The sequence below is a fragment of the Phragmites australis genome, chromosome 9, assembly GCF_958298935.1.
Source record: "Phragmites australis chromosome 9, lpPhrAust1.1, whole genome shotgun sequence".
Lineage (NCBI taxonomy): Eukaryota > Viridiplantae > Streptophyta > Magnoliopsida > Poales > Poaceae > Phragmites > Phragmites australis.
In genome coordinates, this window is record NC_084929.1 from 19,403,689 (window position 1) to 19,475,777 (window position 72,089).

At 42.8% G+C, this 72,089-nt stretch overlaps 4 protein-coding genes and 1 pseudogene across 4 annotated transcripts in view; 2 read left to right on the forward strand and 3 right to left on the reverse strand.

Annotated features, from left to right (window-relative positions):
- The first annotated feature begins 17,628 nt into the window (after positions 1-17,628).
- LOC133928733 (pentatricopeptide repeat-containing protein At3g62470, mitochondrial-like) lies at positions 17,629-19,825 on the forward strand (annotated as a pseudogene).
- A 9,276-nt stretch (positions 19,826-29,101) lies between these two features.
- On the reverse strand, positions 29,102-32,176 carry LOC133928734 (uncharacterized). Its single transcript, XM_062375195.1, has 7 exons — positions 31,911-32,176; positions 31,706-31,777; positions 31,248-31,315; positions 29,906-30,026; positions 29,727-29,810; positions 29,529-29,636; positions 29,102-29,403 (listed from the first exon to the last, which is right to left on the reverse strand). The coding sequence occupies exons 1-7, from the start codon at positions 32,100-32,102 to the stop codon at positions 29,323-29,325; spliced, it is 726 nt and encodes a 241-aa protein (XP_062231179.1). The 5' UTR covers positions 32,103-32,176; the 3' UTR covers positions 29,102-29,322.
- Positions 32,177-49,341: 17,165 nt separating this feature from the next.
- LOC133928735 (putative receptor protein kinase ZmPK1) lies at positions 49,342-52,107 on the forward strand. Its single transcript, XM_062375196.1, has one exon. The coding sequence runs from the start codon at positions 49,416-49,418 to the stop codon at positions 51,837-51,839; it is 2,424 nt and encodes an 807-aa protein (XP_062231180.1). The 5' UTR covers positions 49,342-49,415; the 3' UTR covers positions 51,840-52,107.
- Positions 52,108-55,631: 3,524 nt separating this feature from the next.
- Positions 55,632-57,092, reverse strand: LOC133928736 (large ribosomal subunit protein eL29z-like). Its single transcript, XM_062375197.1, has 3 exons — positions 56,980-57,092; positions 56,704-56,842; positions 55,632-55,912 (listed from the first exon to the last, which is right to left on the reverse strand). Exons 2-3 carry the CDS (start codon positions 56,803-56,805, stop codon positions 55,826-55,828), a joined length of 189 nt encoding a protein of 62 aa, XP_062231181.1. The 5' UTR covers positions 56,806-56,842; positions 56,980-57,092; the 3' UTR covers positions 55,632-55,825.
- A 14,497-nt stretch (positions 57,093-71,589) lies between these two features.
- The window catches only part of LOC133928737 (FHA domain-containing protein DDL-like), a 6,022-nt gene continuing 5,522 nt past the window's right edge, over positions 71,590-72,089 (reverse strand). Inside the window, exon 11 of the mRNA XM_062375198.1 lies at positions 71,590-72,029. Coding sequence (XP_062231182.1) covers positions 71,990-72,029 — 40 coding nt within the window. The 3' untranslated portion in view covers positions 71,590-71,989. The remainder of the gene's footprint in view (positions 72,030-72,089) is intronic.

Below are 72,089 nucleotides of genomic sequence, written 5' to 3' on the forward strand. Positions count from 1 at the left end.
AACAAGCCTCAAGCTTCACTTGACAAAGACCAAGCCTAGACAACAGCTAGATGCACACTTGTTACTCTTCAAGCACTCAAGAAGTCCTTAATCTTCAACTAAGAACTTCGAATTTACACAAGTGCTCTCTCTCTTGCTTCTAAATGACACACCAAGTGTATGAGCTGCTACATGGTCGCAAGAGATACTAAGAGGTCCAAATGAGTGGGTATTTATAGGCTAAGGATCGAAAATTAGCCGTTGCCTAACAACCCAGAACTTTTTCTTAACGCTGGAAGGTCCGGTGTGAATAACACGCTTCACATCGGAATATCCGGTGCTAATACTTCTGACAAAATAGCCGTTAACTGTTCCATTAGCCGTTAAACCTCCGGTGATTAATGCTGACTTACGGCGGATCATCCGGCGCATTGAAATGTGCCAGATGATAGTTTGCAACCTCTCTGTGTAAATTCATCCGGTGATCATGTTTTGCTACACCGGACTATCCGGTGTGTAGAATTAGTTCTGGACTTCACTGCTTTCTATTTCTCCGGTGATTTCACCTTTCGAACGCCGGACTATCCGGCGTGGTCTTCAACAAATTTTCAAGTCAGAACTCTTAGGAATTTACTCCGGTGAACTCACTCTGATACAGAGGATCATCCGGTGAATTGAAGTTTCGCTGAATTTATCTGTTTCAAAACCATTTTGAGTTCTAACTTCTAGATTTTGAACAAAAAACTTTTTGAGATTGACCTAGCAATATAAAGTCACAAGTGTGCATCGACTATGTCTAGACTCACCTAGGTCAAGCTACAACTCTTAACCCCTCTTTATAGTACGGTCAAAAGACTAAATAGAAATAGAACCTATACTACTCTAAGTGTCCTTCATCTCCTTGTGACACTTAGATCTAGAAGATCCTTATCCTTCAAGTTCTGGTCCTTTGATCGTCCATATAAGCTTTTTAACGGGCAAGAGTATCAAGGCATCATTGTCAAATAAATTTTCTTTATCCTTTACACTGCTCAAAAGCTCAAATGTTAGTCACAATGATATGGTTGTCATTAATCACCGAAACTCTTACCTCTTTCTTAGGGGCCTAGATGCTACAACGCTTCATAGTATTTACCTTTCGCATACATATGTTGCATAAGTGCTTCGGAATACTTATTCTCCGCATGCATATGTTGCATAAGCACTTTGGTACATTTACTCTTCGCTTGCATACGTTGCATGAGTACTTTGAAATATTCACCTTTCGAATGCACATGCTGCATGAGCGCTCCCGAAGTATTTACTTCTTGCATGGCATAAGTGTGTTGAAGTATTAATGAGCCAATGTTTTTACTTTCTGCACACATGCACGACATAAGAGGCCAGGTTGAAACCTAAGGACTACCCGGAGTGAAGTCTAAGGACCCCTGGAGGCCTCTACCTAAGGACACGTCACCTCGAAGACCAGGCAATCCTAAGGGCTTCCAAAGGGCTGACGTCTAAGGAATTGCCCATGTTAACGGAGGGTCGTCGCCCGCTTGTAGGCTCGACACCTCAAAGATTTGGATGAGCCTAAGGTTCTAGAAGGGCTGATGTCTAAGGACTCGACCATGTTGATAGAGGGTCGTCGCCCACGTATAGCCATGTTGATGATTTATGAATCGTTGGTCTAACGAACTTTTTGAAGAGGTGAGGATGCTTCCAGTAGACGAATCGAAGAGGTAGAGGATGCTTCGAGTAGACAAATCATAGGAGGACGCACGGAGGTTTTGAATGATCGAGATACCGACCTAGAAGGGGGGGGGGGAGAGGGTGAATAGGTGCTTTTTTAAATATTAAAACAACACAGCGGAATAGATCGGATGTTCCGATATTAAATATCGGATGTTTCTACATCGGAACTTCCAATTTCCCTGAAATTTGAATCTAGCTGGATCTACGAGCAAGGATGAGTTAAACTAAGAAAAGCAGGATGCATTAGGATATAATGCTATTCAATTTGAAGTAGAACTAGCAAGTACAAAGTCTAACTCAAGATAATAAGCGAATTGTTCGAAATCACACAAGAGGTGAGAATTAACCGAAAACGAAGACAATATGGATTTGTTCCCAAAGTTTGGATCCTTGAGGGGATCTTACGTCTCTATTGAGGGGCTCAATCACACTTGAGCTGGGTCTCTTTCAACTATTTTCCTCCCAAGGTTGCACGAAGCACTCCTCGTCTTCCTTTGGTATTTCTATCCTTATGAAGGTGAAATTCGGTCTTCACAAACTTCTCACGACATACCACAAGTGAATTGGTGGGTCGTGAGCGACTCCTAGTGTCACACCCAGTTTTAAGACCAAACCGAATGTAAACTACATATATGCCAGGATCAAGCTGCATACACGTAGTGATGTCATAAATGAGTAGTAGACACAATATCCATTATAACAACATTACTTTATTGCATCAATGACCCAAGGGTCTAAAAGAAGATTATAAAGCAGCGGAAAAAATAAACTTAGCACGGCGCCCAACTCCATAGGAAATCGACCAAAAAGTCATCTGCCTAACTCAACTCTATCTTCCGGGAAATCCTCTTAGTATTCGTCTTCTTAGCTGCAACAAGATTATGGGAGAGAGAGAACAAGCGTGAGTATATGGAATACTCAGCAAGTGTGAAAAAAATACGACATGGGGGCCAAAAGTCAAGATAGGCTTAACTTAGGGGTTTGTTTGTATAAATGCCATTTTAGTAATAAAAAAATTATTAAAGCAACCTATTTCTATGTGAATGATTCTTTAATACATGAGCCAAGGTTCCGACCACTTTGCTCCACAATCGAGGTTCCAACCAACTCTAAACAAAGCTAACTTGAATCACAATTTCCACCACCGTGATCCACTAGATCTAACTCAAAACCAACACGGGAACCACCCGACTAATCATGTGAGTTCATGCCATTCATGACCGTGAGTATGGCTGATATATCAGTTTTCACTTTGCAGAGGTCGTACACTTTACCCACAAGACATGCCCTCCTTCTTGCTTGTGTCGATTAAACACTTACACACTTCCGTCTGCCGCGCTGGTATGGCAAGAGAACAAGACAGGGTGGGCACGCCGGGCCGCTCTGTGGCTGCCCGGTAGGCCCTCTCCACGGCCCCGTTGCCAGTGCCATTATGGCGACTGATGACCAGGCGCGGGGTGCGTTTTCAACCCCCGTCACTTCGCACAGAGGCTATGATGACGCCCTTTCCATTTATGGTGCCTTGGAACTCGTGCCCTCCCATTCGGGGCACGCTACTGCCGGCGGGTATTTAAAGCAGCCGGCAGCACGGACAAAGACAAGTTGAAAGCGAGACAGAAGTCTGAAAGGTTGAGTCTCTCTTACAAGCGCACAAGCTGAAAAAGCCCGGCAAGCTCTGCACGGTTGAAGAAGTTAAGGAAGTAGAGAAGATCGAGAAGTCCAAGAGCCCCCAAAGCCAACAGATACACACAGACTGAAGAACAAGGAGCCCCAGGCTCTAGGATAGACAAACATTCTTGTACCAGCAACATCCATGAGGGACATTCTCAGGACATTTATAGCATCCATACAGGAGTAGGGTGTTACGCCTCTGTGCGGCCTGAACCTGTCTAAACCCCCAGTGCATTTACTTCATTCCGCACCAGATCATTCCACCCTGCCAGCCATCGCATTCATATCCATTTATTTCTCCGACAAACATATTCAAAATCATCCCCCTGGCTGAATCTCTAAAAAGGGGTCCCTCAGGATCCCTGCGACAGGAGTTTACCCTCCGACACCTATCTATATCGAAACTTTTGACCAAAATGTCAGAACTTCCGATTAAATCAAAACCAGAAACCAAAGAGCCTTGAGAACCCAAAACATCAGACATTCCGACTATGACCAGAACTTTCGATTGAACCAATCAGAACTTCAGGTCTTTCCAGAACTTTTTCAATCCAAGTGCCCGTGTTGTGAAAAGTGTCTCTCGTTCTAAGGATAAACTTTAAGCACTAAATTCATGACAAAGGCTTCAACTTTGTACCCCTCTTAGTAGTACAACATTCATAAACTCAATATAAAATAAAATTCTTATAACCATAGGAATATGCAAGCGTTGTCTTCTTTCTTCATTTTTGGGGATCACTAATATCGTTTAGCTTTCATCATTTGGACTTTGACCTATTCAAATACTCATTGAATATATCAGTCCCTTAATCGGTTGTCGCCAGTCATCAAAACCCACATAGGGGCCTATATGCACTTTTAGGTCTTTATACAGGTTCTGTCGAGACCAGTTCAAGGAACAAATTAATCTCTTCTATGTGCTAAGCCTAGTAAACATTCCCAACACATATTGTCTTCATTGATGATAATCATTACTATTGGAGGAAAGGCTCAGGCTGGCAAAGAAGTCCACGTAGAAAAGTAGCTCATGTAAAGGGCCAAGGGCCTCTGTGTAATATTTATACCCCACCAAGGCTTGGAGAGGAAGTTTCACCTCTCCCCTCACCTATATCAAGGACCCAAGGGATCATGGGTAGGGGTTGATTCCTCCCACATCCACTCCTCTCCCTCTGACCGGATTGAACCCTTCGGTAGTGTAGCTTGAAATGGTTCCAACAGTTGGCACCATCCATGGGGATCGAACCCACGACCACGTGGTAAACATACATCGATTATAAGGTGTGTTTCATCTCTAGAAGGGGTGTGAAGCACCGATTGTCCTACAGGACAGGAAGTCGAAGTCCACTGGTCCTTAGGTAAAGATAGCGCACCAATCGACTTAAAAGGTGGGCGAAGGCCCAACAAAGAGGTCCGAGATACCGCTCAACTTCAGGTAAAGGCAATGCTCCACATGCACCTCAGATAGCAAGTCTTGAAGACACAACCCTTTGCATTCCAAAAAACCGAAGATCTTTTCGTACCACCTTCGTCGATAGTGGCTACTACTTTGGCCATGTTGGCACCTTCAACATTGACTCAGAGTGAGTCACCCTCACCTTTGGCTTCAACAGCGTCGATGAGACTCTAGATGGAGCCCTCGACAGCTTTGCCCCTATCTACTTTGACTAGAGGGGCCTTCGACCACATCCACTTTGGCCACATCGATAACTATGTCGACTAGGGGGGCTTCGGCCGACGACTACAGCCGCAATGACTATGCCTTCATCGACTCTGACTACGTCGACCAGAGAGGCTTCAGGCATAGTGACTTTTCCTCTGTCACTTCGACTATGTCGATCAGAGGAGCTTTGGCTACGACGCCTACGCCTTCACCGATTCTGACTACATCGACAAGAGGGGCTTTGGCTGCATCGGCTACGACTCCGCCGACTTCAACTATGTCGGCTAGAGGGGCTGCGGCCATGTCGACTTCGCCTCCGTCGACTTCGACTACGTCAGCCAAAGGAGCTTCAGCCATGATGCCTACGCCTCCGCCGACTACGACTATGTCGTCCAGAGGGGCTTCAGCCACGTCGACTTTGCCTCTGTCGACTTCGACTACGTCAACTAGAGGAGCTTCGGCTATGACACCTACGCCTCCGCCAACTCCAACTACGTTGACCATAGAGGCTTCGACCATGACAACTACACCTTCATCGACTTTGACTATGTTGAGCAGAGGGGCTTCGATCACAATGAATACGCCTACTTCGACTACGTCGACCATGTGGCATCCTTCACCACTCATGAACACCAGTCAAGAGGGGCTATGGGGGTACCTGGGTTACAGTCCTGTCCTGGGTCCCAAGAGTTTGGCCGGAGTACGTGAGCGGAGTCACATGAACATCATCGACTTTGGCAAGCCGTGGTAGTAGCCTTCGCTAAGACCTCCTTCATCGAGGACATAGATCTACCTTCGACTTCGGCCTTCATCGAAAACCCCTTCACTCAACAAAGCGAAGTGTCGTTATAAGAGTATCTAGCTATAGCAATCATGTAAAGAAAGAACATGTGACATGTACACGCTCTTTTCTCCATACGCTTCTTTCACACTAGGTATGTGGGATGGAGTTTTTAGCGAGGCGTACATGTAGGCAACAAACCTGGGCCCTTTCCTAGTTATAGTTGTTTGCTCTGTTGTTTTATCAGAAATTACAGCTGAGGGGCTACTGTTGGGGAAAGACCCAGGTTGGCAAAGAAGCCCACGTAGAAAAGCATCTCATGTAAAGGTCCAAGGGCCTCCTTATAATATTTGTACCCCACCAAGGCTTGGAGAGGAAGTTTCACCTCTCCCCCTCACCTATATAAAGGACCCAAGGGCTCAAGGGTAGGGGCTGATTCCTCCCATATCCACTCCTCTCTCTCTGCCCGGAGATAACCATTTAGTATTGTAGCTAGAAATAGTTCCAACAATTACAATATCCATACCTTATTCAATAAAACGTCTTACACAAGACCTTCGAAGGTCGATGAACCAAATAAAATTGCAGAGGATCCTAAGCGTAGTCTTCATCTTCGCTGATAACTCCACAGGAAAATTCGACAGAGAACACCTCCCTAGATTGCACTTTCCACGAAGTCTTCCAAATCTTTCCCAACTAAGTGTTTGGTTATAACAAGTGTGAGCACATGTTATACTCAGCAAGTTGTAAAGGAATAGTATGCATATGAAGGCTCTAACAAGGATAAGGCTAAATGGCTCTTTTGTAGAAAACAACATTTAAATAAAAACATTTAAAAAGCAATAATAATTAAGTGAATAACAACCCACCTCAAGATTCCAACCATCCTGACTTAACCAATTGACCACCTCAACCAAGTTTCTAACCACCAAGGTTGAACACCCAACACTCCTATGTCACACCCGGTTTTAACGGACAAACCCAAGTGCGGCTTATGTGTGTCCAGGAAGTTTAACACACATAAGTACGTTATAGGTGAAGTAACAAAAGCAATACTTTAACTTACAATCATTTACTTCTTACAAAAAGACTTCATATAAACAACTTTAATAACTAAATGACATCATCTAATCGACGGCAGCGGGACGAAAGCATCGGCGACCAAGCACTTCACAGGCACCGACTAGGGAACACACTCCTAGAACACCAGGTCATCGTCTTGGAAATATTGAAAGTCCTCCACTGAGCAGCATATGTATTGTGAGAGATAGCAAGGGTGAGTACATGGAGTACTCAGCAAGTGTGGAAAAATAATGATATGTAAGCTTTCAACAAAAACAGGCTAACACATGGTATACTTGCATAAATGCGAGTAAAGAAAAGATATTTGGACTCAAAAGCATTAAACAGTTATTAAGTGAATGTAACCCAAACCACCCAACAACCATCCATCCAAAGGTAACCATCCATAAACCATCACCATCCAGTACCTCCTGTACCAACAAGACCATGACCATAACCATAACCATAACCCATAACCACAACTCACAACCAAAACCCATAACCAACTAATCATGTGAGGATCCAAGTCTCCCATAACCGAGGGCACAGCTATTATAACAGTTTTACACTTTGCAGAGGTTGTACAACTTTCCCACGAGTCTTGATTTCATCACCTGCAAGCAGATGACTAAAGTCTCTATGTTATAATGTTGGCCAAGCACTATACACACGCCAGTGGTGTATTACCAGGAGATCACTACGAAGCCTTTACAAAGAATCCTCTCAGTATGTGTCACCAACACTCCAAGTTTCACCGCTAGGTGCTACCACCTAGAAGCCCCCTCTTGTGCCCTATGGTTTCTGAGAATTAACTTCCCTCATCAGAGCCTCCCATCTGGCCCACACAACACTGGAAGAACCCTAATTAATTGGCTAAGCCTACCCATATCAGTCTCGTGTTTGTACAGAACTTCTCGGGTTGTTCCTCCATGAACAGGTCCTTACTTAGGTTACTTGATCAAACACTAAACCAACAACACATCTATGACCATCATCACCAACACTTATTTGCTCAAGGCCTAAAGTTCTATGTTGCTAAATCATTAACAAATTAACCATCATCATTGCATATGTTCATTAGTCAAGTTTATGATACTTCCCAATAACCCAAAAGCATGGCTAAGCAATCTACCCATAAAAGACACATAACCATAAACCATCTAGGTTACAAGGGATGATAAGGGAAAAACTAGGGCAAACCCTAACACAGGTGACTACCCATCACATTGACAGATATTGCATGTAATTTTGTAAAATAAAATATTTAAAAACATAGGTTCAAGATGATCAAGGATACTTGCCTTCTCCTTGCTCATGCTCAGTGTACTCTTGCTCCTGGTCTTGATGTTTTTCAAGTTGATCCGAGGCGTTGTCGACTAATTGCACAATTACCAACAAAGCACACAAACAAACACACTAAGAACAGAACACACAACAAAAGAACAACAAGACAAAACCTATCTAGAAAGATAGAGCTCAGAGAAACAAATCTAACGGCGCAAAATCGCTTAAAACGGAGCTACGGCGAAAAAATACACTAAAAACAAGATTAGGGTTTGTTTTATGAAAGAAAATGACTAATTTGTAATTAACAAAAAGTTTTAGGGACCTTTTTGTAAAAATAGAGAGACCTATATGTAATTTTGGAAAAGTCTAAGGGCCTAAGTGTAAAAGGATAGGGCTCTTTTTGTAATTACAAAAATGTTTAGGGACTAAACTGCAAAATTACCAATTCTCAGGAATATTTGGAATTATTTTTGTATTGAAAAACCTTCTTTACTACGTGGCTGCTGACTGGGCTGACACGTCAGTAGACACGTCGGCTAGATGATGATGAGGTGGCTTGATGGCGTAGCAAGCTGAGGTCTCAAAGGCTGATGGGAATTACAGAGGGACACATGTCAAATAACTACTGGCTTTTGAAGGGGTATTCTCCGATCTAATTGTGGCAACACGCTCTAAAACGGACGGTTGAGAACGAATCGGGCGACAGAAGGGGAGCTGGATGGCGGTGCCGGGACAAGCTTGGCGGTGCACGGCCGAAGAACGCGTCAGGATGGCGTTTCGGCTCGCCAGTGGCGATGGTGAGCAGCGGATCTTGGCGAGTAGAACATGATGAATCCGTTTTAGGGCTTACCTTGGGTAGCTTGGCTCGGGAGGACACACAGCGATGATGGAGACGACGAAAGGCTCGAAAACTTGTCGGCGAGGCGGCTCCGGCGACTCTGAGACAAAGGTGGTGGTGGCTTGAGCTTCGGCGAGAGCAGGTGCTTCTATTGGTGGGCTCGGACGGCACAAAGAGGCTCCGGAGCGGCACGACAGTGAGCTCGGCCAAGGCAGCGACAATGGTGGTTCGGCGAGAGATATTTCGGTGAGTTACTCAGTTTTGACAGTTTCGATCGATGGGAAAACCCAGAGGAGGTGTTGGCGCATATGTAGGCGGCCAGGAGATGAATCGGGGCAGACAGAGACTTCTTTGCGGCGACAGACTCCTGTTCGAACATAGCAGCGGCGGCGGCGGCAGATTGGAGTCCGGGAGGGAGACGATGGCTCGACGAAGGCGGACTCAGCGCAGGAGCCTTCAGGTTGTTGGGCTAGCGCGGAGGCAAGCTGAGAGCACGACGTAGGCTAGGCCGGCTCGGCGCGAGGGCGCGACCCAATAGAGCGGCGGGAGCGGGGACGCGGGCTGGCGCAGGTGGGCTGGCGCGGGGAGATGAGCCGAAATGAGTAGAGGGCGGCCCGAGGAGGTTTTAACCTTTTTATTTTTCAATTCATTTTCAAAAGCTTTTGAATTCAACTTAAGCACTCAAATTCAAACAAAAAACCACCAAATAAAACCAAAACCAAGGGAGACCTAAATGCCTAAAAACAACATGAATGCACTTAAATAAAATATTTCCTATGTCAAATTGGATTTTCTTTTATAAAATAGGTTTTATGTTATGCTATTTTATGCAAACCCTAATTAAATTCTAGAATTTTTTTAGAAATTTGAAATTTTGAAAAATTAGGGTGTGACATCCCACTGTCAAGGTTGAACTACTGACAAACCACCTCAACCACGATTCCAACCATCGTGATTGACCCATACCTCAACTATGGTTTCCACCACTACAGTTGACCCTACTGACCAAACATTCAAACTATAATCATGGTACGTTTTCTATACCGCTCGTGACCATGACCACAACTAAATATTCAGTTTTAACTCTACAGAGGTTGTACTTTACCCATAAATCATGATTTCACCACCCGCAAGCAGGTGACTAAGTCTCCATGTTGCAGTGTCGGCCAAGCACATTACACACTACCTAAGGTGTGCTGCTAGGATATCACTACAAAGCCTTTACAGTACCCCTCTCAGCACGTGCATACCCACTAAAGTTTCACTACCGCGTGAATCCGCCTCAACAACGGTAGCCCCCTCTTGCGCCGGTCAGATCCCAAGACATTACGTTCTTTCACCGCTCTTCTTCCTGATCTACACTACGCTAAGAGTAGCAAATTAATTGGCTAGGCACGTCCCATTCAAGGTTTGTGGTTATACTGTAAATACAGAAAAATCACCCTACGAATTGGTACTTAGATTTGATCAAGACGACCACTTCTCAAACCATACCACCCTCATCATACCACTTGCTCAAATCCCTATTCCATGTTGCTATAAAAATTATTCCATCATATTTTATTATTGTTGCATAGGACCATTATCAATTTCATAGAATAGTTATCATGATTACCATCCCAAAGCAAGGCTAAGCATCATCTACCCTCCCATAACCCAAAACCATACTATGGCGACAAGGATAATAAGGGAAAACTAGGGTAAAGCCTAACTCTTGGTATTCCAAATAAATTATTAGCATGCATATTTATAAAACAAAATATTTGTAAAACTAGAATAAAAATGATCAAGAACACAACTTGCCTTCACTGAACTCAGTTGGGTTTTCAAAATCTTGATCCTGCAAACCTTTTAGCTCCTCCTGAACATTGGCGTCTACTCGCAACAAACACGGAAAAACAACAACACATAAACACCAAGATTCAAAAAGAACTAAACATCACACAACAAACATCATCATCACAAGATTATACTATTCCAGACAATTCAGCGAAAGAATGGGTCAGAACGGAGCTACGATTGGCAAGTTATGATTTCTAAAGATTAAAATAGGACTAAAAAGATTATCTACAGATGAAATTATGTTGTTAGGAATTTCTAGAATTTTTCCAAAGCCATTTATGATTTTCTAGGATTTTTCTACAATGTTCTAGCATTTATTTAAATTATTTTAAACTATTAAATATACATGTAAAACATTATTAAACATTTTTAGAAATCAATTTCCTAATTATTATTGTTTTCCAAAATTATTTCTATACTGAAAACCTATTTATTGTGCAATATTTACTATTTATGACATCAGTAAAACAGATAAAACAATTAAAAAGAAAAACAAAATCTGTCTGGGCTACTAACGCTGATGTGGCTTGATACATAAGCAAAAATACTGACGTGGCCGGTGACTGGGCAAGTGAGGTGGCGGACCGGCTGACTGGGTTTATGTAAGCCACGTGTCGCGCTCGGGTTGGCCGGTGAAAGGGTATGGGGGGGGGGTTTCTAATCTGCACCATTGGCTTCGGTTCGGATGGCTATCATGCCTTTGGCGCTCAGCTCTGGCGAAACAGAGAGCGGAGGTGTCTCTCCCGCGGTGGCGTATAGCCGGAAACTCACCGAAACAACGCTTCGGTGCTCCAACTACTCCGACGACTGATGGAGAAGGATTGGGGAAGTATGAGGATCATACCTAGGGGACACGTCGATGATTGCATCTCAGCGAGTTAGGCAAAAGCTCTGGGATGATCTGGGGAGGCTCTAGGGTCACATATATATAGGCGAGAGGATACATAATCTGTAAATTGAATCAGATTTGAAAAGGGGTGGTGGCAACGGCTCAAACTCGAATCCGATGATTCAACCGTGCTCGAGACTCTATATCTTGTGCAAAAACTCACACATAGCACCTTGATTCTTTCCCCTTTTGATCCATTGCTCGCCACTAACTCTATCTCGCGAATTTGGTTTGGATTTTGGGCGACCAACGGACTCCCATGCGTGTTCATCTCGAATTTGGCTCGGGCTTGGGCAAAACTAGCGTGGGCTTGAGCTTCTAGATGCTTGGATGAATTCATGCGGCAGTTGGGTGCTTGCTCTCTGGCTCGGACACGACAATGGCGGCGCGCGCATGCGGTGGTGCCGGTTGCTGCTGCTGCGCTGCGTTGAGCTGAAGCAGAGAGGGAGAGAAGAGAAGAGAGAGCGGGTTGGGCCGTCTTGGTTGAGTAGGCTGAGAGAGAAGAGAGGAAGAGAGGAGGTGAAGCTGGGCTTTGGGTCCAAAACATTCAAAAGCTTTTTTCCCCTTTTTTCTATTATGTATATACACATGTATTGTTATACTTATACAACGTATATACCACATATATATAGGCTCACCTACACAAGCAATCGAGCAAGCAATCAAATATATACACTTAAGAATTATTTAGCTTAGCAAATTCTTTTATTTCCTTAGAAAAGTTTTTTTTTTTCTGTTTTAGGATTTTGGGCTGTTAAAGGTTCGAACCTCCTTGAGGATAATAAACTTGCGTCTTGTTTTTCTTGTATGATCTGAGCCTGTTATAAGGAGGTATGTGGCTAGCTTAGAAGGATCTAAACCTATTCGACGATTTCTTTGCTCGGCTTCGGGTGTCTTCTGGCTTGTTGAAAGGTTTAAACGACTTCTTCGACTTCTAATGGCTCTCTTGTCCTCCACGGGGGGCCCATTGTCTGTATATATATGGGGGTATCGTACGTCCTCTAGAGTCTTCCTTTCCATTCTTAGAGATAAATTTCCCTATTTATAAAATACTCTAGGTACCTACAGGTAGTTTCCTTTCATCTAGGGATCCCCTTCCTGAAGATAGAGATATATCCGGAGAATTGCGAAAAACCTTGGGGTTCCTAGATATAGTAATTATCCAGTATTCATCGTCAGGTCTTGACACCTCAAGATTTGAGCGAAGCCTAAGAGCCCCGAAGGGCTGACATCTAAGGACTCGCACATGTTAATGTAGGGTCGTCGCCCAAAGTATGGGCTCGACACCTCAAAAGCTAGGCAAACCTGAGGGTCCCAAAGGGCTGGCGCCTAAGAACCCGCCCATAATAATGAAGGGTCTTAGTACAAACATGGACTTTGATGCTAGCGTTATTTAAAACATTATTAAAACAGATAACATTACAATATTGCAAATGAGCCAGAGGATTAGCTGAAGATCCCGAATGATCACCCCAAGAGTATCTCCCTATATCTACAACGACTTTGCACTAATTCAAATGGAAATCCGTATCAAGCATCAAAAGATGCTTCAGGATCTACTTCCTCATCAGGCCAATCCTCATAGTGCAGCGATCATGAGGATGAGGCATCCACAAATACATTGGGCATAGTATCTTTGAGTTCTTCAGTAGGCTCCTCCTTTAGGAACAGGAATTCCACGTCAGTTAAAGGTCGCACCCTCCTTTGCTCCCTCCGTGACTCCAGCACAAAGTTCTCAAAGTTCTCCAAGAATTCGTGGGTCTCAATATTATAAGCATCTTGAGTACCCTATGCTTATAGGCATAGTCTTTAAAATCCCCATTGGGATGTCGAAGTAGAAACTTTCGTTAGGTCATGTCAAGCACATAAAGACAGTTTTGTCAAATTCTTCGGCTCGACTTCGACTTCATCAAGTGCTCTTGGAGGCACAAGTACACCTGGGTAGGGGGTACAATGACTTCAGCTCTAGCAAGCGACTCCACTTGGCTCTTTTGCCTACTTCGACATTGACTACACCGGGCCTCGTTAACACTGGAGTAGGCTTGCGGGGCTGCAACTCTGGGTTTCATTGTTGCGGCCTTGCTTTGACTACACCGAGCTTCATCGATGAAGGACTTCACTAGGTGTCGCTGCCACCCTCCACTCATGACTTCATCAAGTCTCGCCACCATGGCTCTCCTTCGTCTTCATCAGACCAAGGGCTATGGTTCTATGCCATTGGTCTTGCAGTGGCCACATGACTTTGGACGATGTGGCTCCCTCGACTTTGTTAGGCCTTAGTCTCCCACATGCTCTTTTCTCCAAGCCTCCTTTTCCCATTGGGTTTTTAGGCTGGAGTTTTTAATGGGACATACCGGTGCGTTGGGTTCCTAGAGTAGATGCTCCTATTCTTGGGAGGCTAAGGGTCTTCCTTAGTTGTAGCCGTAGGCCCCTCACGTTTAAGAGCCTACGCTTGGGGGGGTACTATTGGGGGATAGCCCAAATAGCCTAGGAATAAGCCCACGTACATAATGTTAGGGGATAGCCTAAATAGCTCGGGAATAGGCCCATGTAAAGAATCAGCCCAATCTATATAATGTCATGTGTTGTAAATCATGTATCCACCAAGGGCAGAAAGGGGATTTACCCCCTTCCCATTCATATATATAAGACCCTACGAGGGTCATGAGCTTCCAAGCTCGTTCTAGCACAACCATTCTATTTTCTCTCTTGTTGGGAAGTTTTCCCCCAACAAATATTTAGTTAGGAAAACCACATAAACCAAGAAAATATTAGGGCACCAACCAAAAGAAAAAGGAAAACAACAAGCGCATTGAGGGAAAACTATAGGAAATTAAATCTAAGCTGATTTTTATTTGTAATTATTTAGTTGTTCTCTGTGAAATAAACTTATAGAAATTTTGATTTTGGTTGTTACAAAATCTACCACCCTTAAATGAATCTCATCCTTGAGATTCGAGCTGATCGATGAACATATGAGGAAATTCCGTCTTCATATCTTCATCACATTCTCTGTAGCTTTTGGTGCTGAGTAGTTGTTCCACTGCACTCATATCTTTAGACTCTAGGACTATCAGGTTTGTTGGAAAGTCTACCCCTAAATTTAAGGTTTACCTTAGGACATACAAGGATAGCTCTTATTTCTCTTCCTAGTGAGCATACTATTATGGGGTGTTTTAGGATTACTACAAGCATATTATGTTCCTTAACATACAAGATAGAGGTGGGGGTGGCATTGACAAGAAACATACTAAGAATGCCATTTGGTGCATTCTGAGCTTTTTCTGTGGTGACACGGTTCATGTGTCCCCTCATGGTGTTCTGTTGGGCTCGGGTAGCTGGTGCTAGCATTTGTTATTGATTCTAGCCTAGAGCTAGCGTAGGAGTCTTGACTGGCGTATCCAAGTTGAAGCTAGCTGGAGTAAGGGCTTTACACTTCTTGAGACACTGGTTGGCAAAGTGTACTTCCCCGTGGCAATTGAAGCACAATTTTCTAGCATTAGCTTAGGGATTATTGTTTCTGGCTGGGGTGAAGGTGTTGTTGCTTAGGCGCAGTGGAAGGTAAGTAGGGCGAGGAGCGGGCACCTAGGGTCTATATGTACTAGGGGCACGATATTGTTGACCTTGCTAGGGTGAAGTGTGAGGGCAAGAGCTGCTTCCAAAGTATTGTCCTTGTGCGTCCATCCTTCTCTTGCGGGTATCTTCTTGAAGGCGGCACCTATCTTCTAAGACTAAGGCCTTGTTCACGAGGTGCTGGAAGTCAGGTAAATTGTGAGTAACCAGCTGCACCTACATCCCATGGACAAGTTCATCCAAGAAGCACTCTTGCTTCTTTACGTCAGTGTCCGCATATTTTGGAGCATATCTAGATAGCTGGGTGAACTTAGTAACATAATCGTTCATCGACATGGCTCCCTACCTTAAGCTGTAGAACTCCTTCTTCATCATGGCTATGGCTCTAGCTGGCACATTGATGATGATGGAAGGCTTCTCAGAGCTCCTCGCAAGTGATGGACTCTAGGTCTTCGTGAGCGTTGTAGTAGGCATCTCACTAGTCTGATGTAGAGCTAGTCAATTAGTGTGCAACGTATAGGAATTTATCTCAGTCATTGCACAAGCGATCATCAACTTCTTCTCTATGGTCTTGAGTTAGTCATTTGCTGCAAGTAGCTCTGTGGGGTGTGAGAAGGTCAGGGGCTTCATCCTCATTAACTAGCCTAACTTGGATTGTCCTTGCGAAGGAGGGTGATGAAGCTAAGGTTGAAACTGTGAAGCTCGTTTCATATTGGCCACTGTTTGAGCCAGGTCTTGAAGGATTTGTGTCTGCATCACCATAAAATCTCCATATTCACCAGGGGTGAAGGAAGAGGTGGACCACCATTGTTGTTGTTGCCCCCTAGAGTTATTTCTAGTGTTCACCATTTGTTTTGGGGTCGCATGTTAGGCACGAGTCAAGCATTAAATTTATTAAAATTCTTTTTTATTAAATTTGATCTTTAAATGTGTGGATGCAGACAAATGCCAAAAACGGTTCTGCAACTCACACAGACACTCACAAACTAGGAAAAACCATGAAAAACCAAAACACCAAACGACCTAAGGCGACACTAGACAATTATTAGCTCAAGGACAACATAGACTCCTAAGAGGATGGGGTATGTGGGGTGTACTTGGTGTCACTCTTGAACCCTGAGGTGCTGGAGCTAGAAGCAGAGAGGGGCTTGAAACATGATCTCTTGCTGCTTTGGGTGGAGGACAGTGGCATCTGCTCCCTTTGAAGTTGGTGTTGGTGCTTCGTGATCATCCTTTTAGCGAGGTGCATACAGTGGTTAACGTCTTTAAGTTTACCTATGATAGAGTCCAGGGCAAAGTCAGGCACATCTGATTTTGAAGTATCAGATCCTACTCGTGCCCATTGTGATAAATCTTCTTCTCTGGGTCATTGGTGTGTCCGGAAGGAATGTAGCGGAAGCACATGTTCTGGAGTTCCTTGGCATAGGTGTCACACACTCGGTACAAGGCTTGGTGTGCGGCATCTTGAATTCTAGCCTCAAAGTTTGTTCTCCTTCCATCAGCATCATAGATTCAGACAACTTTGAACTTTATGTTTTTGGCACGCTTGGCGTAAATGTATTCTTCTACATTCCATTCCTCTCGATAGTGTAGTTCGATCCGAAAACCTTGGTCGAGTGGCTTCTTCTTGTGTCCCCATGACTTGAGTACTTTCCAAAGCATCAAACTAGGGTCAAACGGATTCTTTCTAAGATCCGACCCATATTAAAATAGGCCAAACTGTAAAACCCAACTAAGACTAGGCCCGATGGAAAACAAAAGCGACAGTATATGGGTTGTTTGGTTAGGTGCATATATCTCAACTAGACTCATGGGATGTAGCATCCTGATGTTCTTGATGTTTAGTTGCATGTTCCTGATGGATCATGGGATGAAAATCAATGTGCAAGTCTAGCTCCTAGAAAACGGATTTCAATTACGTTTCTCTAGATTCAGGCTAACAGGATGCAGGTCTAGCTCAACTAATAATAGTATTAGTGTATAATTAGTGAGTATTAACTTATATTAATACATTTTAAATTAGATCAAGGCTCAATATAATAAATAACATACTATATAGTGTATTTATATAAAAAAAATATCATATTAATACTTACTTTTTTATTTTAATCTCATACAACATATATTTATATGAACCATCAAACCCAATCTATTTTCAATCTGATTAAACACATATTAACAACCAAATAAATTACTATTGTACACCCTCGGTCTAACTCACATAATGCAAAATCACATATACCAGCCAGAATCAGGCAATCAGCCCCATAATCGATCGTCGCAGTCAACACTCGACCACTCGACCTTCCTCCATGGCCGTTTAGTCCATACCAACCACCACCTCCGCCGCCGCCCTCCATGGAGACCATCAAATCGCCGCCGCTATACTCGCCGCCGCGGGAGCCCTCCGCAGCGACGGTGATGCTGTGCCCGTGCCTGGTGCTCCTCCTCCTCACCCTCATCGTCGCCTTCATCGTCCTCACCGTCCACTTCCGCCTCTACTGCCACACCCCTCTCGCCCACATCATCTCTCCCCACCGCTGCCCCCACCGCATCTGAACGCCCCCGCCTCCGGTGCCCGAAACCACCTCGGCGCTGGCGTGGGCCCGCTTCCCAGAGGCGCGCTCCCTCTACTGTCGACTAGATCCCGCCCCCTCTCGGGCTCGCCTCTCCCCACGCCGCCGGCATGCCGGGCCGCGGATGCGCTCTTGCGGTTCCCGTTCGGGAGGTGCCTTTCCACCTCCGCTGTCTCCGACGACGACGATGAGGAGGGGGGCTCGCCGGAGCAGGAGTCGGCGGCGTCGAGCCACCCGGAGCACGTGGGCCGCGTGTGCGCGGCCATCGCCGACGTCGTCGCCGCCGGCGCCGACGCGAACCTGGAGGTGGCGCTGTCCGCGCTCTCCCCGCCGCTCTCTGAGGCGCTCGTGCTCGCGGTGCTCGACCGCTTCAAGCACGCGCACAGGCCATCCCACCCCTTCTTCCGATGGGCCGCCGCGTCCGGCGGGTTTGCACACACTACCATCACCTACTGCGAGATGGTCCACATCCTTGGCAAGGCGAGGCAGTTCGAGTCGATGGTTGCGGTAGTACAAGAAATGGGCAAGGCGGGGTCCCTATCCATGGACGCCTTCAAGATCGCTATTAAGTCCTTCGCCGCAGCTGGCGAGATCAAGAATGCAGTCGGCGTGTTTGAGATGATGAGGAAGCATGGTTTTGATGATGGGGTGGAGTCTTTCAATTGCTTGCTAGTTGCTTTGGCCCAGGAGGGATTGGGGAGGGAGGCCAGACAGGTGTTTGACAAAATGCATGACCGGTACACCCCAGACCTGCGCTCTTATACTGCGCTGATGCTGGCGTGGAGCAACGCGAGGAATCTGGTTGAGGCGGGCGGGTTTGGAATGAGATGCTGGAGAAGGGGATGAACCCTGATGTCATCATGCACAACACGATGATTGAGGGTTTGCTGCATGGGCAGAGGCGACTTGAGGCTGTGAAGATGTTTGAGCTCATGAAGGCAATGGGGTCTCCACCAAATGCGTGGACTTATAGGGTGTTGATTCGGGACCATTGTAAGCGGGGCAAGATGGACATGGCAATGCAGTGCTTTGAGGAAATGCAGGAGGCTGGGTGCCAACCAGATGTTGCTACCGATACATGCTTGCTTGTGGGATATGGGAATGCAAAGTGGATGGATAGAGTGACTACGATGTTGGAGGAGATGACACAGAAGGGGTGCCTTCCTTGATGGCCGCACTTACAATGCACTGATTAAGCTGCTAACAGATAGGAATATGCCAGACGATGCTGCAAGGATATACAAGAAGATGATCAAGAAGGGGTTTGAACCCACGATCCATACTTACAACATGATGATGAAGTCGTATTTTCTTGGTGGGAGGAACTATGCAATGGGTTGTGCAGTTTGGGAGGAGATGCACCGGATGGGGATTTGTCCCGATGTCAACTCTTACACAGTGTTCATTAATGGACAAATACGACATGGCAGGCCAGAGGAGGCATGCAAATATATCGATGAGATGATCAACAAAGGGATGAAGGCTCCGTGGATAGACTGTAATAAGTTCGCTGCCGATTTCTCCAAGGCTGGGAAGCCTGACATATTGTATGAGTTGGCTCAGAAGGTGAAATTTGCAGGGAAATTCGATGTGTATAATGTGTTCCATCAGTGAGCTGAGAGAATGAAAAGTCGGGTCAAGAGAACTGTCCCTAATCAGACTGGTAACAGAATGTTCTAAGATTACTATGTTGCCAGTAGGAGTGGGGCATACTTGTTATGGTGCTTGAAAGTTTATTATTTAGGAGAGAGTTGCTCTTTTTTTTTTCTGCTGTTGCATAGTAACGTGTCATTGAAGAGTACGTGCCTTTGTATTCATTGGACTGAAGATATCGTGTCGATTAAACTGTAGGTGTTCTAATTTTCGTCAAGCTCAGCTGTAATTTACAGAAAAGCTTCATCGAGGAGTACCTCTTCAATCAGTTTTAGATACTTATGCTTATATAATGCTGATTTGTAGGCTCAGAGATTGGAGCTAGCTAGAAATTAAGGGTTACCACTCCTTGATTCCAGCAAGCATTTCTATACCTATATCCTCTTTGATGTTAAAATAAAGCATTGAACAGCCACTAGGCTTATGCTGAATATTTGTATTTTCACATACACCCTATAGCAAATTTTCCATTGCTGAACGATAATCAAATTCCCTTGCTATTTGAGATGCACAATCACTAGATATTCTGCAGAAAAGTGCATAACTAAGTTCTTGTGAGGTAGACTCTAGTATGTTTGTAACAGTAGTGTTGGAACTGAAAACAGAAACAGGATTTTGGTGCTGCGGGAGCTGCAACTTTTCAGGTATGTATTAGCTAGTATTTATAGCCTAGTACAAACTAAATCAGGCCTTACTTGCCCGGCACACAAAGAAAACTAAAGATAGAAAATCTAAACTTGCTAAATCTTCTAACCGAACTAATCAAAGCTATCTGGTCCATCTAAACTAACCAAAAAATAGGACACATGCGCAGGGATTTAGTAATAAATCTCCCCCTAATCCTTGCGCAATTGATCAAGTTGGACCATTCCAATCCTAGCCCTTAGCTCCTGGAATCTAACTCGCCCAAGTGCCTTTGTGAAAATGTCAGCGAGCTGGTCCGATGTCCCGACGAAACTGGCACTGATGCTGCCGTCTTCAAACGCCTCGCGCACAAAATGATACTTGATCCTGATGTGCTTGCTTTTGTCGTGGAAGACAGGGTTCTTGATTAGCACGAGCGCGGACATGTTGTCGATGTTTAGCCCGACTGTCTCAGCTTGATCTCCAGTGAAATCGCTAAGCAGCCGGGCCAACCAAATAGCCTGAGTTGCCGCCGACGCCGCGGCGACATACTCTGCCTCGCACGAAGACAGAGCAACCACGCGCTGCTTCAGGGAGTGCCAGCTCACCGGCCCGCTCCCGAGAAAGAAGATGCCGCCAGACGTACTCCTGCTCGTGTCGATGTCGCCGGCGAGGTCGGAGTCGGTGTAGCCGTGCAGCTTCACTTTTGCCGCGCCACCACGCACGTAGAAGCAGCCGTAGTCTAGGGTTCCGGCGATGTAGCGGAGGATGCACTTGATGGCGACCATGTGCTCCTCCGTAGGACACTGCAAGAACCTGCTCACGTACCCAACCGCGAACGAAATGTCCGGCCGGGTGTGAACCAAATAGCGCAGGCAGCCGACGATCCGCCGGTACAGAGTCGCATCAACCTCTGCTGCCTCGCTACTGCGGCTCAATTTGAGCCTCTCCTCCATTGGGGTGTGCGCTGGATTGCAATTGGCCATCCCCGCCACCTCCAAGACCTTCCGTGCGTAGCTCCCTTGGCTCGCCGTGATGCCGCGGGCGGTCTGCTGCACCTCAATTCCAAGGTAGAAGGAAAGGAGGCCAAGATCACTCATCTTGAATTGCGCCTTCATCTCCTTCTTGAAGCGGCGGACCTCCTTCTCCGAAGCGCCCGTGATGACCAAGTCATCGACATAGACGCCGACGAGCGTCCGTGCGCCACCCTCGCCGCGGCCGTAGATGCCGGCCTCATGCGGGCTCTGCTTGAAGCCGAGCTCCTTGAGCGTGCTGTCGAGCTGTGCGTTCCACGCGCGCGGGGCCTGACGAAGTCCGTAGAGCGCCTTGCGTAGCCGTAGCACCTTGTTCTCCTCCCCGGCGACGGCGAATCCAGGCGGCTGCGATACGTACACCTCCTCGCGGAGCACTCCGTTCAGGAATGCGGACTTTACATCCATGTGGTGCACGGCCCAGTCCTTGTGCCCGGCCAGCGCGAGCAACAGCCGCACTGATTCCAGCTGCGCAACAGGTGCGAAGGCGTCCTCATAGTCGATCCCCGGCTGCTGGACGTATCCCTTCGCGACGAGGCGAGCTTTGTGCTTGATGACGTCGCCGGCCTCGTTCCGCTTCAACTTGTACACCCACTTCAATCCGATTGGGTGGTGTCCGCGCGGTAAGTCGACGAGCTCCCAAGTACCGTTCTCCTCCACGGCGTTCATCTCCTCGCGCATGGCCGCCCGCCAAGCATCGTCCTTCTCCGCCTCCTTGAACGTGGACGGCTCACCGGTGCAGGCGAGGTGGAGCTCGGCGTCGCAGACGCGAGCTGCCATCCCTGGAGCTGGTCCCGTTTCCCCGAGCATGTCGTCGACCGTGCGGTAGCGCACGGGAGTGTTGTCGTGCCACGCGTCCAGCCGCTCCTCATCATTCTGCAGCGGCGTGACGAAAACAGGGGACGCCGGCGCTGCAGCAGGCTCTGGCGGTGATGTCGCCGGAGCTGGGGAAGGAGCGCGCGCAGCAGGTGCTGGTGAAGACGATCGTGCTCCCCCGTTCATGTTTACTAGAGCGGGCTCGAATACTTGCTGCACGACGCGCTCGACGCGGAAATCATGCGGAGCCGTCATGGCCGCCTCGCCCTTGCCTTCCCAATCCCAGCCGATGGACTCGTCGAAGATCACGTCGCGGGACACCGTCACCTTGCCCGTAGCAGGTTCCAGCAACCTGTACACCTTGGTGCCGGTAGCATAGCCGATGAAGACCATTACTTGGCTGCGGTCGTCGAGCTTGGAGACGCCGGGCTTCACAACCTTGGCATAAGCCAAGCAGCCGAACGTGTGCAGGAAGGAGACAGCGGGCTTGTGACCGGTCCAGGCCTCGTACGGCGTCATCCCGGCGAGGCTCTTCGTCGGAGCACGGTTGAGGAGGAAGACGGCCGTGGAAACGGCCTCGCCCCAGTAGCGCGCCGGCATCTTCCTCTGCTTCAGCAGTGCTCTAGCCGTGGCGAGCACTGTCTGATTCCTCCTCTCCACAACGCCGTTCTGTTGCGGCGTGTACGGCGCGGTGAAGTGCCGTTCAACTCCCTGTTCCGCGCAATAGCGCGCGAACTCGCTCGATGTGAACTCGCCGCCATTGTCCGTCCGTAGAACGCGAAGGCGGCGGCCGCTCTGGTTCTCGGCGCCGGCCTGCACCTTCTTGATTGCAGCCTCAGCATCACTCTTGGAAGAGAGGAGCTCGAGCCACATGAATCGTGAGAAGTCATCGACGAGGAGCAGAAAGTACTGCCGGTCGCCTGGAGTTGCTGGGGACACAGGGCCGCAGAGGTCACCATGGATGAGCTCGAGAGGAACGTCAGCGCGGTACTTAGCTTTGGAGGGGAAGGAGGCGTGGCGATGCTTGGTGGTGACGCAGGTTTCGCACAGCTGCTCGACGTGGTCCAGCTTGGGGAGGCCTCTCACCATGTCGTCACGCGTCAGCCGCCGCAAAGCATCGAAGTTGAGGTGCCCGTAGCGATCGTGCTAGAGCCAGGCTCCTTCCGATCCAGCCCGGGCAGCCAGGCACACCAGCTTGACAATGGCGAGCCGCAGGATGTAGAGCCGGGTGCGCCTGCGCTCAACCTTGACCAGGAGGCGGCGCTGCCAATCCCAGATTCGCATGATGCCATCTTCAATTTCCACCTTGGAGCCTCCCTCGTCAAGCTGCCCGACGGAGGTGATGGAGTTATTCAGGCGCGGGATGTAGTAGACGCCTGTGAACGCCTTGTGCTCCCCATTTCGCCCAGCGAAGATCACGGTGCCACGGCCGCGGATCGCAACAACGGAGCCGTCGCCGAAGCGCACATCGCCGACCACCGTGTGATCGAGGTCGGAGAAGGCGTCCAGGCGGCCCGTCATGTGATTCGACGCGCCCGTGTCAAGGTACCACCCCTCCAGCTTCTCAGCATCGTCCGTCTCACCGAGGAACGCCTGTGCACGCGGTTCATCGAGGTGCAAAGGCGCGGTGCCGTCGACAAGATTCAGATCGAGAATCTCCGCAAGGTGCAGTGCCGGCTCGTCGTCGTCGTCATTCTCCCTCGCCAGGTTGGCCTGCTCACGCTTGGGCGAGCGGCAATCCTTGGCCCAGTGGTCCTGGCGGCTGTAGTTGCGGCACTTGTCACGCGCCGGATCCGAACGCGGCGCGTCCCTGGCATCGCCGTTCACGTCGCCACCCTTCTTCCCTTTCGGGCCTCGACGCCTGTTCTTGGGCTTGGACTTGGAGCTGCCCTCACCGGCCTGCCTCTCCTTGGAGCGTGCGAGCCACTGCTACTCCGTGAGGAGCAGCTTGCCGGCGGTGTCGACCTCCGGCGTGTCGGGGCCACGAACTTCCGCCGCCTTTAGCCTACTGGTGATGTCGTCCACCATGAGCTCAGAGATATCAAGCAGGGTCTCAATGGAGACGGCCACCTGGCGGAATCTCTTCGGCACGACGCGGAGGTACCTCTCCACCACCTTGTTCGGTGGCTCGGGGTCGCCGAGGACGGCGAGCTTCGTCACGAGCCCCTCCATCCTGACAGCGAAGTCGTCCACCTCCTCGCCGTCGCGGAAGCAGAGCTGCTCGAACTCCCTCCGCACGTTCTGCGCATTCGATTTGCGCGTGCGTTCGTCTCCGATCCGTACCTTCCGGATCACCTCCCACGCAAGCGGATCGGCGCCTGCATCTCCAGCGGGAGCCCGAGCATAATTGCTTCCAGGGCCATCCGATCCACCTGGTCGTCGCAGTCACCGAATTCCACGGCCTCCCATAGGCCGCGGGCTTGGAGCTTCAACTTCATCACCAAAGACCAGTCGCTGTAATTCGCCTTGGTCAAGATTGGGAACATTCCGGCGCCGCCAACCTCCTTGATCACCCTCTGTACGATGGAGCGGCGGCCGCCGCGTCTGCGCCTGCTTGGAGAAGGAGATTGCGACCCTTTCCTCATCCTGGTGGGGGAGCGAGAGGGACGAGGGGTCGTCACCGGCGTCTCATCGCCGTTCACGCCCTTGTTCCCGTCGTCGCCGCCCTTGGCCGGAGGAGGAGGAGGCGTTCCTACCATCTTGATTCGATCTACGAACCTAGCTCTGACTACCAATTGTTGGAACTGAAAACAGAAACAGGATTTTGGTGCTGCGGGAGCTGCAACTTTTCAGGTATGTATTAGCTAGTATTTATAGCCTAGTACAAACTAAATCAGGCCTTACTTGCCCGGCACACAAAGAAAACTAAAGATAGAAAATCTAAACTTGCTAAATCTTCTAACCGAACTAATCAAAGCTATCTGGTCCATCTAAACTAACCAAAAAATAGGACACATGCGCAGGGATTTAGTAACAAGTAGCACCATATACAGTTGCATTGTGGCTTTCGAAGTAGTCTCTTTCTAGAATTGTTAACTGTGGTAGAGTAGTACTTGAACTTACATGGCACATTTAGCTGACAATTCTTACATCTATGCTATGTTGTAGCATATGTGAACCTGTGTGAAATTTTATTGCCATGAAGCCCATACACAAGCTCATACTTATGGAGGTCTATCCTAACACAGTAATTTCAGCTCCATTGATACTTACCAATTGAATCAATTTTCGTCAGTACATCCCATGAGTCATGACTAGCTCCTGTTTGTTTCTCTAAAAAACCTCTAGATGACTGTTCTTAGTTTATGAAACAGACATCAGGAATTTGCCCCACAATGAACATATGATATTCTATGGTCGGAACTGTCAGAGATTAAATATTACTAGCAATCACACACGTGAAATCAATAATATTGTGACGAGAGATAAAAAATTTCTTGGAAAAAATAATTAAAAAACAAAAAACTGAGGATGCATCTCTAAAGCTTCTCAACTTAAGATAACGAAAACATACTTTGCATATGGAAAGGAAATGGCACAGAAAGAAAATGAAAGGAAAGGGCAAGAGGTCAAGCTAACCTTCAACGCACGGCATGGCGAAGCGGACTCAGAGTTAGATGCGATCATGCGAGGCATGAGAGGTGATTAGTTGTTGCCTGGGGGAATAAGGAATTTGATTATGTTCCATAATTAGTGGAGTCCAAATATGAATTTGAGCTGTGTGGTTAAGACTCGTGGACGGTAGATATCAAAAGCTCATGTATAACTCTTACATTCTATATCTAATTATTATAGAAGATACATATTGATTCTAATTATTTGATATAGATGGAAGGAAATAATAGTGTACTAATACTTTTTAATAATGATAATATCTATTAAATGCAGGTTTTCAAATTGATTGGAGGTTTCCAAACAATTGGAGGGGAGGAGACGCTGAGACGGAGAACTAACTTTGATTGTGTACCGTTTGATCATGTAAGATGCATGATGAAGATCGTTCTGATTTGCCATAACACATTCATTTTATAAGAGTATAGATCAGGAATTTGAGATAGGTGTAATAGTACTTGCACCGACCTTAAATGCTGGAAATTTTAATGATGTGGACATGCTTGGTCTGGTTGGAGTATTATGTAATATTTGCGTGACCAAATCGAACATCCTACATGACTCACAGCCATGAAGAAGTATTCTTAAGTATCAAGCAATATGAATTACAAATCTTGTTTCATCCTTTCAGTTCAACCTTTGACATGATTTTGACCTGATAGTCAAAACATTGTGCATGGTACATGGCATATTGTCTTCTTAATTATAGTTGATGCCTTTTAGCATTTGACGATGATTACTGGATAACTATCATATTCGGGCATCCTAGGATTTTCCACAATTCTTAAGTTATATCTCTATACCAGAAAGGGGATCCTTGGATGAAAAGTAGACTACCCGTAAATACTGGAACATCCTGTAAAGGTAAGTTTATCTTCAAGAACGAGAAGGAAGCCTTCAGAGGACGTGCGACACCCCCCTATAAATATGGAGCCTAGGGCCCCTATGGAGGACAAGACAAAAGGAGCGATACAAGCAATTATAAGTCTCAAGCCATTAGAAGCCAAGAAAGGAAGTCACCGATTAGTTTTAGGTTCATTTAGGCTAGCTACACACCGCCTTATAACAGGCTCAAATCAATACAAGACAAACATGACGCATGGTTATTATCAGGTACCCTCGTGTGTTCTCCTATGATTCGTCTACTCGAAACATCCTCTCTTCAATCCTACAAATCCGTAAGATTGGTGGTTTAGCAATCGTCGACAACATTCTTTAGAACACTTAAAGCTTACTGCTCTTTCAACTTCTAGTTCTAACTTCTGAATGCTTCTGTATCACTCATTATGTTGAGATGTAGACATTTCATTGTGCAGATCTTGAGCATTAGATCATGTTAAGAAAGCCAGTTATTTACATGGTGTTATGAATTATGATATACCTTTTTATATATAGTTTAGGTCTGTTTTTTTTCTTGATTATTAGTTATCTGAATCATTTTTTTGTTTTGTTCATGCAATTAAAAGAGAATGCCTTCGTCATTATCAAATGCTAAGAATGGGGAAAATTTTGACTATGATCTTGATTGATCTTCTTACTTGGCCTAAATGGTGGAGTTTTGCAGCTATCTACATGTTGGAAACTTCATGGCGTGCTGTCTTTTACGGAGACACTTTTCTGTTAACAAAATGTTACATAGTTGCATTCTACTCACCTTGTGATATTGCTGTGGTTCTTTGACATCTTGTGTGTGTTGGGCCTTTGAGCATTAGATCTGCAGTATGATGCTCTCTATTGACCTCTAAAGTGAATATTGTGGAGATGACTTACATGTTGGTAATTCCTTTACCACTCCAATTTTTAAGTTCATCATGTTGTACTTATTTGTCACGTTCTTGTTATGATCCACAGTCTTCTTGTACTCTTGTGTTCCTGTAACTTGATTTTACACAAGAGTACAAGACAGTAGGCCTTAATAAATGTACCACAATGCATGTGAATCTTTTGGTCTACCATATGGGTTGGGGTAAAAACGGGCCGGATTTTTCTCGTCTGCCTGATCATCGAAACCGTTTTAGATGCTAATCAGATCTCGGATATCCGAAAGGAATCTCGAATATCGAATCGGATCTCGGATAGTTGTATTAGATATCAGATTCTGATGTAGGGAGCTAGGATCCGTCAGGTACTGAATATCCGAGAATAAAATTGGATATATCCGAAGACTATCTGATAATTATTCGAGTCTATCTTCCGAAACTTGTAACTTCGTCATACATAGTCAGATAGAGATGATCTTTATATTAAAATTGTAACTCTTGACGAGATTTACAAGTTTGTAGTTGATACTTTTTTCATTTCAAGTTATTAGGCCGTCATAACTTCTCTGATTTCACTCTAACATAACTTCTTCTATAAGAGTATATTGTTGATTTGCTTGTTAGATCTCTAATGTAGTTGAGTTTTGGATACATAGAATGGTCGAACAATCAAAACATATGCGATATATATGTTTGTTACTTTTACTCAATATCCAAATAAATATTCGTGATCGATATTGTCTGTATCTGACTCGTTACATATTTGATCCGTATTCGTGACTGAGACTACCTGCATCCGTATCTATATCCGACACCATCCGTGTCCGGTTCTGATTCCAATGAAAAATGTGAGATAGAATATAGATCAACGATATCTATCCGTATCTAATCTGATTACATAGGGGTGTTAGCTTGGCACTCGGTTGGTAGGATGCTAACAAATCTGTACTATTGAATTTGTTAGCTCCCTTGACTACTGCTACAACAAACAAGCAATGCATTTTGTGACTTTTGTACACTTGTGTTTGTTGAACCCAATTTATTCTTATCCCTGTTCTTAGTTAATTCTGACACCCGTGACATAGTTAGATTTGAACTGTTATGGTGCAGATCTTGTTTTCGATTCACTTCACTCCTAAATTTATCTGTCCGTGATCACATGGTTAGTAGGAGGGAACAGAAAATATTGAGAATGACATGCCTCTGGGCCTTAAATGTGCACAAGATACAACTGGACGCTTTGGTTCTAATCACTAGCATAATCTTTGCCTCTGAATTGCATCTGCTAGACATTGACTTCTTAAGTATCTTGAGTGCTTCTGTGGTCCTTGTACAAGCTGTGCTGATGTTATTTTTCATATCAATAAATATATTTGATGTGTGAAACCTAACCTGGATTTGTGTCCAAAGTATTAGCTAGATAGCAGTAAACTTTTCTCTTTCTTCTGTCATTAAGTGACACGCCATATTTTTTCTTTGAAGTGTTCTGTACAAATACCATTTTATCATTATCTTGCTTAGTTTCTGTCGTCGCCAGTGGAAAATGGGTTCGGGGATGATAAATGATAAAGTGAAGTGTTCTGTTAGTTTTTAGTTTTTCCGTTCTGGTGGCTAGCTTAGAATTTGAGTACTCGAATCTTCCCACCAAATTATGCACTTGCTAGATTAACATCATCTTCTTGATACCAACACCATTATCCACGAAAAAAGTACTAAGCATGAATATTATCCTTTTGACTTGAATTCATTTGATCTCCCCCTTATTTGATCTTACATTCATACTTACGGTGCCAATAAAACGGGGCTGCTTCCACTGCACTATCTATATATCTACTGAAGGTTTACAAATGATATTCTGTTTGAACGTTTTCCCCTGCGATACATAATGTATGTTTGTGCAACCTTCTATCGGAGGATCATTTAAATCCGCTTGCTCAATGAATATTAATTACTAGCTGCTGCTGCTGCTCCTGGCCATGCAAGTAATTCATGGTTGATGCATTTCTTCTTTGGTCCTGCAGAAACAGAAAAAAAAAGAGAAAGCTCAGCATGTTTTGAGACAACTAATTTGAGTCAACAAATAGAGAAAGCTCAGCATGTTCTGTGGCCCAAGAAATCAGTGAACAGAATCATGACTGACCTCCAGCAGCTGCAACCGATATTGCCGCTGCCGTCTCTGGATCATGCGAATCAGCCGCATGACAACGTAGAATGGCAGCAAGATACCAGCAACCCGAAGTAAGTATATCTGCAAAGAAACATATCCCTCAGCTGTTAGATCCATCTAATCAGCTAACTGAACCTCTTTCTTCAGCTGGGGTCATGCCAATGAACTTACTGTGAGGAGACTGAACGCGCAGTGGTCTGCTGCTTCGACCGTCACCACTGCAACCAGATGCCACACAAACAGCATAATGGTGAACTGCACAGGATGTCATAAGTCAGAATCCAGGGGACCGACACCATGCATCAGGACCTGTCCTGATGAAGGACGGTTTCTCTGTAAACACTCCATACCGTAATCGTGAGTGACCGACGCCACGTGGCACCTCGATCTGCAGGGCAGGAGCACTCGGTGTAATCTGCGCCGTCAATCAAGCTCTCAGGAGATTCCACAGATTGCAGGTCCTCATGTTCACTGCAAGAGAAGCATTGCATGATCAGTTGGCAGAAGGGTTGGTTCCATTTACTGATAAAATTTAGATGGCTACCAGTTTGACCGGACTCCCAGTAGAAAATTCATACAGACCCAATCAAATAACTTTTAATTTTAGCAAAACTTCTGAATTTTTCGCTGGTTACCTTTTTTTTATAAATTCTGGCTGGTTAACATTTTCAAATCCAAAATTGATCTGAAATTTATGGGCGAAAAATCCAGTCAGTCCTGGTTACCGCTAGTAACTCGGTTTACGGTAAATGAAACCTGTGTTGACAAATGTTGCATCTGGTGGCTGCAGTGCATACATCCTTGTCCTGGTCTGCCTTGTGGCAAGATGCAACGGATTAATGCTGTGAATCAGACCAAGTGACCGGAGCATTAGCTGGACATGCGATGTGGATGTGCATTGCCATTGTGTAATTTGGTTTGGACACACGCTTTTGACAGGACCACTCTTCTCACCAATGCAGCAGCACATCTCACAGGTCATATCGTTGAGTGCAGCTGTTTTTTTTTTGTTGTTCTTTATGGTGACGAACATAGTGTGTTTAGTTGCTATCATATTACTAAGGGGATACCTGCTGGACATATGAATGTTGCAGAAGGTTTATGAAAATGTTGCGACATGTCTTCGGAGCTGTGCCTTCTATGTCATTTTGTGCTCCCAGATTTAACTTCTATGAATTCGTTGGGCTCGACGAAAGTGCTATTTTCCAAACTGCAAATTCTTCCTAGCGCTGCCGACGAAATTGCTTAGATCTGTGTTATTGTTGGATCTCACATTTTGGGTGCTCCAGATCCCGTGGTCCATTGGAAGGTATGCTTGCCTGTGGGGGCCTGGGTTGAAGCAGTTGGTAGGACTTTGGGGCTGGTTGGCTGGCTGACCATTTAAAATGTTGAATGGTGATATAAATCAGATCTCATCAATCCCCGGTTGTTAGCATCCTAATCGCTTCGTCGCGGTTTGAATGATTGTTGTTTGGAAACAATATGGCACCTAATGATTTATATGGTTCCGTTGAAGGGCGGGTATCTCTGTTACTGTCCAGCTAAGCTTAATTGTGATACTAATCTTATTCTATCTCTATTGCATTTTTGTTATCCATCAGCCTGTGTCCAGATTGGACAATGCAACAGAATGTGTGTAGATAGAGAGAGGAATGTGTATAGTGAGTGAGTGAGTGAGAGAGAGAGAGCTACCTGATAGCGACTGCAATTTCAACCACCGGAGTTTCCTTTGGAGGCATTGTGTAACCTGGCTCGAAATTCTGGCAACAAAAAACCATTTTTATTTTTAAAAATATATTAATAAAAAGAATGATTGGGAATGTTTTTTGTAAAGTTTTCTATAATTCGCATGTAATTGCTGAAAAGTTGAGCATTTCGCAGTTCACACTACATTATTGCACTTGCTTACAGCTGAAAGGTAGACCTACTTTGTTTGCTCTCAAAGACATATCTTTCGCTTAAGTTTCACGAACCATGTACATGTCAACCCTTAAATACAATTCATAAAGAAGGACAGGGAGCTAGGTGACACTTCCCCTACTAGTTACAACTTTTTAGCCACCCCAATGAAAAGCAATACATGCAATATTTCGCCGAAAGTACAGTAACAAGACATATTTGAACAAGAGAAGAACAATGTGCCAACCAACCTGAAGGCAAATCTCACAGAGGGTGCTCCCCTTCTCATCACACCATCTCTGGACACATCCCCTGTGAGCATACTACATGCGCAGATTACATACCAAAACACCATTAGTAGTAGTTTCAAGCAAGAAACTACATCAACATAGACCAAGAAACATAAAACGCAACTTAAATAGCCATATACATATTTACAATTATGTATGTTCCTACCTTTAGAGAGCCAGAGCATACACAAGGAGACTCCATGGTTGCACCCTCCTTGCCCTCCTCTTCTTCATGGCAAATCCTGCACTGCCTCAGGGAGGACAACGAAGAAGGAGGCAGCTCCTCTTCTTGTTCCATTCTTCCCTTCCTTCCAATGGCCCCAGCTTTCTTGTTGATTTCTATGATCTCCCTTCTCATGCTTGCAATGCACCAATGCAGGGTGGCTTTAAATAGCCATGGAGAGGCAGTCGCCCCATGAGGAGGAAAATCCAAATGCTGTGACCTGGAGCCCACACCACCCACTGCTTACCAACCACTGTTAAAAAGAACTTGTTGGTTTGTTCCTTTAGTAAACCAGCTGCATGCTATCAATATCGTCTCCCATCATTATGAGCCTAACTAACGGACGCTTGTTACGCACGTAATCTTTGGCTTTTGAAACCTAGTGGATGATAGTTGGATACTGCTATCATTGTAGGACAAGAGACACCACTCAATAGAAGAATGACACATCACACTAAGATATGGTCTTTTTGAACTATACATCTATATGATTTCTGCTCAGGCATTCTTCTCTCTTTTTTTATCAAACATTCTCCTACTTGTTTTGTTAATGTGTTTTTTGAAATTGATGCTTAAAAGTGATTGGAATAAAGGGCAGCAAGCATGCACAATTAATCCCTCGTCTTGTAATGAATTTTGAGAAAAGTTTCAACCAACAGCTTGCAGCGGAATAATCAACACAACATGCACAATCGATGTTGGAGAACGGGTAGGTTACGTTAGTACAAAATAATTTTTTTTGCCACGTTCAACCAGGAAACCATCGAGTATGGGATCATGGATTGTTATCGCTAAATGCACAACGGAAGAAGGGTTGGCGTAGACTAGTCCAACATCTCGCGCATCGATGAAGAGGAAGTAGCCAAACTCAGTAGGGTGATCATCCATTCCACGTGATCTCCTCCTCGAGTAGATGTAGGCGATCGACTTCCTAGTCAGGTGTGTTCCAACTTCCAATTCGAAATAGAAGCCAAATCGGCAACTGCTCTGAGTTCAAGTCACTAAGCCAATCAACGTCGCAATAGCAGCAACACTTTTATGGTATCCACATGTCCTGGAGTGGAACGCCGTGCGCTGATGTGTTAGCACTGCACGCTCGACTAGAGTTTTGGGAGGTTGGGTGGAGGGGCACGGCTAGGGTTTGGAGTGATTGAACTGTATGTGCTATCACCCCATACCTCCCCTTATATAGAGCCCACTAACGAGCTTCCACGTTGGTGGCCTATTAGGACTCTAATCTCTTATGGATCACAATCCAATCAAAACCACTAACGGATCCAATTGTATATGTTATTCCATCTCATTAAGTGTGTGACCCGTTAGGTTCATATAAATGACACATTTTGGAAACCCTTTTTCTTAATCGAAATCAACAGCGGTTTCTAGTAGGACATATTGACTCCTGAGTATACATAAAGATCACATCGGCTGAACATTGATATATGCATATTCTGATCCATTTGCCTCATGATACCAGTCAAGCTCAAGGCGAGTAACGTGTCGTCCTTATGATAGTTTGACCATTCATTCAATCCTATAGTGGATTACTAAACTCGTGATTAACTCTTTAATCATATTGGCATAACCATGCACTTTCTAATCCAACAACATTGAGGGTCCAGAGATATCTCTCCCATTATAAAGGAGGGAGAAATTCCATCTCGATCACTCACACTCCATGTCAAGTTTCATTGCAAACCTGAAAACTATATTTATGACTATCCAGTTATGTAGTAGCGTTTGACAGCCCCAAAGTGTGTCATTACATATTCTAGAAATCAATGATGATCTCAGGTCTAAGAATCCTACAGGTACACCATTTGATATTACAACTGATGGCACATCATATAACAATCCCAACAATATCTCCAAATGGGTCTATCCAACATCATGTTCTCTAATATATGTCCATATTATTGATTTTAAATGATCTATGAAACATAATCATCAATCAATACATGTGCTAATCTATGAATCATTATTGTTCGACATAATGATATAAGACTAGAGATCATTTAAAATAACATCACAATAAAACAAAGAGTTTCAAAAATAAGTCACATACATGCTAATCAATGTAAATGATAATTATCTAACGAATCGAATAACACATTATTCAAAAGTAAATAAACATAGATGTGATACATTCATATCTATGATTGTCTTTAGGGCATATCACCAACAATCGGCACAATAATTTACATGGAAAACCTCGTCCAATAAAGAGAGTAAAACAACAGGGCAACACCAACAATAGTCCTCTCTAGAACCTCTTCCACAATAATGGATACAAGAGTCTTCTGTAGAACTTCAAGAGGTACACCATAGCAGTAGCATCACCAACAAGGTAACTACAACCTTGATAAAATAGCAATAGCAACAACACTAAAGCGATATACGACAAAAGGTAGCACTTTTAGCTAAACAGAGGAAACTACATTTTGTCCCCTTCGAAGTTCAGCTCACACCGAGCAAACCACATATCCAAATGCCTTAAAACATGGAAGAAAAGTAGATTAATGATTACCCCATGATCTGACAAAAAATTAGTTAATCGGACACCATTTGACCCCACAAACTGAGCTTCTGCCAAAACTACGCACTATTGAATCTACTGCTAATAGAGTTGTTAAACTTCCCCTCAAATTCGGTGCTCCACTAACCAAATACTTAATCCAAAAGTACAAGTGTAGAATGAGCTCATCAATTTTGGTGCCGATCCAACCATGTTTCAGTCTTTGATCATGAGATTAATGAAGGTTGCATTGAACACACTAATCTAGACATCAAGCTTCTCCTTCTCTTCCTTCTCTCTTGTATCTCCTTTTGTTGTTCTATGGGCCTCTACACACTTAGCGGCTACTTTTCTCTGCTTGCTCACATCCTCTCAACCTGAACACTGGTATAAGAGATTTAGGGTTTTCTTCTCAACCCATCTCCGTCATCCATCACGATGGCGATCAACGGCTCACATGCACCGGGCAGTGTTGGGCTCTTGGGCTATTAGTTTCCTTGCATGGAGGGACATTTGGCCCAACAAACTCCTCCCCCAATCATCATGAAGAAACTCACATCGTAGCAACACCATCATCACCATGGCGGCACACATCAAGCTTCTCTTGTTTGACCTTTTTGACCCGCTTGCTTTTTCAGAGCCTTCTTCTTCTTGCCATTGGGCAACTTCACCAACTCATCTTGTGTGTGATTCTTCCTCCACTTTTTCTTCACTTCCATTGCATCTACAAAGCATGCGGGTTTCACTCCATTAGATAGCACCACAAACATATCTAACGAATACCTGGTGAAAGGACTCTGATTTGAATGAGATATTATAAGTGGAATTGTTGGTGGCTTTTTCTGTATATGTTGCTCCTTGTCTAGACCTCCAAATTCAGAATACGGTTAGATTTCACTCTCATCACCTGCACCACTTCTACAACTTGTTATGGAACTATAGTTGTAGGAATTGGGTCTTGCTCTTCACGTTGCCAATGAACCTTTGCATCTGTCTTCACAAATATCCTCAATTGTCTCATCTTCAACAAATACAACATCATTGCTTCTCACAACTTTTCTCACTATTGGATCAAACAACTTGTAGCTTCCATCATCCATGCCATAGCCAAGAAATATGCATTGTTATGTTTTCAGTTAAAGATTCTCATCTTGAGGATCACATACCAAGGCCTTGCACCCGAACACCTTCAGGTGGTCATATGAGACTTCCTTGTCATTCCATACATTCTCATAAACATCTCCCTGCAAAGCATAACATGGTGAGAGATTAATAAAATTAGACTACAATCATCAAAGCCTTGCCACAAATTGCCCCTTGGGAGTTTTTCATGTGACAACATGTATCTAATTCTCTCCACCAATGTCATGTTCATCCTCTTAGCAATGGAATATTGTGGTGTCTTCTGGGGAATTATATGATACTCAATCCCTTGATCTTTGCAATAAACATCAAATGAAGCCATATACTTTCCCCCATAATCACTGCAGATGCACTTCACCTTCTTCTCAGTCTACTTCTCAACTGAGGCTAGAAATTGCTTGAACACACTAAGTCCTTGATGTTTGGACTTCAAGTGATAAGTCCAAACCTTCCTGAAGAAAACATCAACATATGTCACAAAGTACTTAGTACCACTAACTGATCTTACCGGTGTTTTACACACATCAAAGTGAACAAACTACAAGAACTCTGTCTTGAAGGGAGGTTAACTTTTGAAAGCATCCTTACAATGTTTCCTTGCTAGGCAATTTGCACACTTTTCCAAGTGCACCCTCTTCATCCCTGACAAGAGATTTTCTTCATTAGCACAGTCATACCATTCTCACTCATGTGCCCGAGCCTCTTGTGCCATAGAACACAAAGATTATTCTTCTCTAATGCATCAATAAAAACACTAGAGAGGTTAGCATGGACATGGTACAACGTATAAATCTTATTACCTTTTGCAGCTATCATGATTCCCTTGGTGAGATTGTATTGTCCATCTCCAAACTTGCTCAATTACCCACCCGCACTCACCTCAAGCTCATCACATCCGGCGTTTTATATATTGAACTCTTTGTTCCCTTCCTGAGCACGCTCCCTAAATCCAACAACGCCTTTGATCCTTCTTTTCTCGTCTTCCATGTCCTAGTGTAGCGCTTGGTACCTTTCCTCTCACTAAACAAGAGTATATGTACACCTATCACTAGGTAGAGCAACTATCACTATTGAGCCAAATTGTCTCAACATGCCTCACAGACTTGAGGACAAATTTTGTACCATTTGGAGTTTTCAAATGCACATCTTCACAACCCCAAAAATACCTAGAGTATAGCTTGTGAAGAACACTATATGAGATATAGCTGTTGGTGATATGCCCTAGAGGTGATCGAGTTTGCAGATTGGATCTGCTAATGGGCTTTAATGTTGATTAAAGGTCCATTAGGGTTTAGAGTCACAATGGGCTTTAATGTTGATTAAAGACCCATTGGCGTGCTCTATATAAGAATAGGCAGGGGCCAAGGCGCATTGAGAGTTTTTTTCGAAAAAAACAGATCTTGCCACCAAAAACCCTGGCCGCCTCCTATTCCCGAACTCCCTTCGAAACCCTAGCCGGGCGCGCGGTGCTAGCACACCGACGCATGGCGATTCCATTCTTGTACGTGTGGATACCGTAGAGGCGCTGCTACTATTGCGGTGCTGATCTGCTCGGGAGTACTTGGGACGTGCTCGGGGGTGCTCGGGTCGTGCTCGGGGTGCTCGGGTCGTGCTCGGGGGTACTCGGGACGTGCTCGGGATGCTCGGGTCATGCTCGGGGTACTCGGGACGTGCTCGGGGGTACTCGGGACGTGCTCGGAGGTACTCGGGTTGTGCTTGGGAGTACTCAGGACGTACTCGCGAGTACTCGGAAGGTGCTCGGGACGTGCTTGGGACAAGGTTGACTATCGACTACTTGACGCGCACGACGTTGGATTGGTCTGCTCCAACTCTTCTTCCGCTACACTGCTCGTCAAGTGGTAACAATTCATGATCCACTACTCGCATGGCTTCCTGGTTGAATGCGGTAGAGAAAATTTATTTTGTGCTAGCGTAGCCTACCCGTTTCCCAACAATAGCATGCATCATGACACCACTGTATAATATTCAAATCATCTTGTCACCATTCACATGATTAATGGCTTCATCATAAAAAACAATAGTGTTCCTTTTCTCATTAGTGGAAACACTTGGGCCAGCTACACCTTTGTCTTCCTCAGTGAGAACCATCATTTCCTCAACTACAGAAGTAACATAGCCAGCATCACTATCGTTGTCACTATCAGTATCTTGTTTTCATGTGTTTTTTTTTTCTTTGAGCTTCCTCTTCCACTCAGAGCGGTCCCACTTTTTGTGTCCCATCTCATGAAATGATATCATTCAATTTTGTAAGGCCTTCCTATTTACTTGCTTCTACTTCCTTATTTGCTTTGCCTTCTATTTTTTAAGACTTTCCTCATGACTTGTTTCTACTTCTAGATTCATTGTGCCTTCAATTTTTGAAGACCTTCCTTGTGACTTGCTTCTAATAAAAAAATCACTCTGCCTTAGATCTCTACTCTTACTTCTCCCTCGTGAGTCAGTGACCAACAACTCACCTTGTGAGGAAGAACCCTCCCTTTTTGCAATCCTCCTTTTCTCCTCATTTATCACTTTGGTCTTGATGATATTTCAAGTGACAACACCATTTAGAGTTGAATTGCATAGAGTGACCTTTAGAGTTTCCCAAGTGTCTAGCAATGAACCAAGTAGCATCAAATATCTCACCTCATCTTCAAATGTAATGCCCATCGATGAAAGCTGATTTATAATGCCTCTGAAATGCATTCACATGATCAGCCATAGGAGTGCCCTCTCGATACCTCAAACACATCAATTGCTTGATCAAGAACATCTTGTTTGTATCTTCCTTTCGAGCATACAACTCCTCCAACTTCTGCCATAAGGTACGTGCATGTGTCTCCTCACTGATATGGTTCAAAACATTGTCATCGACCCACTATCGAATGAACTCACAAGCTTGGCGATGAAGAACCTTCCATTCATCATCAGACTTATTATTCAGCTTCTCAGTGACAAACATTGGCTTCCAATATTCTTTGGCAGAGAGCAAATCCTCCATCTTACCATTCAAGCTTGATAATTTGTATCATTCAATAAGATCATCATACTGGTATTTACTTCTATCTTCACCACAAGGCAAACAACAAGTAACACTAGTTGAACACAATATAAACCTCGGTTGAACCTCAGGCTCTGATACCATTCCGATGTGAATAAAGGGTAGAGATCGTGCAAAAGTAATATATCATCTTGTGATGAACTTTGATGACAATTTAAAACAACAGCCAAAAATAGAATAATCATAACAACATGCACAACCGACACAATGATTTAATGGAAAACTCCTCCAATCAAGAGGAGTAAAAATCACGAGGCAAACAACTCACTCCCAATCTCTTGCATTATATAATGTTAATGGATACAATTCATCTCTAAAACCTATAGAGGTACACTACAATAGTAACAATACCAATAAGGTAACTACAACCTTGATACAATAGCAATAGCAACAACACTAAAGTGAGATACGACAGGAGGTAGCACTTTCAGCTAAACAGAGAAAATTGTATTTTGTCCCCTTGAAAGTTCATCTCACACCGAACAAGCCATAGATCTAAATGGCTTCAAACCTTGCAGACCTGTAGATCAACAACCCCCCCCCCCCACACACACACACAAACGGATAAAATATTAGCTAAGTTGGACACCGTTTGACCCCTGAAATCGAGCTTCTACCTAAACTATGCACTACTGAATCTGCTGCTAACAATGATGTCAAACTTCCCCTCAAATCTGGTGCCCCACTAACCAATGTCTTTGATCATGAGATTAATGAAGGTTGCATAGGACAAGCCAATCTAGACATCAAGCTTCTCCTTCTCTTCCTTCTCTCTTGTGTCTCCTTTTGTTGTTCTATGGTCTGCTACACACTCAGTTGCTACTTTTCTCTGCTTGCTCACATCCTCTCAACCTGAACAAGGGTATAAAAGAGTTAGGATTTTCTATTCAACTCATCTCCACCGTCCATCAAAATGGCAATCAATGGCTCGCACACACCGGGTTGTGTTGTGTTCTTGGGCTATTAGTTTCTTCATTTAGAGGGACAGTTGGCCAAACAAAAAATGCAACTTTTAAAAAAAAACATTATGAAATAGAAGTGTGGTTGTCTGGTACATATGAGGATATGATTAAAATTGTGGCTTTCTCATAGTTTTGACAAAGGTAGTGAAGTTTTATGAAATTTACTCAAAGCGGACATGAGTATTTAATCCGAGAGAACATTTATTTTGTTTTTACCTCTGGTTTCGAACCTTAATTTATTTTTCTACTGATTTCTTCCACTAAAATGTAAAAGTAAAATAAAGTTCAAAATTGTAGACCCTTGCGATACATGAGATGATTTCATCACCAGAAGCACCTTCATCTTACTCCTCGCCACTCTTATTGTTTGCTTCCTCGACTACGTCATGTTCCTCAGGAACTAGATCATACCGGGAGTGTGGAAGCTCATGTAAGAGGAATGGCAGTATGGATGCTTGGCTTGTCGGATATCATCCTGACTTGACCGGATTTGAGCTCAAGAAAGCAAACCACATCCATGCCACAGGCAGAGGCACGATAGTTAGTCCTAGCCCGCCACCCTCCGCCAACATGAGAATGATGTCGCACTGGTACGCGAACGGTGTGTTGATCAACGACAGATGAAGTCATACGCCACGATCCTGTCCCTCGAGAGTGCACAGATTAAGTAGAGCATATTCCCCATAGTGCGCTGGGCTTTTTGCTGACCACGATGATGCTATGCACAAGTTCAATGGAGGTCATGTCGCTCCAGAATACTCCTTTTTTTCTTATTCTTGCTGACTTAGCTGTTATACAGACCATTCGAGTTTATGTAGCAGTCTTGAAAGGGGAGAAAAGTATATTCGCTGGCTTTTAGCTTCATAATATTTCATAATAGTATTATCTATAGAGGCACCCATAGAAGTGACAGCAAAAAAAAGAGTTGTACTAGTGTCGAATTTGCCAAGAACGAAGGAGGACGCCCAAAGCCCACTTGCAGAGCAAATATTGTCGAACATCATGTCCTCGTGTGATAGGCTGACAGCTGACTCTCTCTTAACCCTCTCTTGGTACTAAAAGCCAGCACATCAGAACATACTCATACTCTCGACGTCTATAGTACGATCTGCTAGAATATGTACCTAGAACATAGATGTCTAGACAATTTCAACTTAGATCAAAAAGTAACAGTTTGCAATTTTGCCAACAATATATCAAGTTCCCAATGATAAATCATTCAACACATAATTGCCAGACTTCAAGATTTGTGCTGTCAATTTTTAATGTGGAAAAGGAATTTGTTATCTATATTTTCGGAGGGGAGAGAGAATGGGAGAGGTAGTCCTAAGGGATAGTAGTAGGCATGGAACTGTGTGCGCCGGGGACAAGATTTTGAATTTGATTCTGTAAGAAGGTCTTCTTGTGTCGAGACTTGCTCGGGGCTACATATTTCGCAATGTACATGTCATGTAATGTGAAATAGATTTTGTAGAGCTATAATCTTTTATAGCACTATTTTTTATGTGTACACACTTCTATTAAGAAAAGTTAACATACTTATACAAAAAGACACAAAAAATCGAAAAAGTATGCCACATGAATCTATCTCATTTTTCATCACCGGAGCTTCAGAACATCCTCAAATGCACATATAACCTTGAGGCCAATAGAAATGTCTCGTTTAAATAAATTTTAGTGACACCAGTAAATTCATTGCCCATTTTTTATTTGTGCATATGATTGTTCCTTATCACCTTTAGTCATAAAAATTCTCATCATGTACACATGAAATTCCAGAAATAAGAACTCATTCTAATCTGCGGACATGAGATTTGGAGTTATTCACATATTTAGAAATTCAACCAAACAAATCTGGACAAGGGGAACAAAACCAACCACGTGTACCAATCAAAATACAGTTCATGCACACTAATGCAAAAGAGTTGAACACACAGCGAAAAAATGGCAAAAAATTAAGCTTACTAGATGACACAAAAAGCCATCAGATAATGAATGACCAGAGTTTGAACATATAAACTGTAAATTCAAAAAAGATGCTCAAGTGCAGGAACATATGACTTTTTTTGTACGGTAGGAAAAAATATACCCCCTCCAGTCATAATAACATGATGTTTTGGACAAGGTTCGGTCAAAAATTTTAAACATTGACTAACTGTAGCTTTCAAAATATTTAATGTGTAAACATTAAAATCATATGTACGTATTTTTCTTGAAAAATGCTTTCATAATATCATAAATTTATTGGACTTTGTAACAATCCTAATAAAAAATAGTGGTCAAATTTATGCATTGGAAATCATATAATGTCCAAAACGTCATGTATTTGTGACCGTAGTTGTCTTGGATTTCAACACAAATGGCCCATGCATAATTGTGTTGGACAGGTTCGAATAGCTCTAGCTTTCCGAACTGTTGTACAAGAGACAGAAATGGCTGAAATAAGAAGCGAATAAATATCATGTGAACACTTAGTCTAAATAGAGTCATAGGACATGAGACTAATAAGACCCATTAGCAGTAGAAAGTTTAGTCTTATATTGCTCATCCATGTAAAAAAGATCCCTTCTTTCACCCTTATATAAGGAGAAGAGGAGTTTCCAAGTTGTACACATAATCATCAATAAAGTAGTGTGGTATTGGGCTACATCTTGCGTCTTCTATGTGATGTTCCTTTCAATTCTTATTTAATTAGTGCGCGGTAATGTGATTACTATAACAAGTTATCAGCACGAGAGTGATGGCTAATCAGATATGTTTCAGCGTACTAATTTCTTTTGAATTTAATATTTTATTAAAAAATTTAGAAATAAAATTGGGCGACACATTGGCGGATTCAGGCATTGTTGACGACCACCAGCAGCCACCGATCTGCCATGGAGAATCACGACCACCATCGGGCCACCGCTTCACACCTTTCCATTGTGCCACCATCGCTCAACGCCAGGAGAGTGGTCGGTCTGCCGGCATGCATGTGTGCACATGCGCAATTGCCATGCCATTCTCCAGCTTGGTGGAATGGACGATAGCGAGCGACGTGCTGCTGCCACCACCGCGCTGGGCCTTAGGCCAGCAGGTGTGCGCAAGCGCCACTCCGCCACGCGTTGAGCCTTCAGACAGGCCGATGTGTGCACAGGCTCACTGCGCACCACCACGTTGTAGCCGTCATAGTACCACGCCTTAGGGCAGGTCGGACCTAATCCAGGCTGATAATTATGTAAAATTATAAAAAGGTCCATAAACATCTAAAATGTACAACTCAATGTTTTAAGACTTCAAACATATAGTAATTCACATGTTTAAGAGATTATATTCTAGAAGTTTGTATTTAATTCTATGTTTTAAGTGTAGAATTTATTTTCTATACGTATTCAAATAGTATAAATTAAGGTTAAACATGTTTATGGTCTAAAATTTTCACTTTGGGGGTACCCTAGTGCCATATGTAACTTATGTTGATGCATTTAAATGTAGGGAACATTCACAAAGGGCATTTCATGCATAAGGGACACTTCATGAAGTTGAAGTTTGGATGATCAAATTATCCAACGTGAGCAAATGATGTGTTGGGATATTTCAATTTTCATGACATCATGAGTACAACCTCAAATGGTGGGAATCCCTGTATCATCAAGAAGCGCATGGAATGTAGCTAACTTAATGATGGAATGGCAATTAGTTGATTGGTTCAGACATATGGAGGATCCATTGTTTATGTGGATAGAGATTTGGTTAGCATATGACTTTGCAAGAGAGTATGGAGTACGTCATCCTCCTATTCGACCTAAAAGGAAGCCCATCCAAAAAAATCATGTCAAGCCTTCTCAGAAACAAGGAACTGCAAAAGGGAAGGAACAATGTCATCAAACTAAGCCTAAGAAGAAGAGAAAGGCAAGGGATACATCCAAGAGTAAGGAGACCAATGCAACTACTTCTTCCAAAAGAGTTGAACCTCCAACTAAGAAACCTTCTCTAGCTAAGAAAGGTTCCATGCTCTAGGTGTGGTGGTCTTGACCATACCAAGGCCACATGTAAAACATTAATACACCTAGTGGCACTTCATAAGATGAAGATAATGGATGCAGGGTTGAAAACCATTGCAGGAAACATGTCTATTTATGACAGAGAACCTCTCATGTCAGTGGAAGATGTTATGATGGGCATCTATGAGTATGGCTCAAATGAGTTAATGTTCACTACAAATCTTCCTACAATCATAGATATATAGATCTGGATCTTGGAGACTTATCCACATGTAAGGGCATAGTAACATTTCCAGAGGAGGAATACTTTGATAATTCCCTTGTTTTATATGAATCATATTAGATAGATACCATTTATCAGTTTGTGGTTTAAATTGTATCATAAATAGATTGTGTTTACAATTGGTGTAATTCCTGCATGTTTTATATTTATGTTTATCAAATATTTATTTATACAAGATCATTTACTTCCTGCATGTAGTGTGCGACCAATGGATGAAAAGCAAGAGATTTGTTTGATCCACAATAGTACCACAAATTTTTATATTGAGAGATAGAAAATACTTCCAGTACTATGTCCAATGACTGATAACGTGCTTATTGTAGCTAGTAACTTTGGTAACATTGATGGGACTCGAAGAGACGTAATTGTACTACCAATTTATTCCAAAATAATCATCGGTGATACATTATTTAGTTTAAAAGTATCTGAAAGAACGATTTCCATGTGAAAACTGATGAACAGAATGGGAATGGGTACCTACTCATAACCAATAAACTATGGAAAGGCTTCTGTCACTACGCTCAGAGTTGTACTATACCTTCATCAGACCCGATGAAGACATTTTTGCGATGAATGTCTAGACACAAGAACCTGAAATGTGGATAAAATTAATTGGGCCTTATGCAGCTGCACTTGCTCTTCATTTGTATCCATTAAAAAATACCAAACCAAAGAAACAAGTTGTTCATCCCGCTCTTGGTTTGTATCTGCTTGAAGAGACTGAACCAAGAGGTAGGGACTTGTTGTATTGCAGTGTCTTAGGCTTGTATCCATCATAGATAATCGAGCCTACATGATGAGATTGACGTGCATGACCTTGGTTTGTATCCATCATAGAGACCAAATGGAGATTACAAGAATCAAGTCGCTTATTCATTGGCTTGTATCCGCTAACTAGACCGAACAAAGAGGCACACTACAAGGGATAAGGAAATTTGTGGTAAAAATTGTTGTCACAAAAAGATAGTTTTTCGTCACAAAGCAGTGTTTGTGGCAATTTTTTCGGTCACCACTAGTTGCCACAAATAGTAAAGTCACAAATAATATAATGATGATTTTTAATTCCCCACAAATGACTATGATCATTAGTGAAAAATGGAATTATATATCACTATTGGTCTGCCCATTTGTGACGATATTCGTGGTCACAGAATCGTATAAATTAGTGACGGAAATTGACATCACTTATATTTATTTTAATGACAAAAATTGGTGTCACTTATATTTGTTTTAGTGACGATAAAAGTTCACATAGCTACATAAGTATTTATGACAATTTAATCATCACAATTATTATTGTAATAGTGGTGACATATAGGGTCACTAGAGAGTAAATATTAATGACCAAGTTTATTCACTATATGAGTTTATTGTGTCGATGTTTCCTCTCACTACTATATTTATAATTGTGATAAGTGAATCACAACAATTATATTTGGCAAAAGTGGTATCTTTGTCATCATAAATCTATATTTATTTGCTACAACAAGTGTTGTCATTGGTACAATTATGGTGGCAAAATGTTGTCACGCATAATAAACTTTTTGTGGCAATTAAAGAGATGTGGTGTGAGAATAATTTCATCACAAAAACACTAAGCTATTTGTGACAAAATACTTTTGTTATGACAATTTTTGTCACAAGATAAAAGTTGCATTAGTGTGGAATGCTTTTTTGCGGTGAGATTTTATCAATAATATAGTAATGGATACTTGTGACAAACAATTCATTATAATTATCCATGGGGATAATAGATTTATCTTCCCTCGATCGCATCGAGGTATCGATACCCGAGTAATCGACCCGTTTCCCAAGCAGAGTCTCGCGAAACCTCCCCTCTTTACCCTCAATTACATCTGAAAGTGACTTGAACAAATCCCGAAACTCTAAACTACCTATTATAAAAAAAACCTAAAATTCCTAATAACATACCAAAATCCCCTACACGATTAGTTACAAAAGCTTTTTGACAAGCACCTACTGCAATCGGCCGTGCGGCTAACCTAGCCTCCTCCGTCCCTCCATACCAACAAGGGGTAGTACAGGAATATTGACCTGGAATAACCCCTTTTGTTATTCTATGTGCACTCTTCCGTTCGTTTGTTAGGATGACTCAGCTGTATACATCACTGCACTTCCACTTGACACCTATTTAAACAGCTCGTCTCGCCGTTCCTGCCAAGAAAAAAAGTGTAGCATCGATAAATCCATGGGATAATATTTCACAGTGACAAAAGTAGCATAACAAAAATACTCTTATGAAAATATCATTCTCACAAATGTGCATCAATGCCACAAGCATATTTATTTGAATAATTCTTTGACCATAACAAATTTTGAACACTTTTTTGTTGCTGTGGGAGATTTCATCACTAATATAGTAATTCCCTACTTGTGGCAAATAATTTAGCATAATTATCTATACCACAGTGACAAAGTAGCATAACAAAAATACTCTTATGACAATATCATTCTCACAAATGTGCATCACGTGACCCAAGCATATTTATTTGAATATCTTAGATGCTGAATTGATGCAGGGCCTTTGTGAGTGCTACCTTTGGATATCCACATTGCCCTACAAAATAATACAAGACACATTGTTTAGTACGCAATTATAGGAAGAGAAACCATATCGTAGAAATTAAAGTGAGCTACATAAATCATACTTCGCTAATTTGTGCGTTCAACGAAGGCTGCGAAAATGAATGAGGAGCATCAGAATTTCTGCATGCAAGAAAAACAATCATATGTTGATCCAGTTGTTGCCTTACTAGACGTGCAACTTCACCACTTTGAGTATCTCACAAAGAATTCAGCTCAGCATGCTAGGACTACTGCTCTTCTTGTAATTATGTATTTGATTGAACCATTGTGGAGACTTGGCCTTCCATGGCCCGTGCATGTTGCTTAGAACCCTCGATATTTGCTTGAGCACTAGCTGCATGATGGTTTGAGGCCTCAATTTGCTCACGTAACCTTATCCTTTCTTCACCCACTCGGTTGATGGCACGAATACCACCACCACATGAATGGTTTGGTTTACTACCAAGGACTAGTGCAAATTGCTCAACCATAGACACAATCACAAAGGAAATTCGTTCTTGATGTGTCTGAGCAACTTCATGTAGTTTGGTCAACAAGATAAGTATGTAGTTTATAACACCTTGTGGTCGCTACTATGTGTTGACTAGATCAGTTGTTTAGAATTCATTTGTTTTGGCTTCTGCAAAGCAGGGCATAGGTGGCTAATAAAAACAATATCAATATTGTATGACTCTTATAAATAAATGCTAATTCATTGTCTACAAATGAATCCCCATCTATTCTTACACATTAGAAAGTTACCATATCTTCAATTCCTAGAGACTATTAAAGGAAGACAAGCAAGCAATCATCCAAACAATCAATATAGTTGATGTTGGAAACCTTCTAGGATTTAATAGAAAACAGGTAATCAATATCAAGGTTTGGTATAACAGAGCTAGGTCATAACTATTCGATCATATAAATTAATTAATGTAAGCATGTAGGAATATAAATTTTCAAATTTGGCTCTACTAGGTTGTGTTTATAAAACCTAGGTAAAATATGGTTAAAGGGTGTAGGACTTTCCTTCATTGGGTCTTCTGCTCCTTCCTCGTAATATGGGTCCACAGGTTCCTCCTTGAACGCTTCTCCTTTCTAAAATATGCAAATTAACATTAAAAGTAAAATATGGCAAAAATAGCTCAAATACAAATAATTTGAATTTAAAATTTTAATGATCTTAAAAATTATAAAAAAAATGATGTGGTTAAATAGATCTTGAATTTAGATGAATTTTGGCAAAAGATGCGTCAACGGGCAAGAGCGGCGCAAGGCGGGGGGGGGGGGGGCGTTGGGCCGAAAAGGGGAAAAGAGACGGCCAAACCGATAGGAAAAAGGAGAAAAAGAGAAATAGAAAGTGGAGTTCTGGGCTGGGCGGCTGGGCTGAAAGGAGAAGGGGAAAATGAATTCAGCCTGGGGACAATTTGGAGATTTTGGATAGTTTGAACATTTTCTGGTAAATGAGATATTCAATTTTAACTGAAATCAGATTTCAACTTGGATTTTAATTTAAGCATATTCTCTCTTCTAATTGCCTTAGAAATTGATTTGGACATATTTTCAAAATTCAAAGTTTAAATTTGATATGTATTTAGAGTATGTTGCCCAGTTTAACACTTACTTGATTTGATTTATTGATTTTTTAAATCAAAATTCTAGTTAATTTTATTTGATGGCTAAAACTCTGGGTGTTACAGATAATTATGAACCGAAGTCAAGATATAACACCGCATTTCCCAAAACTTGCATCGTGAGATGGTTAGGTGACTGAAACTTGTTTGGAGTTCTGGACTGCGGCAACAGAACTGACAAGTCCATATCCCTTCTGGACAGCTACTGCCTTGACCTGATCTTATTCAGAGTTCAGAATACCAACAATTCGGTCAAAGATAAAAGCCATCCCAGCCATCATCATCTGGCTGTATATACATGGATGAGAGAGACCCATTGAATGATGAATAGTTTGAAGTTTGAAGCACATCTGAACGCTTAGGCAGATTAACTGTAGGATTAACTGCACACGGTCAAAGATAAAAGTCATCCCAACCATCATCATCTGGCTGTATATACATGGATGAGAGAGACCCATTGAATGATAAATAGTTTGAACTTTGAAGCACATCTGAACGCTTAGGCAGATTAACTGTAGGATTAACTGCAAACGGTCAAAGATAGAAGTCATCCCAACCATCATCATCTGGCTGTATATACTTTGAAGCACATCTGAACGCTTAGACAGATTAACCATCAAGTTTGAATTATTAACTGGAATTTTGACTAATACCCTGACAGAAAAAAAATACAAAATTCAATTACTGCAATATATAGGTTTCCTTGAACCGTAGTAACTCTGTCAGATAAGTTGCATCTATGAATAACAATCAGATATGAAAATCCAGGTGCAGCTCAGTATAGGTAATAACATACTTCCCAAAACTTGCATCAAGCTAATGTAATTGTCATATTGTATCTTATCTCGTTCATCCACGGAACCATTTCCCAAAGTGGCATACGATTAGAAGTGTATAATTACCTGGAAAGCAATGTGGCATCACAACTCACAAGTCCATGTCCCTGTACGACAGCGACTGCCCTGAGCTGATACTTGTGCTTCCTTGAGGGTTACAGCAAGTTGAATGAAAGGTCACCCTGCAGCGTTGTCATCTGGCTGTATATCCTTGGATGAGAGAGACCTGCCGGCGATGAGATAATTAATTCATTTCTCGTGGCGAAGTCTAACTAGAATTGCTTCTCTTCTGCAGGATAGAAATATTCCAAAACGTTGCAGTTGCACCAGTCGCCCCGCCTGTTTTTGACTAAGACCAGTGATCTGTCAGAACTTCCATGCAAAGACCATTGGAGCACCTGCAATGTAACCATCCAACTCTGAAGCTCAGACCATCCCTGCAACCATGGCTACTCTCCTTGCTGCTCTTGCCCTCCTTTCTCTGCGTGCTCTACCCTTGAGTGCCGCGCCTCACGACACTCTACAACTGAAATCATCCCTCGTCGTCGAAGAGTATGAAACCCAAATCCTGAAGTCATCGGGCGGCACATTCTCCTGTGGCTTCCGCAACATCTACACCAACGCCTTCACCTTCTCGATATGGTACTCCAATTCTGTTGACAAGGCCGTCGTCTGGAGCGCGAACCGCGGCAGCCCGGTGCACTCCTGGGGGTCCGCCATCACCCTGCGCAAGGATGGAAGCATGGTCCTCACCGACTACGATGGCACGGTTGTGTGGCAAACTGACGGCAAATTCCCAAATGTTCGATGTGCTCAGCTACTGGAGACTGGAAACCTTGTCTTGAAGAACTCCAGTGGTAACATTGTTTGGCAAAGCTTCGATTCACCGACGGACACGGTCCTTCCCACACAGCGCATTGCTGGTACAACAGAGTTAGTCTCTACCACTAAGCTGCATGTTCCTGGTCACTATATCTTCCGTTTCAGCGATCAGTCGATATTGTCACTTATATATGATGAAACTAATGTTTCCAGCATATACTGGCCAGATCCTGATTACCAGTACTACGAGAATTATAGAAACCTTTACAACAGTACTAGGATAGCAATCCTTAATGATTATGGGGTATTTTTGGCGAGCGACTTTGCTAAGAAACATGTGATTGTTGCCTCTGATAGAGCCACTGGGATTAAGAGAAGACTTACCTTGGATTATGATGGTAATCTTAGACTCTATAGCTTGAATAACTCGGACAGAACATGGAATGTTGTGTGGATTGCTGAATCTCAACCATGCATGACTCATGGTTTATGTGGTCCGTATGGAATCTGCCACTATTCGCCTAAACCAACATGTTCTTGCCCACCTGGATATAAGATGCGCAGCTCAGGTAACTGGACACAAGGTTGCATGCCGATTATAGACACCACATGCGATGGGGAACAGGATGTGACCTTTCTGAAACTTCGAAACACTGATTTTTGGGGATCTGATCAACAACGTATCGAAAAGGTGTCATTGCAAGACTGTCAGAACGTATGCAGAAGGGACTGCACCTGTAAGGGGTTTCAATACCAAGAAGGAAATGGTACATGCTACCCAAAGGCTCTTCTCTTCAATGGAAGGTCTTTCCCAACGCCCACTGTGCGCACAATGTATATCAAACTCCCTTCAAGATTGGACATATCAAATGCCTCCATTCCGCAGTCCAATGTGCTTGATTCTATACCACATCGTCTTAATTGTACAGATCATGTAAGCACAACAACCATGGAACCATTCCCCAGTTACTGGAATAGGACTAGTGGGGAGGAACCAAAATGGTTCTACTTCTATGGGTTTCTTGGTGTCTTCTTCGTTATCGAAGTTTTCTTCTTCGCATTTGCATGGTTCTTTGTTTTGAGGAGGGAGTTGAGGTCATCACAGGTATGGGCAGCTGAGGAAGGCTACAGGGTGATGACTAACCATTTCCGAATGTATAGTTACAGAGAGCTGGTTAAGGCAACTGAAAAGTTTAAACATGAGCTTGGATGGGGAAGTACAGGGGTTGCCTACAAGGGAATATTGGATGACGATCGAGCGGTGGTCGTAAAAAAGCTGGGAAATGTAAGGCACAGCAGAGTAGAGTTCCAGGATGAGTTGCATGTTATTGCAAGGATTAACCATATGAACCTAGTAAGAATATATGGGTTTTGCTCAGAAAGATCCCATAGGATGTTGGTCTTGGAGTATGCTGAGAATGGATCGTTGGCCAACGTATTGTTCAAAAGCAAAATCTCTCTAGAATGGGAGAAAAGATTCAACATTGCTTTGGGTGTTGCAAAGGGGCTGGCCTATCTTCACCATGAGTGCCTAGAGTGGATCATTCACTGCAACCTGAAGCCAGAGAATATTTTGCTGGATCAGGATTTGGAACCTAAGATCACCGATTTTGGGTTGGCAAAGCTGGTCAGTAGATCTGGGTCTAACCAAAATGTGTCACGAGCGCGAGGAACCATAGGTTACATTGCTCCAGAGTGGATATCTGGTTTACCGATAACGGCAATGGTTGACGTGTATAGTTATGGAGTTGTGCTTCTAGAACTAGTGTCGGGAACGCGAATTTTTGATTTGGTCAAAGGTGAGGATGGGAAGGTGCATGCGATGCTCAAGAAGTTTGTCAAGATGCTTTCCTATAGATTGGACAGGGAGCAACCATTGTGGTTAGCAGAGTTTGTAGATTTCAGACTGGGTGGTGAATTCAACTACTTGCAAGCTAAAACGTTGATCAAGTTGGCTGTCTCGTGCTTGGAGGAAGAAAGGAAGAAGAGGCCAACGATGGAATCAGTAGTCGAGAGCCTCTTTGCAGTTCATTTAGCTGGAAACTAATGAAACAACAATAAATATATGCTGAAGGAAGCATGGAAGTATCTTTTCTGATTCCAAGACGCCACAAAATCTCTTTCTGGTGTGTTTGATTTACACCTCATAATGTTCCAAGTCATGTAGTAATGGAATATTGGTAACTTATTTTCTAATTTCTAGTGGCTTTTGTGTATGTTCAAAATGTTCCTGATACTGACAATAGTAGAAAGCACGTTTGGGGATACCACAAATCAGGTCGGTACTAAACAGCATTGTAAACTAGATGATACACGCGCGGTGCTCGAATCGATAGCGATAATTTGTATTTGCATTGGTATTAAAATTTGTGTGGTAAAGAAAATGATAATTCGAATAAATTATGTGATAGGTGCAAGATGAAATATTAGAATTTGTGTAATAGACAATTTGTGAATGTGCTCGTCTGTAGACAAAATGTAGGTGTCAAAGAAGATTGGTTAGCAAAGCGAATAGCAGACCTGAAAAATAAAAAATTGCAATGGGATCTTGACATTAACTTTGGATGTGAAACGGCGCAGACAGAAAGGCTGCTTACAGCATCTTCAACTCACTTCCTATTTATAGCTCTCTATTCATCTATAAATAGATAGCTCTCAATCCAGATTTCACTCCATGTTACACAGCATGCTCCAATCAGCTCCTTAAATTTCGCTCCCTAAACATGAGTCTGATCTATCAGTATTATTTTATTAAGAGTGAATTACACAAAACTATAAGTATTGTAATATTTGTAACATAAAACTACAAGTATTATGCATTAATTTTACACAAAACTCGATTTTAATTAGATTCATTCAAAAAATAGTCTTATATTTCTTCAAAACTCCTAAAACTTTTTGTATGTGTTTTATAATCCATGTGCAACCCATTTTAAATGGATTCACCCAATAAATCTTATGTAAAATTTAAACTAAAATTCTCCAAAAATGTAACTTTTATAACTGATAATAATTATTAGGGCTACAAATAAAATCCTAAAAATATGGAAAAATTCACTAATATTCTTCTTATATGATAATTTCTAAAATTATTTTCAGTCCTAGATTATATGGTGAAACAGTGAGTTCCTTTGTAAGTATACAAATGGAGCAGACAAATGAACTCACTTTTTCACTATATTACCTAGGGCTGTAAATAATTTTAAAAATTATTTCATCAAATAATAATATATTAGTAAATTTTACCATATTTTTGGGATTTTATTTGAGACCCTAATAATTGTTAGGAGTTGTAAAAGTAGCTTTTTTAGATAATTTAAATTTAAATTCTGCATGGCCTTTTTGGGTGATTCTAATTAAAATTAGTTGAACATAGATTATGAAACACGTACAAAAAGTTCTAGAATTTTTGGAGAAACATAAGATCATTTTTACGTGAATCTAATTAAAATTAGGTTTTATGTAAAATTAATGTACAATACTTGTAGTTTTGTGTTAATATTTATAATACTCATAGTTTTGTATTATAAATGTCATCATAATTATAGTTTTGTGCAATTCACTCTTTTATTAATTTATCTCCCAATCTCATATTCTCTTTCTCCCAACTAAACACCGACAGCACACTCTTCTCACCTCGCGCAGAGCATCGAGAAGCCCATCCACTACCTGATGCTTGGCCTCTGTGTGCCTGATCTACAGCCTTCTTCCTACCGTGTGCCACCTTCGTCCCCTCCTTCCCAACGCCCGAGCTCGATCTCGTCGCAATCCTAGATCCAGATCGAGCTCGACCTCATCTCGAATTCGGAGGGGGAAGCCAAGAACCCGTCGGGCGGTGGTGGTGGCAGCGGAGGGGGCCAACGGAGGATCCGGAGGTGGTCACCGTCGAGGATCCAGAGCGCCTGGTCGACCTCGACCTCCCGCACATGGTCGATATTGAGCTCGACCTCGTCTCGGCGCGGATCTAGCTGGACCTCATTCTTGTGTTGCCCTTGGCCTCCTCCCGCGCCCAATAGCGAGCGGGAGCAGCTCGCTAAATGTAGCGAGTGAGGGAGGAGGAATAGCGAGCGATAAAATTTAGGGAGGGTAGCGAGCTGGTTGGAGACCGGTTTTGGGTGTTTTTCCTTATATAATAAGGTAGCGAGCCAAATAAGGGCTCGGTTGGAGTTTCTCTTATAGTGATGTATGTGGGCATATGGCCCTTAACAGTTGTGCAACCTTCAAAGGCAGAGTTGGGAGTCATCCTTTTCAGTACTAGACCTGCACTTTCTGGATCAATGTGACCAATCGTCACAAATGGAATCTGCAAATAACCGCAAGAGCAGATGATCTTCAATCCAACTCACATATCATCTCTAAAAAAACAGATGGACTAATTAGCATGCTTCCAAGGAAGGCGAGAGAGAGACATGCAAGGACAGGGTTCACGAATTCGTTCGGCCACTGCAACACGGTGGCCATTGAATTCTCCAAAATTCGTGAATATCGGTACGAATTTTGTGAAATTCGGTAAAAATCAAACTCTTTTTGTCAATTTTTTTATTTTTTAAAATTTTGAATTCGAATCGGACCAGAATATGGTCAGCGGTGCGGACCGAATACGTAGAAAACCACAAATTTCAAGCGACTTTCGATAAATTTGTGAAAGCATTGGTTGGATGGACCAGGCGTCCAACCACCGTGGTATGAGCAAGCTGGGAAGCAGGCGGAGACATTCCATTCCTGCTTCCATTTTGAAAGGAGTTGTGGAGAAGGACAGTGAGGAATAACTGCACAAAATGATTGGGCGGCTTAGATCTATTAATGACATAGCTAATCTAGAGAGCAGCTCTGGACGAAATAATTGCAGTCAGTGGAGGATCACAGTGTACTGTACATATACGGATTTAAAATTATGCTTGTTAAAATGATAATTCGGTAACTTTAATTTGGTTCCCGAGATTTTAAGCTGTGCTTGTTAAAATGCCCGTTTGGTAACTTCGATTTGGTTCCGCGAAGCAAGCGGGTCACCAAGATTTTGGTTAATTGATTGTCTTCTCAACTAGTGTGCTCTAACCAAAATTCATTTCATTTGTCCGCGGCCGTTGCATACAAGATAACTTCGTCGGCATCACCGCAGCTGGCGCCGCCATCTATGGTGGTAGACGGCGAGGCGCAGTGGCAACAACCGAGCCACCATCCACGCCCGGGGGCACCAGGATCGTGGTTCCGCGAGCACGATTGCCGCCGCCAGCTCAGAGAGTTGATGTGCTGTTCCTGGCTTCTTTTCCAATCATTAGTTAGCACTGATTTGGTCAGATTTCTATTTCAACAATTAAACTGAAGCCCATTCTATTTCCGCATGGATTTGAACTAAAGACCTATTCAACTCCACATACCAAACGGAGCGCAAGGCAACACAACGCTGGCTATTGTGGAAGTAAACTTCAACTTCGAACAATCAACAAACGTCACATGAGGAAATTCATACATATTTTCCTAGCACTCGTTACAATGCATGTCGCTGAGAACATTCAGTTACACAAAACCAACAGCTCGGTAACAGATACAACTGGCTGAATCTGGTGTGAATTGTGTTATGATTTAAAAAGTTAGCAAGGTTAAAATTATCTCAACTCAAATCACAAAGCAGCGCTGTGCTCAAATCATGGATGACAAATCACCTAGTAGCATATAACAGGGAAAGTGACAAGCCACCAAACCATGGAACCATGACATGCCTACTCGCTAAATCAAGAACAGACATCTGGATAACAAACCAAATGAAACAGCCCGCAAATATGCTTGTAGCAGGTAAACAGGCAAAAACAGTCATCACAGACAAAATGGCATAATGATATACTGGGATAAGCCAATTCTCATAAAGCTGCAAATACCGGTTCTAATTCAACAGTCTGTAACTGGGTGCACAAGACCAACTAGGCAGCATAATAAAAAAACTTTGTTACCAAAAGAGAGATCTCATCTCATACAGAACAGCGAATGAAGTTCAAAACTGTAGACACTAGCGATGACACCAGAAGCTCCATCATCTTACTCCTCGGCCTCAGCCTCAGCCTCACCACTCTTCTTGTTGTGCTTCCTTGAGTACCTCAGGTTCTTTAGGAACTTTGGGTCCATCTAAAAGCACACTCGTCAGCTTATAGTTCATAGATAGAAACAAATCAGCAGGATACAACTAATTGGCAGAGTAAACCGACAAAATAAATGAAAATTCTGAATGAGCACGATAACAACACCAAAGAATGCGACTAGAAACAATCTGTATGTCATGCTAACTAGCACTATACAAAAGTATACAACTTGAGAATTAATGTGCAAAACACTCATCGGTACAGCAGGTCAGCAGCAAAGAATTATGACAAACATCAGATAGTGTCGCAACCAAATCGCAAGTAATCAGAAAAGACCAAAAACTGGATCCATTGCAAGCATATTTTCCAAAAGTCCAAATTTTACCAATGATAAGTGGACTACAGCAATAAAACTAGAATAAACAGCATAACAAATTGAGCACATTATACAGCATAAAACAACTTCTACGACTGCACTTAAATATTTATACAAGGAAATAACAAATTTTAACAACGATTAACACTCATACTAGAAAATAAGAATGAAGAATAGCCCTGAGATAGTGCCTATTGAAAATTATTAACAATTGTGCAGTAAAGCATCACGGTTTTGGAGTAACAAAGACCGCATTCTAGTAGGAAAAAACACATTCTAGTAGGAAGCTAGGATAAATGGGTATAATCCAGTATTGATAGCATTTGAACTCGACCAAAAGTGCACATTATGAAAAACAGCAAGTTTCAACAAAAGGCTATTAAACCATAGGGTCTATAGAGCGCACGTAATTTAAAATTTAGATATCGGAATGCGGCAGAAGCAAGCAGAGGAGCACGTACACCCTTGGTGGAGGTCTGGCGGTGGCGCTTGGGCTTCTTGATGCCGTTCTTGTGAGCCTTGTACGACTGGTTGTGCGCCGTGTGGTTCTTCGACTTGGCCATCTCCGATTCCTCTTCCTCCAATCACCCTCGATTACACCTACAAACAAATCGAGGGGTCAATCAAACAAGGTGAAAGCAGAAATGCGGCCGAAAAATAAGAGGAGACGAGCGAAGCAGATTGCCCGCGCGCCCGGGTGGGGAGACGGAAGAGGAGGAAGCGCTCTTGGCTCTTACCGGCGTCGGTGCAGGTCGGCGGCGGCGAAAAAAAAAGCTAGGGTTTCAGGGGTGACGAGGCTTGGAGGTCTTGATATATATAGAGAACGGGGAAACCCATGTTTGGATATGGGCTGGTGTCCAATTTTCGGCCCATCCAAGTATCCGGACCGCTTTATACTGCGCCCTGTGGATGGGCAAATTTTTTTAAAAACAATATTATTTTTATTAGAAAATTAAAAAACAATAACAAAATCTAATATTTATAAAAAATAGTTACCTGTCGGCATGCAGAGTGTTTACTAAGATACGCGACACTGGATCTGAAGACATGTTGGCATTCTTTGTCCTGTAGATGATATTCAAATAAAATTCATAACTTGTACAGATAATTTTTCGATGGAGATGATCATTATATGAAAATTATGCTTTTGATATGATCTATAATTTTGTATTTTCACATTTTTTTCATTTGAATTTTAGATGTCCAAAATATGGTTATAAATTTTAGATTTTAAAAACTAGATGTGGAACTTATAGATATTTTTTGGCATCTAAACGGATTCAAATGGACATTTATTGAACTACAAAGTTGTAGATATTATCAATAATTACAATTTTCATATAAAGATCATTTTTATATGAGATCGTATAAAAAATTTATAAATTTTTCTTTGAATATCGTATGCAGGATATAGAACCAGTCGACACGAGAAGTGTCGATAGGCCTCCAGATCCACTGCCACGTAGAATGTTGGCGCGTGGAGTGCTTACAGGTTTCTAGTGGGCACTTTGCGTGCCGATAGGTGCCTATTTCTTTAAATATCAAATTTAGTTATTATTTTTATAATTTTCTAATAGAATAATACTATTTTAAAAAACTGATGGATGAGCTATATAATTGCTATAGTGTCTGGTATCATACGACCTGCTTGTCGTCGTTTGCTAATGCTTAACAAAGTCAATAACATGGTACCATAGGCAAGAAACACCTGTATAAATCATAGATACAGCTATACACTTACAGCACTACATACACGCACTCACACAACGATCATTGGCAGACAATACAGCAGAATATATGAACCTGCTTTCTTAATCGATCGAATTAGCTACGGTTTTTTTCGTTATTCCCCTTAAAAAATCATGTACTATTTTTATCAGTTTAAATACAATGCAGCTTGAAATTTCTTAGCCTTTATTAATCTAATATTTTGTTATTCACTCCTTAACTATATTTCACTTCTAAATTTTTAACAACTAGAACTTTTTGCCACGCCAATTACCATGTCGCGACTAAATAACATCGCCACCACGTGCCCTCTTGTATTTCCTCTCCCTTGTGATTCTGTTACGCTCTTTCTCATGATGATTTCTCTCTGCCTCCTCCTTACACAGCCTAGCATTATTCTTATGAGCCTCGTCCTGCCACTTCTTTTTCATAGGTATTGCTGGTTGAATTCACTGATCTTCATGTCTATCCACTCCTCAAATTCACATAGCAGAGGGGGCGACTGCAAGGATACACCAATTTTTAGGACAAGTAATAAAATTTAAATTACAAAGAAACAAGTGTTTCGGTTTCATACCATACAGCTAATATGGACAGTGTGCTCCGACGCATCAAATATAGTTGGGACACATACAATATTTCTGATTATGTGTCAAAGCGTCAAACCTTGCCACCTTGCACCTATCACTGCACAAGCACATTGACGGCAATAACACCATGGGGAATGCCCCCAGAATAAGCCATTGCAACTTACCAAACGCAAACATCTAATCACATAAACTGCCTTCAAAGTTATTAACCGTGTCATTTTCATTCCATTCAAGGGTCATTCAGATACACATCATTCCAGAATATTTGTATCCCACTAACTAGTTTTGCAGCATGCTCTCGATTCTTTGCATCCTTTGATCCAGCCTTGTTTCTAGTCTCTTCTCCCTCTTGTTGCATAATCTACTTAGATTGTTCCCGAAGAACCAGCAAGAACATCCATAATTAGAACAGATGGCTCTCCCCCTCCCCTCCCCTCTCCTAGCGCTCTCGTCTCCTCCACCTCCTTGCCCTCCCCCTCCCTCCTCCCCATCCGCATAGACATCACCGTCGCAACACTCACCTCCACCTCAAGCTCCCGCATTGCGTTAGATGGATATTCCTGCTAAGAAGCTACTCAATGGCAGGTGGTGTTCTTCCTCAAGCTCTCCCAGAGGTCTAGAAATTTACTTAGGGAACAAGTTCCAAGCTGAGGCCCTCGCTTGTTTCAACTTGTCGGTACATCACCCTTCCTCCTCCCGCAAGGAAGCTTCTTCATGCTGCCGATGTTCCATCATTACATTTTCTGTCTTTCAGTTTCTTCTGTGAGTTTGGCTCTTCATGCGGTTCTAGGTGGTGCCCTGGCAGGCTTCCACGTTCAATTTGAATCTGATCATCACTTTAGATTCTTGGTAGCATTGAAGAGAGTTGGTTTTCTCATCTTCTCTTTAAAAAGAATCATTTCTAAGCACTTCAATGCCTACTTCTATCTTTGGAGGGACGATGGTTCGAATTGGAAAAAAAAAAAGATTTTGGGAGGTGGAAGAGGAAAAATAGTGGACTATGGTTAGTTGTGAGAACAAAACCATCTTCCAAAAGGGTCTTTTTCGCCCACAACTTGATCCAATCTCCTCCCAAGAAACTCCTCTCTAGGCCCCTCATCTAGTCGATCTAAGTTTGGAAGCTTTGTGTGCCCTCTTAACTCTACTTCTCTTCCCTTGGGTGGTTCTTTGATTCGTTCGTGGGTGTTTTCCTCTAGGATTAAGGGTCCTCAGTGTTACTCATTTTCAAATTTGGACTTTGAGGTCTAAGAACCGAGGCCTTCTTCCCTCCTTGGAAAACATCCATCCATAGCCCAGCTAGGGTGCAAAAAGGCTATGGCATTGCCCATGTAGCAACCAAAAGATTTAGCCTACCAAATGAACAAATATCCATCTCAGCAATCACTCCTTTTCCAAGCCAAGGAGTTGGAAAACCAAAGTGGCATCATAGGAAGTGCAGAGGGGGCCAGTGAGTAGTCCTCAAACGTTCACCCTATCAGTGGGAATCCCAAGCAACTGCAAAATCTTCCTTACCTAGCCCATCTTGCTCTTGAGTGTTCTTGTTTCCGTTGCCTCAGCCAGGGTTACTTTGCCAAAGATTTTGCCATGAGATTAGATGTAAGGGATGCTTTAGATATGACCATATCAGCAACCGATGCACCCGGTGGAAGGCTTTCCAAAGGCTCAGATGGATACCCAATCACAATCACCCTAATCTAATCATTCATCCACCACTCCACGAAGATACTACAACTACCCCCGGATTGGCCTCTTTTCAACTGGTGCCTTTCCAACCATAAAAAAAAAATCCATTCTCACTCGCCTCGCTTGGACTCCCTACTCTCCTTCCCTGACGTCTGAAGATCGTCGGAGTGAAGCATGGCAAACTTTGCCATCAATTGTGAGGAACCATCCAAATTGTATTCAGAATAATCATTAGGATGATCATTTACACAATCATGACCACAATCAACCAGAATGCAATCCCGGTAGTCCTAGCATATGTTTTATGCCTAAGATCAGAACACATGCATTTACAACAAGCTTCGTCGTATCAAGGCATAATAAAGAGGGAATGATGTAAATATATTACAAGTCCTTAAGTTATTACAGTTTTCGACCATTTACAGAAAATGTACGTTAGGAGGACAAAAGAACAGTTTCATCTCCTAACCAGTTAAAGTTACTACATAGTGGAAAATAAAGTTCATTAACAACAAAAGATAGGTGTAGCCATTTGCCCTGAGGCACCACCCGAGAACAACATCACATGAGTAGCTTGCACTACTCTTGCCCATCACCAATATCGGCGGGCATGAAGTAATCGTATACTACTTCTTCCTCACCTGCAAAACTCATCAAAAGCAACATGAGTACGAAGGTACTCGCAAGATTTAATCCATAATGGGTACATATAATAACCCAACTCCATTGATTATGCATTTGAGGATGTGTAGCAAGGAATCAGCTAAAATGGGTAAATGAATTTATATGCAAAACCATTTTATCAACTCAGATTGTGAGCATCTACATCCTAACAACTTGTACCTCATAACATGAGATCATAACAGTAAACACATCCATCCTCTAATCATACTCTTTCCAACACAACCAACACTAATCACTTTCCAACAAAATCACCTACAAGCAAACATCGGAAACTCTACGATTGATATGGATGGACATAAGTATGCTCATAACTGAGAGCATGGCAATTAGAATTGATCTTACACCCTGCAGAGGAGTATATCTTTACCCACACGACTCGAGTCTATCCTCTTGACCCTCGAGACAACATTTCTCATACCTGGATCTACCCACTTGCACATGCCCCTATGTTCACCAAGGTTACCAGGAGCAGGGGGTACATCTTTACCCACATGACTCAGGACCATTATTTTGGCCCCTGAGACAATCTTTCTCATACTGTAACTACCCACTTGTGCATGCCCCTATGACATCGAGGTTACTATTAGCGTGTCCAGGACACCTCCGGCTTCCCACCATCTTGCTTCTTCTCATTCTTTTTATATTACACGTCATATGGTCGCAAGTCAAGCATTAGCATGGTGTATGATAATCGGCTCATTCATACATTTATTGAATATGTGAAAGTACGGAAGTGTTTAAGCCAACGGCAAACAACGTTCGATGCTTAATCGATGCAAGTGATCTATGGCATTCAGGTTCCTCTCTCGACCTACCCCTAGCACCGCCCACATATTGTCTCATCCTCACAACTCATACATCCCAACATCATTTTCATTGTGAAACAATAGTTAAGCTCTATAGCTCACGAATGATGGTTGAACCACCGCTCGACTTCTACTGATGATCTATTCATTGCTAAGCATCTCGGATAACTTTTAGGTTAGACAGCAACATTATTATACCCAGGTGACAAGGATAGGGATCATCAATGGTTCAAGGTAGGAACAGCATCAATATAGGTTCTACCCATAATTCCCGACATTGACTCGCTAACAAGCAGAATGTACCTAAAGCGATAATTTATCAAATTAGACATCACACGATCCAAAGTATAAAGTGAAATATGCTTAGATGTTTGCCTTGTTCCTCTAATGCTTCATTCACGCACAAATCCAGTTCGATGTCGGCCTGGACCTCTTGAACCGTCAATGCACACTCTCTAAACAATTCAAGAATGCATTGAATAAATAAGCAAATGGTAAAAATATATGTTTATGATGCATGATAATGAACGACATGAAAAACGCCATGTTTCAGAAGCATTTGCAAAAGAATGCAAATCGATAGGGTAAGAAAATATTTGAACCTCATATAAGACAACTTAATGTTATAGGGTATTGAGTAGCTGGCGGTCAAATTGTGGGTCTGGCTGTCAGACCGTGGAGGTCAGACAGAGAAGGAAATTGTACTTGGTAGGTATGATGGTCAGATAAGCTATAATAGCGGTCTGACTCCTAACTATGGAGTTTGACTGAAGGTTTAGTCGGCCAAGTCACAACTAGCAGTCAGATCGGTCTTAGCGGTGGTCAGACCGCTGGCCTGGCCAACACCATTTCCGGTGATGCCTTCGATCATGAATAAGACTAGGGAAGTATTTCTTGGGTGATATGGACAACATGCACGGGGCCAAACTCAATGACCCCATGGATGAAGTCCATGACTAGGGTTGAGCTCGTGTCTAAACAAAATGGGGACCGATTAGATCTCGGAAACAATGAGGAAAAGGTAGGAAAAGTCTCACCTCAGCGTGGGGAAACTATTGGTTTAGCTAACTCCAGGGAAGCTTCGATTCATAGATCGGGCTCCGGGGTGGTTATTGGTATCGAGGTAGAAAAACTTGTGTGAAAACATCTCTAGCGAAGAATGCGATAGGAAGAAGCTCGGGGAAGCCTTCTAGGAGCTTGTGGAAGTCTTCTCTATCGATCTCCAACCATCGAGGTTGTCGAGGTGATTCTCTCCCTCTCTCTCTTGGTTTAGGTGAAGGGGAGTGTGTGAGGAGTGAAATAAGCAAGAGAGATAAGTGAGCATTAGTCGGTAGCTTTAATTGACGCTCTGAGTTCTGCCGTCAAACCGCGGGAGTTTCCGGTGAGGCCGTGGGAAGTATATTTTCTGCATTTCTTCCTTTTCTTTTTCTTCTTCTTCTCAAATGACTTTAGGATCTTTATAATTACCTCTAAACTATTTCCACTCATATATATAAATATACATAGATGGTGAAAACACACATTAATTAATAACGCATTATTTTTTAAATAGTTGTAACCCTTAAATTAAAATCAACCACATGAAACATGATATCATGATGATTATGCATGCTCAATGACTGGATTAGGATTTTGGGGTGTGACATAAATCCTCTTCGATTCATGAAGGTGCATGAAGAGTATGGCATTGCGGTGGATGAAGATGATGTTGTCCCTCCGGAAGAGCTCAACCTTGCCCTGCAGTAAGTTCATCACTCTGTGTAGAATGAGCTCAATCTCCGAGTGCTCTATAGTTGCCCCCCACCATTTTGGTATATGGTTGCTATAGTTGAGGGATGTTTTTCAGATGGATCATCTTTTCATTTGCAATGTTCATATGATTGATGGTATCCCAGTGAGATTTTATGAACACAACAGAGTTGACAGATTGGTTCATGTTTCTTGGATTTTCATTGGATTACCTCAGTCTTCCCTACTTCGATCAAGCATCTGCTTGCTTTGGAAAGTTGGTGCATTGGCACTTGAATGCGCGGAGCAAGGTTTACACGCTAGTCAAGTGCCTGTTTGAAAATGTAGAGTCTATGCCTAGAAGCTTGGTCATCTGTCAGGGAGTCAAGATGGGTGGGGTGGGATGGTCCTAGATGTCTCTAGTGTATATCATTTAGAATGATTTTGCTGACCCCTTACCCCAAGATGAGGATGATGTGTCGCCCGATAATGGAAACCCCACCCCTTTGAAGGTCTTGTCCTACAACGGGAGCCAGTGCGCATGGAACATCTGGCAGACCAACACCTACAGTAGCACCATGGAGACCATACTTGGGACCTTGCGGTAGAGGAATTTCAACAGCAGGACTGGTCGACCTAAAATCAGCTTGCCAATCCTCCTATTCTATAAGACCTCCCTGTCATGCCACCTCACTAGCAGTTTGAGCATTCTATCTCCTCCAATGCCAATTCAAATGGGGCAAGTTCTTTATGATCAAGTGCACAAGGGACTAGTCAGAGCAAGGTGCAGGTTTTCATCTACCTATCTCAATAGTAGCAGCAGGACCTCAGTTTCCCCTGGTCAGCCTAAAGTTTAGTACAACTAGGTCTTGCCTTCATGTCAGAAGCTTTGAGGCAACTTCTGGGCATGGCTTTTCCCTAGGCCAAGTCTGTAGCCTAGTGGAATCAAGTTCCACCAACTATGCCATACATCCACTGCTCTATTCAGTGTGGCTTCTCCTCATCCTTATCCAGCAATCAATAGTGTCTCTCTCTCCTTCGTCTTGGATGGAAAGCATCCTCCAATAAGGAAAGCACTAATAAGAATAAGACAGATAAGTATGATCTAAAGGCCAAGAAGAACATTATCAAGATCTATAGTATGAGGAAGATCCCCAAGGATTCTACTATTATATCTAGCCGAAGCAGCTCTAGGTCTAGCTCAAAAATTTCTAGCCCCTTAGTGGCTGACAACATTAGAAGGTGTAAGAGGCTAGAATAGAAGTATGGCACCCAATCTCCTCCCAACTCATCTGGTGGACACCAAAAAGAAGGGAAAGGTCAAGTCACCATCTACTCTACAAGCTCTCTTATGTGTTGATGGTAACCTTTCCCCCCTTATCTCTTTCTAGGGGCTTATCAAATTCTCAAATCTCTCTAATCTTGAATCTCATCCTAGCCCATATCCTAAAATTCCTACAAGTTCTTTATAGTTAGTTGTGGTGGAGAGATGTAGCATCTCGGAGAAGGCGGTAACTAGGGAGTTCCTGCTAAAGTCGGACTTGGAGCTAACACAAGTGCAAAGAAGCCTCTTCCTTTCTGAAGTGGTGGACAACGAAAGTTACTAATTATATTTTTTTGTAACGCTGGGACACAGTTTATTTTGCGAAGCCTTAGGCTCATTTTGGATGTAATATGGTTGCCACTTGTTGATGTGTTTGGGAACACCTTTGGTTGGCTGTTCGGATGAACTCTCTGATATACTACCCATATGGCCCTATTTGGAAGTATCTTCTCACTGTTCGTTCTCTCTGGTTGCTTCTCATTCCTCTTCCTCACATCCTCAGTGACCTTAGTTTACCTCAATGGGCTCTCTTTACCCTTAACAAGCACCCAAGTTCCTTTTACGAGGGTTCTTTGGGTGATACATGGTTTAGATGGAGTCTATGTCCTCTGTCCAACAACAGCCTTTGGCTGGCCTCTTGCTCTTATGTCCTAGACTCAGGAGCTCCTCATCCTTCTCTTCATCCTTCTATCAATGAATCGTCATAATAGAACATGGAATATCCTCAACTGGAACATCATGGGTTTAAATGATGAGGATAAATGGAGGTCCCTTAGATGCAAGATTGAGGAAAGTATATGCGCTATGTTCTGCATCCAAGAAACTAAAAAAGAACATATTGATAGTTCATTCCTTCACAAGTATACTCCTAGAAGATTTAATAAGTTTGCCTTTGTCCCATTCGGTGGGTGCTTTGGGTGGCATTCTGATTGGTTGGAATGGTTCCATTTTGCGGGCCATGTTTCTTTCTCCTGCAGGTTTGCGATCACAGTGGTTTTTGCCTCTCTTAACAATGTAGAAGAATGGACTCTTTCAATGATTTATGGCCCTTAGTCGGGTTCGGAGAGAGATTCGATGTTTATTGGGGATTTTAATTTTTATAGATAAGCAAATGACAGAAATAAACTAAGGGCTAATGTAAATGACATGTATATCTTCAATGATATCATTGGTAAGTTTGGGCTAGTGGAAATCCCCCTTAAAGGAGGGCAGTTTACCTGGAGTAATATACAGGACAATCCCCTTTTGAAGAAGCTTTGATAGTGTTTTACTTCTATAAATTGGAGCCTCTCCTACCCCAACACCCCTCTTTTCCCTATGGTCAAGATTACCTTAGACCACATCCCATGTATGGTTCAAATTGGCACCAGTATCCCAAAGGCCATGGTGTTCAGGTTTGAGAACTATTGGGTAGAGCTACTAGGCTTCAAGGAGGTGGTTAATCAGGTCTGACAATCTGAGGTCAAGGCACCTAACATGGCGATAAGAGTTTCAGCTAAATTTGACCCTTAGAAGGGTCCTAAAAAATGGGGCAGGAATCTTTCTCAACTAAATAAGCTTATCAAAGATTGCAATGACACCCTTGAGATCCTGGACACAATAAACTTCATATTGATTCTTAGAAGACATATCCTGCATTTGTTCAAAAGCAAAAATGAATATTGAAGAAAAAAGATACACCATTAGATGGGTCAAATTTGGAGATAAAAACACAAAATTCTTTCAAGCTGTTGCCACAGAGAGATGCAAACTGAACACTATCACAAGTATTGAGAATTCATAGGGTAATCTCATCACTTGCCACAATGAGAAGGTTGTTGTCGTCTGGAGTGCTTTCAAGAACAAAATGGGCCAATCAGAGGAGCCTTCAATGCTCTTTAACCTAGCAGATCTTTTCCAGCCGAGCACTAACTAGGATCACCTTTCTGCCCTCTTCACCAAAGAGGGCATTGGTAATACCATAACAAACATGCCTCCTGATAAAGCCCCTGCCCAGATGGCTTTAATGGTCTATTTCTAAAATCTTGTTGGAGCTTGGTAAAAGAAGATTTCTATTCTCTTATCAATGACTTGTTTGAAGGTGGTATCTCATTGTAATCCATCAATAGCTCCTTTATCACTCTAGGCCCTAAGGTGGACAACCCAGTCAAAGTGAATGATTTCAGGCTAATATCTCTATTGAACTCTGTAATGAAACTGATTATAGAGCTCATGCTTGATAGGCTGCAAGGGGTGATCTTAAAATTGATCCATTAGAACCAATATGGCATTATAAAAGAAAGAACCATCCAAGACTTCTTGGGATGGGCCTATGAATTCCTTCATCAGTGCCATCAGTCCAAGAAAGAGATTGTCATCTTGGAGCTAGACTTTGAAAAGGCTTTTGACATAATTGAACATAAGGCTATTATCCAAATGTTGTTATAGCTTGGTTTTGATGAAAGGTGGGCTGGTTGGGTGGAGTCTATCTTGCAATCTAGAATGTCTGATGTCCTTTTGAATGGAGTCCCTGGTAAACTCTTCCATTGTAAGAGAGGGGTTAGGCAGAAAGATCCTCTGTCTCCTCTGCTTTTTTGTGGTAGCGGCTGACCTGCTTCAAAACATCATCAATAAGACTGCTCAGAGAAGAATCTTCACTCACCCGGTTAGTCAGCTTTTTGGGCCTGATTTCCCCATCATTCAGTATGCAAACAACACAATTATATTTATGAAGCATCTCAAAGAGAGTTGTTCTGTCTAAAAGCCATCCTCCAGTCTTTTTCCATCTCCACTAGTCCCAAGATAGACTATCACAAATCTTGTATGGTCCCTATCAATATTCCTGAAGACAAGATCCCCATCCTTGTTGCGATGTTTGGTTGTAAAGTTGGCTCCCTTCCCTTCACCTACCTTGGCTTACCTCTAGGTTCCACCAGGCCTAATATCACTGATCACACCCCGCTGATGAACAAAAATGAATGAAGAATCATAGCAACTTATTCCCTTTTGGGTATGCCTAGAAGGTTGACATTGGTCCTTGGTCCTCCCTCCCAACCTACACAATGTGCACGCTCAAGCTCCCCAAGAAAGTGATAGAAAACATTGACAGAGCTAGAAAAAATTGCTTTTGGAGAGGGAAGGTGAAAGGATCGAATGGCCCAAGAGGGGGGGGGGGTGAATTGGGCGCTAATTAAAACTTCTACCGCTTAAACAAATAAAACCTTAGCCTAGATAAAAGAGAATGCGATTACGTGATTTAAACTAGGACAAGGCAACTAAATAAGCAAAATAACCAAGAGAGAGAATTTTAAAGAAGGACTCGCAATAGCAAAGATACTCAAAGTAAAATGCGGGAAAGTAAATAGTTGGAGAAGAGAACACCGATTTTTTCCCGAGGTTTCGAGAAGTTGGCACTTCCCCCTAGTCCTCGTTGGAGCATCCACCAAGGATGTAGCTCCCCCTTGAGTCACCAAGACTCAAGTGCTCCCTCTTAATTGCCCCTTCTCCATCTCCGGATTGGCGGGCATCAAACCAAGTACATCATCTCTTCCCGGGGCTCCCACAAGTCCTCCAAGAGCTCACCGAGAAAACCTCCGATTACCAAGACCGTCTAGGTGTTGCCAACCACCAAGAGTAACAAGTCTCAAGCTTCACTTGATAAAGACCAAGCCTAGACAACAGCTAGATGCACACTTGTTACTCTTCAAGCACTCAAGGAAGTCCTTAATCCTCAACTAAGAACTTGGAATTGACACAAGTGCTCTATCTCTTGCTTCTAAATGACACACCAAGTGTATGAGCTGCTACAGAGTCGCAAGAGATTCTGAGAGGTCCAAATGGGTGGGTATTTATAGGCTAAGGATCGAAAATTAGCCGTTGCCTAACAACCCAGAATTTTTCTTAACGCCGGACGGTCCGGTGTGAATAGCACGCTTCACATCGGAATATCCAGTGCTAATACTTCTGACAAAATAGCCGTTAACTGTTCCATTAGCCGTTAAACCTCCAGTGATTAATCCTGTCCTACAGCGGATCATCCGGCGCATTGAAATGGGCCAGATGATAGTTTGCAACCTCTCTGTGTAAATTCATCCGGTGATCACGTTTTGCTTCGCCGGACTATCCGGTGTGTGGAATTAGTTCTGGACTTCACTGCTTTCTATTTCTCCGGTGATCTCACCTCTCGAACGCCGGACTATCCGGCGTGGTCTTCAACAATTTTTCAAGTCAGAACTCTTAGGAATTTGCTCCGGTGAACTCACTCTGATACAAAGGATCATCCGGTGAATTGAAGTTTCGCTGAATTTATCTATTTCAAAACTATTTTGAGTTCTAACTTCTAGATTCTGAACAAAAAGCTTTTTGAGATTGACCTAGCAATATAAAGTCACAAGTGTGCATCGACTATGTCTAGACTCACCTAGGTAAAGCTACAACTCTTAACCCCTCTTTATAGTACGGTCAAAAGACTAAATAGAAATAGAACCTATACTACTCTAAGTGTCCTTCATCTCCTTGTGACACTTAGTTCTAGAAGATCCTTATCCTTCAAGTTCCGGTCCTTTGATCGTCCATATAAGCTTTTTAATGGGCAAGAGTATCAAGGCATCATTGCCAAATAAATTTTCTTTATCCTTTACACTGCTCAAAAGCTCAAATGTTAGTCACAATGATATGGTTGTCATTAATCACCGAAACTCTTACCTCTTTCTTAGGGGCCTAGATGCTACAGAAGGATATCAACTCAAGAGGCAACAATTCGGTGGACTGGCAACATGTCTACACCCTAAAGAAGAAAGGTGGTCTGGGATTCATTAACCTATCAATTTAGAATCAAGCACTATTGGTCAAGCACCTTCATAAATTCTACAACAATGACAAAATATCTTGGGCCACTATGATCTAGAGCACATACTACAGAGATGGCAAGGTCCCGCATACCGTCCCCATCAAAAGCTCTTTTTGGTGGAAGGACATCATGAAACTAGCAAACATGATGATGGTTCATATTTTTCTTTAGGGAGATATTTGGAATGGAAACTACTTGAAACTCAAGCTACTCGGGCTATTATCTTTTGCAAAAGATGAGAATATCTCCATTGCTCAACTTCATTCTGCAAGTGACCTCCATAATCTTTTCCACACTCCCATTACTCAGCAAGCTTTCTTTGAACTCCAAACCCTGCAACTTTTACTTAGCTAACTCCAAGTCCAATCTGATCAAAGGGACACTTAGGAATACTACTGGGGAAATACTTCTTATTCATCGAAGAAGTTTTATAATACCACTTTCAGATCAATTCAGTCCCCGCGGCCCTTGGACTGGATTTGGAAATCAAAGTGCATGATGAAAATCAAAGTATTTGCTTGGCTTCTCTTTAAGATCGTCTTAACTCGAGGAATGTTCTCATATGAAAAAACTTTAGAGTAGAAGGAGAAGATTACTCCTATGTGCTAGCAATTTGGGCATGAAAGAAACCACTTATCACCTCTTCTTCAATTGTCCCTTCAATGCAGAATGTTTGGTTTTACGTGCCATTTCCTGGAACCACCGGCTTGTGTTTTTTAGTATGATCTAGCAAGCGAGGCCTCAGTTCCCATATCCTTTGTTCATAGAAATCTTTCTCGTTGCTACATGGGAGATCCGGAAACAAAGGAATGCCAAAATCTTCAGACTAGAGTATCCCGCTTTCAGTGCTTGGAAGATTTGCTTTGTAAATAATGTTCTCCTCCACTTAAATAGAATGTCTTCCTCTCTTAGCCTTCCTTTATCTTCTTGGTGTAACTCTCTTGTATAGCTCCCTCGGGCGCTGCTTTCTGTTCTCCTTTTGTTTCCTTTTAGGTTCTTTTCTTTTGTTGTCTTGTTCTTTTGGTTTCCTTAATAAAGTGAGACAGTATGACCCTACCCTACTATTTTTCCCGATCAAAAAACCTTCAAAGTTATTATATCTCTTCTTCAAACTAGCGTACTACCAAAACCTAAATCTAATCTCCTCAAATGCTAAACCTGAAATTGAATAAAACAAGAAGACCATACGGTGAACTTACCTTCCAAGTTGAAGCTGTACAAAATGTAGCACCAATGGGACTTCAAATCCATGGATCAAGAGGGATTCAAGTCGGGGAGGAAGTAAAAGGAGGCTCAGGCTTAGGTACGGGAGAAGGAAGAAAGAAGAAATGAGTTTAGGAAAGAGAAGGGAGCCATGCCGACTCTATGCAAAGACATATTATGCTGGGCTGTAACGCCAAACAGCTATACCAACAATCCTAGCATGACTAATCTGAGGCCACATCGATTTCCAGCTAAAACATGGCCCACCTTCCAGCCAACGTGAAAGCAGTTGTCACGCCACTACATGACGATGTTATTTATCTATGCCACAACTATTGGTATGATAAAAGGGAGTAATTCTAAGGAAGATTAGTAGAGGTTAATAATAAAATATTATATAAAAAAGGGCTAAAAGCTCTACAACTTGGAACACCCAGATACTCAATGAGCTTTTTTTTCCGAGGCAAAGAGAGCTTTATAAATTACTCGGAAACAAAGTTATGTTTCCGAACAATTATTTGATCGACACAAGCTAGAGCTTACAAACGCCACAATGAATGTTTGGTTCGCTTTGCTAGTTGTTGCAACTCATATGCTACACTATTTTGCTCTCTTCTCACATGTTTGATGAGATACCCCGGAAGACTCCGTGCTGCCTCCGAGTCCCGCAACGATGCTCAATGAATATAACCAAACGAGCACACACATCGATGAGAGAGAGAGAGAGAGGTGTAGGATGTGAACTGATGTGTAGTGACATGAAAAACCACTACTAATCTTTTTAAGAATTACTGATCTGGGAAACCACCTGGCAAAACAGGGATTTGCTGTATGAGTAAAGCAGCATGCATAACAGGGAAAGGCTAATAGATCTATGCCTCTGGAGGCACATAAATAACATCATGCCATAAACAGCTGCTCCGATGCCACCAATACCGAACAATCAAGTCAAATGCTTCAATATAAGATCATGGTGAGGTTGGGACGCCAATCTTGCTTGTTGGAAGTACCCAAATTCGCCTATGACGAAATCTCAAGACAAGTAACGCACAACTGACTAATTTCCAGTGTAGTATCTATGTTGATATGTTGGTTGTTTCAAGGTTTGGGAACCAATTCAATCACCATGGCACGAATCTCGTTGTACCCAAAATTTTCAGTGGGTGTCAATCCTCATTCTGCTGAGTTTTCATGGAGCAAAACATACTCTCGGCTGCAGGCAAAACATTGGCATATCAGTTACAAGAATATCTCAAAAAGGTGCACAGAAATA

Bases quoted from the DNA above. Each gene is read 5' to 3' on its own strand.
- LOC133928734 (XM_062375195.1), bottom strand. From the start codon at position 32,102: ATGAGAAGGGAGATCATAGAAATCAACAAGAAAGCTGGGGCCATTGGA. The intron at 31,778-31,910 runs GTAGGAACATAC...CTGCGCATGTAG, and splicing joins TATGCTCTGGCTCTCTAAAG to TATGCTCACAGGGGATGTGT. The intron at 31,316-31,705 runs GTTGGTTGGCAC...TTTTGTTGCCAG, and splicing joins TCTGTGAGATTTGCCTTCAG to AATTTCGAGCCAGGTTACAC.
- LOC133928735 (XM_062375196.1), top strand. From the start codon at position 49,416: ATGGCTACTCTCCTTGCTGCTCTTGCCCTCCTTTCTCTGCGTGCTCTA.
- LOC133928736 (XM_062375197.1), bottom strand. From the start codon at position 56,805: ATGGCCAAGTCGAAGAACCACACGGCGCACAACCAGTCGTACAAGGCT. The intron at 55,913-56,703 runs GTACGTGCTCCT...GTGTGCTTTTAG, and splicing joins GCCAGACCTCCACCAAGGGT to ATGGACCCAAAGTTCCTAAA.